This window comes from Sceloporus undulatus, chromosome 6, assembly GCF_019175285.1.
Source record: "Sceloporus undulatus isolate JIND9_A2432 ecotype Alabama chromosome 6, SceUnd_v1.1, whole genome shotgun sequence".
In the NCBI taxonomy this organism is placed as follows: domain Eukaryota; kingdom Metazoa; phylum Chordata; class Lepidosauria; order Squamata; family Phrynosomatidae; genus Sceloporus; species Sceloporus undulatus.
The window spans coordinates 58,020,213-58,092,301 of record NC_056527.1 but is presented as its reverse complement, the minus strand read 5'-3'; the positions used below and the strand labels follow the sequence as shown (position 1 = coordinate 58,092,301).

The 72,089-nt window shown below is 41.0% G+C and overlaps 2 protein-coding genes and 1 long non-coding RNA gene across 4 annotated transcripts in view; 1 reads left to right on the top strand and 2 right to left on the bottom strand.

The window, feature by feature from the left end:
- Nucleotides 1-12,216: 12,216 nt before the first annotated feature.
- LOC121932548 lies at nucleotides 12,217-19,257 on the bottom strand. The gene is made up of 4 exons (XR_006104372.1): nucleotides 19,142-19,257; nucleotides 15,736-15,969; nucleotides 14,564-14,682; nucleotides 12,217-13,321 (listed from the first exon to the last, which is right to left on the bottom strand). It is a non-coding gene; the product is annotated as an uncharacterized LOC121932548 (long non-coding RNA).
- Nucleotides 15,786-41,588, top strand: SUSD5 (sushi domain containing 5). Its single transcript, XM_042471223.1, has 5 exons — nucleotides 15,786-15,899; nucleotides 22,595-22,772; nucleotides 25,275-25,393; nucleotides 32,419-32,607; nucleotides 39,940-41,588. Exons 1-5 carry the CDS (start codon nucleotides 15,806-15,808, stop codon nucleotides 40,995-40,997), a joined length of 1,638 nt encoding a protein of 545 aa, XP_042327157.1. The 5' UTR covers nucleotides 15,786-15,805; the 3' UTR covers nucleotides 40,998-41,588.
- A 22,706-nt stretch (nucleotides 41,589-64,294) lies between these two features.
- The window catches only part of LOC121933461 (probable C-mannosyltransferase DPY19L1), a 96,081-nt gene continuing 88,286 nt past the window's right edge, over nucleotides 64,295-72,089 (bottom strand). The window contains exons 15-16 of one of the 2 annotated variants that reach the window (XM_042473234.1): nucleotides 66,844-67,034; nucleotides 64,295-64,941 (exon numbers count right to left, since the gene is read on the bottom strand). In XM_042473234.1, the coding sequence (XP_042329168.1) occupies nucleotides 66,878-67,034 (157 nt within the window). In that variant the 3' untranslated portion in view covers nucleotides 64,295-64,941; nucleotides 66,844-66,877. The remainder of the gene's footprint in view (nucleotides 64,942-66,843; nucleotides 67,035-72,089) is intronic. The other variant, XM_042473233.1, reaches the window with a different exon arrangement.

Genomic DNA, 72,089 nt, shown 5'->3' with positions numbered 1-72,089 from the left:
AGGATTTCCTAACAGGAGGCTTGTATATTATCACTGTCTCTCTCCCTGACAGCCATGGGAGTGCTGGGTTTGGGGCTACACATGAGCAGGTATGTACAAAATGTGCACATTTGTGTGCATGCATACACACATACACAAAGCTCTTTTTCCCCCTCATTGAGAAGTCCCCCTCCTTTGGCGATTCGGATACAGAGGCAAATAGGCAAGGGTGAGTAATAGACACAAAAACCTTGGAAACAATACATCACTGGAAACTGAATTGCAGGTGGGGAGGGGACACAAGAAAACAAGCAAAGTTGAGTTATATGGTTATTTATGTTCTGCTTTATAACATGTAATGAACGATGCATACACTATTAAAATAGGGAAGCATGAGTTTGATTAAAGTAGTACAGTTTATTGGTAACAGGTTAAATAATGATTGCCAGTGCTGAGGACATTAAAAAAAATTAAAGGCTGATGTCACTCTGAAAGAAGTTTTCCAAATCAATATTAATAATAATAAAATTTATTCGGTCTTTGACCAAATCAATATTTTGTAAGGGGCAACTCAAAGTCCCATTGAATAGCTTATATTAGTATCAAGCGTGCCTATGAATTCTGGAAGGTATTCAAAAGGATACTGAAGGCAGATTCGTTTTCTAAGGAAGATGTTATCAGGGGGAGAAAACAACAATTCCATGCTCACACTAGACCTCCATAGTATCTCAAGAACACATAATGTGTGGTGAATCCCGTTAGCCATTTAAACTCTGTTGCCAAAAGCAATGTTCTACTGGGAGGAGATATAATTTGATTTTTAATTATGCCCTAGATTAATCTGGCCATTTTTGTAATCAGAAACACCCTCCAAAAGCACTTATGAAAGCAATGATAAAACTAAGACACTTAGCATTACTCAGACTGTAGGGACCACTCCTTTTCCCCTCAAAGCATTATATCAGAATAAGGCACTTCATTAGTTCTCCAAATCTGGGAATACACACACTCACACGCCTATATTGGTTTTCAGACATGCATCTTTTCAAACTATTGTAAAAACAAACAATTGGCAACTCAATAAATCTTAATACAGTATATCTCAATACATCCAGGAAAATGAAAATAAACCAAATATAATTTGAAGGCTATCATGGCCGGCATCCATAGTTTTTTGTGGGTTTTTTGGCCATGTTCTAGAAGAGTTTCTTCCTGAAGTTTTGCCAGCATCTATGGCTGGCATCTTCTTTGAAACTCTCCTAGAACATGGCCACATAGCCAGAAAAACTCACAAAAAACTACAAATATAGTTGGACTATGAAGCATACTAAAAATGGTCATAAATGCTTTTTGTATAAAAGAAGTAAAACAGCAGCAACAACAACAACAATTAGAGAACCAAAAAGAAAATGTTAATTCAAGAAAATGAATAGTTACAAGGCCATTATGCTAAGAATTGCAAAATGGGAAAATATTTTCCAAACTGATAAAATTAATTCATCTTTTCCTGAATTCTTATAATTTCTATCCTCAAATGCTGCTGAATTAACCTTTAATTAATTGCTGGGTAGAGCCCAATGAAATAATATCCTATCACCACAATTCTTTTTTAACATTATTTTATTACCCCAGAGTGTTACTATCTTATTACCCCAAAACAAAGTGATTTAAAGATTGACACAAATAAAATTGTGGTCTAGATTTCAACAGGTTTCTGAGGTTTAAATATTTTGAAATCAAGTTATCTTAATTGCTTGTTGTTCTGAAATGATTAGGCATATCTCCTCCTCTGGCCAGAAGCATCCTGACATGCAAGCAAAAGGAAGATTCTCAGAGAAGTTGACGCCTGTCTATTATTTTGGTTGATCAGGATTCTAAGCTCTTTCCAAGCGTTTTAGCTAACAGGAGTGAAAATATTGCAGGTCTTATATTGAAACGTATCAACTACATTTTGTGAAATAGAAGCAAACACCAAACCAAGTCAGGTGGCTAACATGGAGCACTGGGGGAAAACATGCCACAGCTGAGGCACCACCATCATCAAAGTTTTTCCTGGTCTCTTTCATTTTGACAGGCAATGAACACACACTCTTCGGAAAAAGAAAGTAATATTTTTCAATGCAGTTAGGAAATTCCCTGAGGCTACCAAATTTTCTGTTTTCCTGTAGTGAAGGAAGATATCCTTCATATGGGTTATTCCTCCCACTTGCTCCACTGGGAAGAAAATAAATCAATGAGGTTTGAGCTGTCCCCTGTAGTACGAGAGCAAGCTCCAGAAAACATCAGTTTGTTTTCCTGCCTGTGCTGTCATCAGATCATTTTTCTTCCTCCTGCCAGCTTCCTTTTCCTCAGTTAAACATCTCTCCCTACACACACACATATTATTTATTTATGTTATTATTTATTGGGTTCATACTCCACCTTTCTCTGGGAATGGTATTTTGTCATTGTCACTCCAGCCTTTCAACATTTGTTTTCTGTGGCCTGTTACAGACAGCCAAAATAAAGCTGCTTCGAGTCACTTTGGAGGTATGGTATTTCAATGATACATGCGTCCTAAGAGTCCAAAGGCCGCACCAAAGCCACGCTCCAGTCCTAAGGACTGGACTGCAGCTTTGGTGAAGCTTCCAGACTCTTAGGACTCATGCATCATTGAAATACCATACTGTACTTCCAAAGTGACTCGAAGCAGCTTTATTTTGGCTGTCTGTAACAGGCCTCTGTTTTCATCTTTCCTACTTCCAGTTCCAGTTACTTCTTACAACTCCAGCAATAGCCTTTCAGGGAGGCCAAGGATGTGTTGGATTGTGAAGAGACTCCCGATCTCTTTCCTCAAACCAGAATGCCAGGGAACAACATTGAAGTTCTGACCACAACTGGGCCCTTTCCCATCATTAAAGGGCCGACCATCTACCCAGAGCTGGCTCAATAGATCCAGCTATTTATAGCATTCAAAAAAATCATGTCTACATTGCACTTAGCTGAGCCCTTGATTTGTTCCTTTATAAGGGAGAAGGCCTGTAGGAACCTTCAGCTCATTCTGAATTCTCTGGCCTCACACAGTTAGCTTGTCAATGAGAAAAGCCACCTAGTGCCTCCACATCATACAGCATCTGGGGATAATTATAGACACAGAAGAAAAAAAGACAATCAATTTAACTTCCTCCAGAAAAAGCAAAACAAAATCAGACTAGTTGTTCAAAAATGCTCCATCAGGAACACAGAGATTTGATGTTCCTGGCCCACCAAAAAGTTCTTTTTATACACATCACAGTTTGCGTCTCATCAAAACCCTTACAGAAAAAAACATCACCATGAAGATGGTGAAGATTCACAATTGAAGATTCAGGTTCTGCCAAATCAAGAATCTCTGAAGTGGATGCTTTCAGAAACTATCCTACCAGTTCCAGGAAACCAGAAGGGCCTAGATCATCACCAGTGCAAGTTCAGTCTCATGGGGTGAAGTGGCCACTGTGGGTCTCTGCCAGCTCAGGGCAGGTGAGTAATAACAGAAGCTGGCCATGTATCAACTGGGTGGAGCTTATAGTGGTAAGGTTTGCTCTCTTCCTTATTTTGCCACCTGCAATAACATAGAGGCAACCAAACGATAAATAATATGAGTAAAAGTAGGATGAAACAACTGTTGCACCTATTACCAGAAGGGAAATTTGAAGGATTTTTAATATGTCTCCAAATTATTGTTATAGAGAACATGAATGACAAAATTGTAGTTTCTAAAAGTCTTCACTATATACCAGAGCACACAAGTTTATTATCAGTGTCATTTTTTAATTTCTGAATGAATTGCAGATTGCAAGGCAAAACTTCAGTTTTTACTTCTATTTCTTTCTCCCTTCTTTCCACGTATGATGTGGTTATTTCTTCACTAATTCCATAATCTTTGAATTGAATTGTATCAGTGCAACAAAATATCTAGTATGCCCCTAGTCTATTAAATGGGTTGTCTATAGAAATTGTTCCCAGTTTTACAAAACTGTTGTCCTTAATACAGTGCATATGTGAAATAAGTTATACCAGAGAACACAGATGTCAAGTATTTATTTAGTATTTTAGTTCTTAGAATGCTTTGCCAATCAGATAAGATTCATCTTGAATTCTTTTCTTCTGACAACATACTCCTAGTTTGCACATTCATTTCTAGACTCAGAAATGGCCAATATGTTAGCACTGGGTTATTGTGAATGGCATCAATGTTTAGGAATTTTCATAGACAATTGAATTTGGAAGAAGGGGTTAAGTCCGTGAAAAATCACAGTATAATTTTATCTGGCAGCAACATCCTTAAATGTACATATTTAACATATTTCACTATTTATGATTTAACCTAAGTTTTAATATTTGTTGAGTTCGGGAGTTTTGTAGCGCACATCAAGGCTAACTATTTCTCAGTGCAGAACTCTATTAATCGTAAAGCTCCTGTGACAGCCAATCTCAGATCTCTACAATGGCTTCAAGCCTCTTTTGCATCATTTAATTTTCTGTGGCTTCTTCATCTTACAAATAGATGCTAATAAACTCATACATTCCTACCTATGTAATTGGAATACATTCCAACAAGACAGGTATCTTCTTTTGTCTAGTTCAAGAACAGGCAGTTGTGGCTTTTCAGATGTAATAGCAATAGCACTTTACATTTCTATCAGGGACGTAGCTAGGATTTTAGGAAGGGAGATCCAGATTAAGTGCCACCATTATAAAGGGGCTTGAGTGCAGTGGTGCAGAAGCATACACCATTCATTTTTCTAATGGAAGGGGGGGTCCAGACCCCAAGAACCCCCCCCACTTGGCTACGTCCCTGTTTCTATACCACCTCATAGTGAACTAAGCACTCTCTAATCAGTTTACAATGTGTTAGCTAGTTTCCCCAACAAGCTGGGTACTCATTTTACCAACCTACGAAAGGGATGGAAGGCTGAATCAACCTGGAGCTCTGGGACTGAACTCACACAACATTTTAGCAGCAGTAAAAATGAATGAAAGAATCTTTCATTTTATTTTTCATAAATTTATTTATTTATTTCAATTCTATGCTGCATTTCTCCCAGGAAGGGACCAAAGGTGGCTTACAAGATAAAAACATTTCAAAAACACAGTACATTAAAAAAAACAATTAAAATCAACTATTTAAAACAATATATGTTAACATAAAAACATCCAAAAGTTAAAACATAACACATATCCCAAATAAGCCACCCAGTTGTGATTTTTAAAGATAAAAATGTTTTTACTTGCCGGTGAAAGGCAAGGATGGAGGGGTCCAGGCTAGCCTCCTGAAGAAGGGTGTTCCAGAGGGTGGGAGCAGCCACCCAGAAAGCTCTCTCTCTTGACCTCACCAGGTGAGCTTGTAATAGTGGTGGGACCAAGAGAAAGCCTTCCCCATAAGAACGTAGGGCTCTGGTAGGTTCAAATGGGGAAATACGGTTTCTCAGATAGTTGGGCCTAAGCCATATAGAGCTGTATAGGTCATAACTAGCACTTTGAATTATGCCCAGAAACAAACCAGTAGCCAGTGAAGCTGTTTCAACAAGGGAGTTAAATGCTCCCTGTAACTGGCCCCAGTCAGCATTCTAGCTGTGGCATTTTGAACCTGCTGAAGTTTCTAAACAGTTTCCAAAGGTAGCCCCATGTAGAGTGCATTACAGTAGTCCAAACAAGATGTAATCAAGGCATGTGTCACCGTAGCCAGTTCTGGCTTTTCAAGAAACAGGTGCAGCTGGTGCACTAGTTTTAACTGTGCAAATGCACTCTTGGCCACTGCTGAAACCTGGGTATCCAGGCTCAGAATTGAGTCCAGGAGCACACCCAAGCTGCAAGCCTAAGATTTCAGGGGGAGCGTAATTCCATCCATCACAGGCAAAGTCCCTATTCCCTGATCTGCCTTACTACTGACCAGGAGCACCTCTGTCTTGTCTGGATTAAGTTTCAATTTGTTTGCCCTCATCCCAACCATTACTAACTTCAGACCTGGGAGATTATCACACACAAAACGGGATAAGGAGGGGATCACTCCCCTGTCCTTATCCCATCTTTGACTGTGATCCCGTGACAGGCTTTCAGAACGTAGTGCTATTGATCTGTCATTGAAGCAGCATTGCATTAATGCAAACTCCCATTAATGCAAAATGCCGCTTCAATGACAGGACAATGATGGGTTCTGCTCTATGTGTTTGAAAGTATTTTGTGCGATTGCAGTCAATCGTGCTTTCTGGACAGGATAATGATAAGCGCAATGTCACATGAAAATCTTCTCGTGATCACGCTGTAAGAATGGGAAAAGGATGGGACAAGGACGTTTTGTTCCCGCATCTGATAATCCCCATTGGTTCCATACAGAGACAGCTTCCTTGGAATCAGATGGGAAGGAGGGACAGAGTTAAGTGTCATCAGCATACTGGTGACACCACACCCCAAAACTTCCTATGACCTCCCCCAGCAGTTTCATACAGATGTTAAATAACATGGGGGACAGAACAGAACCCTGAGGGACCCCACAAGCCAACAGCCAGGGGGTAAAAGAGGAATCCCCCTACATAACCTTCGGGGTATGCCCCTCCAGGAAAGACCAGAACCACTGCATAACAGTGTCTCCAAGTCCCATCACAGAGAGGTGGCTCAGAAGGATACCATATCAAAAGGATTAAAAGCTGCTGAGAGTTCTAGCAGGCCCAACAGGGACACACTCCCCTGTCCAGTTCCCTGTGTAGATTATCTACCAAGGCAACCAAAGCTGTCTTCGTCCCATAACCAGATCTGAAGTCAGATTGAAAGGGATCTAGACAATCCATCTGATGCAGAAACACCTGGAGCTGGGAGGCCACCACTCATTCCAGAACCTTGGCCAAGAATGGAATGTTAGTGACTGGCCAATAGTTATCCAGGATGGGGGGTTCCAGGGAGGCCTTTTTCAGTAATAACCTCACAACAGCCTCCTTTAGCCAGGATGGAAACCTCCCTTCCTGCAGCAAGGCATTTGTCACTCCTTCACCCACTCGGCCAGTCCCCCTCTAGCTGCTTTCAGAAGCCAGGAAGGGCAAGGATCCAGTATGCATGTGGTAGCCCTCATCTGAAATTTATCCAGTAATACAGTACAAGCAGGTGTCAAGATTACATTCACTGGACCTGTATCAACTGCAGCATCTATGTCAGAACGAATCTGTGCAATTTTGTTTGCAAAGTGTCTTGCAAATTTTTCACAGGGAGCTGTTGAGGGGTCTTTGTTTTCTTCTTGGGAGTCAGAATATAAAAGGCCTCTGACCACTCAGAACAGCTCCGCTGGATGACTCTGTGCAGACGCAATACAGTAGTGGCAAAGTAGTATAATTTCTTTGCTGCCACCATCGCCATGGCATAGGCCTTCCAATGAGCTCTAGCCCGTTTTAACTGTACTCATTCCTAGTCTTCCACCATCGTTGCTCTAGTCTCCATCCCATTTGTTTCATCACCGCTAGCTCCCTAGTGAACCTGGGAGCATGTCTGGCTCCATAGAGGCAATTGTGTCCACACTCTGGCCATTTCCCCATTCCAGAAATCATCCAGGGCTTTGACAGGATCACCTGCCAAGTCAACAGGAAATTCACAAAGAGGCATCAGGAATCCATCTGGATCCATAACCCTCCTGGGGTGGGCCATCCTAATCGGCTCTCCAACCCTGCAGAGGCTCTGAGTCCCAGTGAGTCTAAACCCTACCAGGTAGTGATCAGTCCATGACAACAGAACTACCGAGAGATCCTACACTCCCAGATCACTATCATCCTTCCCAGAGCAAAAAACAGGTCCAGAATGTGTTCCGCAACATGGGTGGCATCAGATATTACCCCATGGTTGTTATGGCAGACATGAAGTCCTGAGCTGCTTCTGACAGAGCAGTCTCTGCATGGATGTTGAAGTCTCCCAGTACAACAAGCCCAAGGGGACTCCAATACCACGCCAAGATCCACTCAGACAGCTCAGGAATAGGGAAATGGCCTGTCATGTAGCAGAGAGGGTGTACACCAACAGAATCTCTACTCGGTCCCAGCCACCCACCTTCGAGTAGACATACTCATACTCAGTAGACTGTGGGACAGAGCACCTGGTAAGGGAGATGGAATCCCGATAGACCTCTGCAACTCTGCCTCCTTGCCCCCCCCCCCCAAGGCTTTACCTGTTGCTGTACAGAGAACCCCTGTGGACAAAGCTGGGAAAAAGTTACACCCCTGCCCCCAAATTGATCCAGCCAGGTCTCCATAATACAAGCCAGGTCAGCATGCTCATTTAGGATCAAGTCCTGGATCAATGGTGTCTTTCCGTTCACCAACCTTGAATTGAACAGCAGCATTTTCAGCCCAGGGGGCCTGTTGGCAAGGCTATCCAGGCTATTTGAAATGGGGGTCAGCTTGGGAGTAACCAGTACCTTGTGGCTCTCCCTTCTTCCATGGTAATTGGGCTGCCTCCCCATACAGTATCTCCCTCTGCCCATTATTGTCATCATGGCTGCTCCCTCGATTGCTTCCCCTCCCTTGCCCTCCTTGTGGCGCATATTGCTATTGCTGGCCGGCCAATTGTTTAAAATAACAAACAAATCAATGCACCCCTCCCCTACCAACCCAAAGGACTGGTCCTCACACTCATGTCTCCACCAAAGGGGCGACCCTGCCAACAACGCTAAACCCATATAAAAATGCATATTTAAGTCTGTTTTCAGTGGAGCATTTATGCCAATCTAAAAGCTCTGATTTTAACTATTGCTGATACTTATTGCTTTTATTTCATAGTGAAATGAAGAGTTTGTGCTGTTTTGGTTAAGTGTATTGATGTTTCTGCCATTATGATGGGTGACTTATGGACTAAATGGGATATTTCATCACAAAAGTGTGTGTGGACTCCCCATCTATAATTTCCTCCACAATGCCATCAACCATTTTCTGATGAGATATTTCTCCCTGCAGTTCATGAACCTCACTTAATACTACTTTATAAACTCAGTAAGACTTTGCTTTGAAAGGTGGTGTAATATTTTGAAGAAAGAACACAGGATTAAGCTTCCCAACAATAATGTAATTCACAGAACAGAACAGGAGAGAAGAGAATGGATGAGAAGATAGGGATGGGCAACATGTGGCCTTCCAGATGCGGCTGAACTACAGCCCCCATCACTCCTTACCTGTGACATGATGACTAGGTTTAATGGGAGTTGCAGTCCACAGACGAGTTGTCTACTCCAATATAAAAATTAAAGGCTTTGAAACTGGTCCTTTAATATGAAAATCAAAATTCATAACGTCTCTTTCCCAGCAATCCTATGTATGTTTACATGGGAGTTAGTCCTATGGAACTTGTATTACATCTGAGAGGACACATAAGGAATTGGAACTGTCAACTATTAAAATGTTAGAGTAATCTTTTATCTGAGCAGAAAGGATGAGCTTGTTGCATACAGAGAGAACTACAGTCTAGGGAGCTGCCTTCGCTGACAATTTAAAAGTATTTGGTGTGCTGACAGAATTGAAAAGTGGTCTTCAAAGCTCATATGTGTTTTATGCTTATATAACTTCCATTTAAAACATGTCTAGGATTTATGGGAGGCTTTCCAAACAGCCTTTGTTGTCTTTCCTCGAGGCTATATTTGGTTGTCCATTATTGAAATGTAGATTCTTACTTTTGATGATCCGTAACTGTGTTTTATAGACCGGGAAAGAGGGGGGAGGTCATAGTGTGTCACACAATATACTTAACCCCCCACAACACTTCAGTGTTGATGGAACCACAACACAGCCACCTCTGTTTCCTGTGCCACCCACAAAGTGGTACATATGTTTTTAAAATGATGATGATGATGATGATGATGATGATGATGTCATTTTCCATTCCTTCTTTTAGTCAGGTCCCCAAATTTCTTTCAGGTAGCTCTGCATATTATTACTTTTCATTTAATTGGGTGAATACAGTCATATAAATAAAATAAAAAGCTCCCTGCAGCTACCAGACTGTGCTGACTGCCAGACATTTAAAAAAAGCACGTTTCCTTGCACCCCCACAGTAAAGGTTTATAATTCAGGTTTTATAAACAAAGACACCTTTTATTTCCTACCCTCTCCTCTCACTTCTAAGTCAAGGGGCTATGGAGGGAGGAGGGCAACATTCGAAACTTCAGGAGAGCAGCAAACAATTTCATATCACAGTGTATCGGATGTGTATGAAACCTCTATACAATAAATGTAGTGTTAAGAGAGTTTTTTTAAAGCACACAACTCACCCAGGATCCCTGTCCCTGAGTGTTGGAGGTAAGCAGACCTTGCTCCTGTGTGGTCTATTTGTTTCTCTCCTAGAATCCTTGAAGTCCATGAATGTGTTTTGCATTGGAAAAAACCAAGAGTGAGGATTTAGGTACGCTTAATGGTTAAAGCATAATGGATCTTGTGTTAAAAGGAATCTGTGAATGCCATCTTGTTTAGGCCTCAATCCTTTGCTCCCTTAATTAAGAATAACTCTCATTGAACTCATTGAGACTTCTGGGTTGATATAGGGAACATGGTACTGAGAAGTGCTATCCTTTGATTTCCAAGAATCCCAGCAATAAGTCAGTAATTCCAGTAAGTCTCTGCAGTGCTTTATGTATATGTTTCATTCCTCTTTGGTTATGTAAAGTTCCCTTTACATAAAATTTGCCATTCCAGAATACAATTATATGTGTGCCAAGATCTGCTAAGGTAGAACCACATATTTCTGAACCATCAGAGAGGGGAAATTCCACTGAAGTGTAACACTTGTATTGCAGTTCTCCATTATGACCTGTAACTCTCATTAGTTGAATAATTTTATGATTGTAATAAAAATGTTGAGAAGGTATTTATTTCAAGAGAGGCACATTGGTAGAGCAACGCTGCAGTGCTTCCAGCAGAAATCAAAGGTGTTGACAGTATTCACCTTGAAAAAAATGTGCATGTTTTAGTTTGCATGCAATGTCTTTCTAATATTTACTGACTGCACAGTAATGTCTGTTATCAGGTCTGTGGCCTAGCTCTACCAGGATACTAGAAGAACACAATGCAATGCTGTTGCAATTCTGCAGTCATAGGAGTTTATCACACAGAGTTTATCCCATGCAGAAATGGGATTTAAAATAGAAAAATCCTGCAAAAGCGGGATCATTTCCCCACGATATCAGGGGCATTGAGCATTAATCCAGCATTAACCTGCTAAGAAAATGATCAAAATCGTCTGCTTTTTACTTTTTGAATTCTCCTGAAAGTAAAAAGCAGCCAATTTTGTAAATTCTCTGTGTGGGTTATTTTCGCATTAATGCTCAATGCCCCCATTAAGTCTGAAAATGATCCCACTTTTGTGGAATTTTCCTGAGATTTACATTTAAGGGAAGTTACTTTTTACCGTTTCTACAAAGGATTTAGGCACTTAGCCTCCTATTTGATAAACTGCATAGCATGCAAGGCAACAGACACAAGTGGTCCACTTACACTGTGGACTTTATTGCACACATTATTTACTGCGTTATGGGATAGGGAAGGGGACTCTTGGGCCGCGAGCGACCAGGAAAACATGGATTTTATCACACAGCAAGTTGTCCTCAAAATGGCCCTGTTCCGCGGCATCAAGCTGTCCCCATTCAGTGCTGAGTTGTGTTAAATGTTCGAATCGGAAGTTTTCCAACCGAGCAAAATGGCGCCCCTCAGCACTGAATAAGGATGGCTTGGCTCCGCGGAATGGAACAGGTGGTAGTCAGAAGTTTGAAATATTTTGAGGACAGTTTGCTGTGCGATAAAATCCATTTTTCCCAGTTGCGTGCGGCCCCAAGAGTCCCCTTCCCGTTCCCATAACGGGGAAAATAATGTGTGCGATAAGCTTCAGTGAGACTGAACAGCATGAATGTGCAAACCAAAGAACAATACAGAGCATTATTGGATGAGAAAACAAATTAGAAATAGAGCCAAAGAGTGGTGGCTCTATTTCTATGTTTTACCACATCATCATAGAGCTTCAGTTTTCTTCCCGGGAGAGACAGTCATCAAAGCAAGTCTTTTGTCAAACGGATTTTTCTGGTTAGAAATCCTTCCCTTGTGTTAACTCTTGATGTTCATTTCTGCAAGTGCATTGTGTGCCAACACTATTCACAGTCATCGGTTCTCTCATTCCAAGCTTATGTGGAACAAGCTACATTCTTCAGTTGAAAAGGAAATATAATTTCTACACACTCAGTAATACTTTATATGAGGAACAAAATATATGTTTTATTAACAGTGCTGCATGCATCCCAGCATCTCTTTTTCACTTGCAAGCAAATGTGCAGTTTCCGAGTGAGCAGTGGTTTAATCTCCCACCACTACTTGCTTAACTTAGTTTGTTTAAAGCAAGTTTATGCCGGCTTGTAGCCAAGATTCCAAGAGACTTTACAAAAATCAAAAACAACCCACCATGTACCAAAAAAAGTACCAAAAGCAAAGCAGCAGAACTGCAGTTACAAATCAGAAGACTGGATTCAGAGAAAGATTAAGAAATGGATTTTAGGATATCACATTTTAGTTCAAAGAGGAAACTCCTAAAGAAGAGGAAACCAGGGAACTGGGACTTAATTCCTTAAGGTTTCTACCTCCAACAAAGGTAAAACTTTTGTTTTAAAACTGGGACTGCATTTGAAGGGTTTACCTATACAGCACCTAAAGGTTTTTCCAGATGCAACAGTACAGAGGCTTCTTGAGAAATTCAATGTGTTCTGCCTAAGATAGGGGCAGGTAGCGTCATCCAGGATAGAAACAGACTGGATCTTAAGGGAAGTTACTTTTTCTGTAGCTAGTGGAAGTTACATTTTATTGCCTGGATTTTAACTCTTTGTCGCATAGAGCCCACATGGTCAAAGAGAGGAGTGGCCTCTGTCTGCATTGATATCTTCCAGACCACCTTACTAACAACAAAAGCAGCATCCCATTGTGGAGAAAGGCGAGACATAAATCCTGGAAATAAATATATAAAATAAATGTCGACAAAATGTGGGCTTGTGACTCTAATGTCATCATTTTTCTTCTTCTTTTCCTGTATAATATTTAACTCCTTTGTCTGATGAAGAAACCAATGGAGCTTTGAAAACTTGCATCATGTATTTTGGGCATTTTTTGTGAGCCCAAATAAAGGTATCACTGTTTTGTGGATTTGGGTGTTATTGCATTTTTCTGTATGGCCAACACAGCTACCCCTGGATATGCCTTCTTTAGAGATGACTCAGTGAAATTAGTGAAATATGTGTTAATCAGGAGATATCCCATTTCTTCCAAGAGTTCCCTTTTAATATGTCTGGGGGTGCTTCCAGATATTTAAGATGTTTGTCAGAAATCTGAAATATAAATATTAAAGTGTTTAAAGATCTTAAAAATATTTCTGGGTTAATAAGAAAATTAATGGCTGATATGTGAAGCTACTAGAGGTGATATCAGATAGGCTGCTCTGGGGAGGAAATTCCACTGGTGAGTCACCGTTCTGCCTTTCCCCTCCACCCTGAAATTTTGTTGTACTGAGAGACATATTTGGCCTCTTATAAGTGTGATATTGGAAATATGGCATTCACTAATAATCTTTGGAGTAGATGGGAGCATAGCCACGGATGTAAGCAACTGGTACCCTATGGGTCACTACAGTCTGAGATAGTACAGGACCAACAGTAAGACTATTGACATTATTTTTTTGAAGTGCAAATTAGCTGTTTTCCAGAATGCCTTCCCACCTTAACATCATATGCTGTGCCACCGCATCCCACTAGATACCCACATGAATTGCTAAGTAAATCCAAGGATGCTGAAAATAAGCATGTGCATATTCAAGGGTAGCACTTTATTTTCTTCAGCTCAAAAGAGACATACATGGCCTGGGATTCTGAAGGAAGGGCAGAAAAAGAGATTCCATTAAATTTAGCTTTTGCACTGGGTTTTTATTCATTTCCCAGAGTATTTTCCTAGAAGACTCAATTCAATTCTGGCCAACCTCAAATTTCTGTGGTAGGGGGGGGGGGGAGGGGGGGGGGACAGGGACGTGCCAGGATTTTGGGAAGGGTGAGGGTCCAGACTAAGTGTCACCATTATAATGGGGCTTGGGGCACATACCTCATTTATCTAATGGGAGTACCGGACCCAAGAAACCCCCCTTGGCTACATCCCTGGGGGGAACCACATGTCAGGGGGAGATTGCAAGAAAGACTATGAAAAACAAAACAAAGCACAATCTTTTAGTCCGAAAAGAAATAGCAAGATATTTTGTCTGTTTTAATACTACCACCAAAGGATTCTGTCAGCAATAATGCTAAGTTTCCTTTCTTTTCCACTTGGGCAAATGGTACAGACAGTGCTGAAAAAAATATAATAAAAATATCAAGAGAGGTAGAGCAAGGAAACTTAATTTTTTGAACTCCAGTTTTCAGAACATCCCAGAATTCTGGAAATGGCAATCCAAAAACAACTAAAGGAAGAACATTTTCAGTTCTCTACAGGGAATGAAAATCTTTAAAAGATGGTGATATATATTCCCATCCACTCCCTTCTCCTTAATAGACATATTCCAGAATATGAATTATTGAAGAACTCACAAGATGGATGATGTAGTGGCACTCATGTCCTAAAGGCAGGCTTCTCCAAGGCATTTGGTTGGCTAATATGTAAACAGGACGCTGGACTAGATAGGCCATTGGTTTGATCTAGCGTAGCCCTAATGATTTTGTAAGAGAAGATGAAATAATGATCTTTGTTAAGATGTCCTTTCTGTCAATGTTTGGAACTTTGCTTAATTTGTCCTCCCACATCATCAAAGCCTCTTGCAACATCTAGATGCAAGTTGTTAGGCTCACATGAGCATGTTCACATGAGCAAGGGCAGATTTCTGTGCTCTTGTATTGTTACTATTTGGGGGCAAGCAGCTTACTTCTGTACTGTTTAAATAAAATTAATCTACTGGAGTCTCTTCCATAATTTATTCTCCTGCTAGGTATGCCTATGCAAGACCATTCCCACATGCGAGAAGCTGTCATTTGCCCACCCACAGTCACACATGAAGGTGCACAACCACATGGGGAAGTCAGTATGCAAAGAGATCTTGTAGCACCTTTGGCACTAACTGAAAGAAGTTGGTAGCATGAGCTTTTGTAGACTTGAGCCTACTTCCTTGGGGGAAATGTTTGTATAAAGTGGCTTTATGTGTACGTATGATATCAGGGGATCCACATCAGTCACCAGGTTCCTAACTTGGCTGGATTTTTCTCCAATTCCAGCAACTATGAGAACATTTCTCTCTCTCTTTCCCTCTCTGTCTCAGTCTCTCTCTCTCACACACACACACACAATTTTTCTACATAGAATATCAACAAACACATCAACTGAACTGAAAGGCAGTTATGCTAGAAACGTTATTTTGAAACCAGAGTTATTTCTTTCTGAATAAAGCTGATTTCTCTGACTGGTTTCCTTGCCATCCCCCTTTCTCCTCCCCTTTCCCTTATATGCTTTGATGCATTTACTGACAGAGCAATGTGACTTTTCACAAAGGTTCCCCATGTGCACAACCAGGCTGGCTAAAACTTCTCAACCAGAGCAGACTGGACAGTTCCCCGCCTCCCTTTCCTCCCTCAAAGCAATCCTGGGAAGATTGTGTTCCCTTCCCTCTCTCCCTCCTTCCCTCTTTCCATTACTCCCTTCTCTCTCTATCCTTCATCCCCATCAGTGCACAAAGAGACAGGATCCCACTGTGTGCTCCCCATACACATACCTCTCCTGCCCACCTCCTGCTCCTTCAAGCTCAGAGGAAACTCTTTCTAGGCAACCTCAAGCTCATTGCCATGGCTGCAGCTTCCAAGAAGTCGGCTGTCACCTTTGTCCAGTGTGTGAGATCTGCCCTCTTCTTCTTTCAGTTTGCTTCAGTCAAAGCTGACGGTGAGTTGTGCTTTTCAGTCTTGAATTGTTACTGGAATCCACCAGATTTTCAGATTTAAGATATCGCATGCTGCAGAAAGGAAATAAGTTATGTGTGGCTATTTGAGGTTCAGAAACTATGTTGTGAGTCAAAATTTCACATTACTTGAATGGCTCAGCTGAGAAAGAAAAATAAAGTCTAAGAAAAGGCTTAATGTTGCTTCACTGAAACTGCAGACGGGAGACTTCTCTCCTCCTCTGATACTGTGGGGTGAAATAAATGAAATCTGTAACTGTGGAACATGCTTAGTAAAGATAGCATTTCCACCAAATACTGTGCGGCTGACAGTTCTGCTATTTGGATTTCTCATGTGATTTGAAAGCAACAGGGTATTTTTCACAATTATATTCTGTCCTTGCTTGTTCTGTGACTGTCAAGGCTGCTCTATAATCGCAATAAAGTTGTGCATATATGTATGATCATCACCACCACAACTATATCACTGCTGTTAGTACTGTTGCTATTTGAGGGGTAAAAGTAACCCATCAATGGACTGTACTTTTTACAAAAAAGTGTTCAGAGATGTTCACCTTTATGAGTACTGACAGGCATTTATGTCAAGCTTTAATAAAGTCTAAATATTAATGACATGCTTCTGAGTTTCCCCAGCCTGCTTCCCAGTCCTGAAACAGCAATAACAGAGCACCTTTCTGCTCAACCGCATGAACACATGTGGCTAAAATGAATGTTCGTTTTTCAGCTTCCAGCCTTTGCTGGTATTTGAACATAACACAGGAGAGAAGGGGAAAGTCTGATACTGAAGCCCTTTTGATGGACTGGCATATTTCCCAAACATGATACCTATTCCCTCCTCCCCTTTTAACGGTCCAAGCACAACATGTTTTTAAAACATTCAAACCGTTTAACGGATTTTGTTCCTGGTAGTTATATAGGGTGAAGAAAAGAGAGGGAAATGAAAGGAACCAGGAATTTCAAAGGGTCAGAGTGGGATGAATTAGGCCAAGTATACCAGGAAGGTCGCTGAAATCCATATTTGCAAATACTGTTGCTTTCCAACATAAATTGAAATTCACTTCTCTTTTTAATTTTTTCCACTTTCACTGTGAGATTCAGAGTCACTGTCTGAACTGAATTCCTGTTGGTCTACTAACAATTTACTGTCAATTCTGAGCTTTTAACACCAAAATATTTTGCCTTTCCTCCATGTCAGCATTATATTATTTTCTTTATACATTTTTTTTTCATTTAAAAGAAACATTTTATTTAGTTCCTGGTTTCCACAGACTTACAACCAAGCTTGGACATGTCCATTCAGAAGTAAAGCACATTCTTTTCAATGGAGATTACTCCCAAGTGAGGATGCATATGATTGCATCCTTCTGATGCCACAATATGCAAGCTTCCAAGTTTTACAGAATCCCTTCTCAGATAAAATGCAGAAATGTATTTTCCACAATGGAACAAATCACAACTCAAGCCCATTAGTACTGTGGGCCTGATCCAATTCTGCACCTTGTTCTGGAGAGGGGGAGGGAAAGAAAAGTATCTGTAGATCCAATTCACATAGCTTTATAAAATAGTAACTGCAGGTGAACTGCAGAGTGAAACCATGGCACAGAAAGTAGATAGTAGCCCTTAATTTGCCATTTTCCAGGTCAAACTCACCTCAAACAGCTATTAGTACAATAGGGCAGATCATTCTAACTGGGATCACTGTAAACAGGGGAAATGGCTTTGGAGAGGTGTAGGTAACACTTCTCACAATGTTATGATCCTTGTATGAACTGGGGCTGTCTAAAGATGTTGCAAAGTTTCTAAAAGCTATATTTTGGGTCATCAGCTTCTAGAACTCCTAGTCGGCTCAACAAACCTATGGGATGTCTGTTGTTTCAACTTCGTTAATGGATTTTCCACATCAAACTCAGGTTGGTCTTTAGGAACAAAGGCTGTGATCAGTATTTTCCTGAGCCTCTCCAGCAGCTCACAGTACAGTATATGCCTGCTCTGAGATACAGCTATCTGACATATCCACATAAATGTGTGAATATGATTACATTCTTAGCTATTTGGCTGTTCAAATGTTCACATTCAAAATGTTATGCTGTGGTCCAAATATACTTTAATGGAAGTAAGTTTTCTTAAAATCAGTGGGACATCCATCCAAGTAAATATGTTACCAAACCAGGTGGGTAATGGCAGCAGCAGGGGCGGGAGGAGGCAGTAAAATGAGGGCATTAATCATCCAAATAGGAATTCTGTCATCCCGTTAAATTTTCCCTCAGTCCTCAAATTTCTAGTATTGCAGAAAGTTACATTTTGGCAGGGAGGGAAAGAACAACAAAGAGTCAGGAACAAACTGAATCGAATGAGTAAATTCCATTGATTTTAACTTATTTTTTCCATATAAGTGTGGTTGGGATTGTAGCCTTCAACGGCAATCCTAACCACAATTATTAGAAAGTAATTCCCATTTTATGCAATGTAACCTATATCCTTATACACTACATGGCAATCCTCTAATACAGGGGTAGGCAACCTGCGGCCCGCGGGCCGGATGCGGCCCGCCAAGGCCTTGGGACCGGCCCCCAGCCTGGTCCTGCCACCGATTGCCGCTGGGGCCTTTGGGGGGCAATTGTCTATAGAAGCCTCAGAAACATGCATTTATATTAACATTTTTTAAAGAATCAGCAATTTTTTTCACGTGTCCTCCATTTTTTTAAAAAAAGTGTCTTCCATTTGAAAATTTTGTCCTACATTTGTCCTGGTTTATTTATATATTTAATTTTTTAAAAAAAAATTTAATTATTTATTTTTTTGCTTCCCCCCCCCCCCCCCCCCCGTTGTCTGAGGGACAGCAACCCGGCCCCCGGCTCAAAAAGGTTGCCTACCCCTGCTCTAATATGTATGTGTAGTTGCCTGTTGACTTGCAGTGATACCATGGATTGCTTACGGTTTTCTTGGGCAAGTAACACTCTGATGTGTTTTGTCCAGTTCCTTCCTCTGAAATACAGCCTACAGAACCTGGTATTAATTGGCAGTTTCCCCTCCCAATTGACCCTGACCCTGCTCAGCTTTCAAGATCAGATAGGATCTGCGGCTGGGAAATAATAAACATTAAAAGGCCCTCCTTCCTGTTAGCACCCATCTATTTTAGGTGAAGCTTTCTTCTATATATTAATAAAGTGTTATCTTAAAAAAAAAGGTACAAAGAGACAAATAAAACAATTACTTTAACATATACCTTTCTGATAACATCACATCATATGTTCTTCTGTTACAGCTGGAATCCATAAGCGTATATGTAAGATCTTCAAGTACCTCTTCTAAAACAAAATATAATTCTAAGGTTCCCTTTTTAGCATTGGCTTATGAGTTTTATAAGCAGAATGTGTATTTGTTAATGGAGTTCAGACAATTGGTTCTTGAAGGACTTGGTTCTTCTTTCAGTTTCCATGTATAAAAGTTTTATTATTAGTATTTCGTGAGTCACTAAAGGTCACGTCATATTAATTGGGAGAGGACAATAAAGGTGAAATTACGTTGTTGGACTATAAATTCTGTCCTCTTAGGATATTTATAGTGAAATGCCAGATTTTTTATGCGAATGGAGTTTTCTCCCCTTATTTCTGTGCTGGGAGTTTGCTTGGACTCAAAGCAATAAACACAAGTGTTAAGTCTTTTAACAGTTTTTAAACTTATTCCATTTCCATTATAATGGTAACAACTGTCCTCAATAATATAAAAATGGCATGTAATTCTACTGGTACAACTTGAATAAAACAATATGTTTTAGGAATCTACTACTGTACCAGATATGCCAGTTTTGCCTTAGTTTATACCTCAAACTGTGCTCTTCCTCCTGTCTTCCTTTTCCCTTGTTCCTTTTTGGTGATTTCCTTCTTCTTCGACCTTTCATTGGTACTCATTCAGCCTGTACCAGCTTTGCTGGATTGTTGTTATCTGTGTGCCTCCAAGCTGTTTCTGACTTATGGTGACCCTATTAAGGCAGTCCTATCATAGGGTTTGTTTTGGGGGGTGCAGTGGGCAAGAATTGTTCGGAGAGAGTTTCCTTTAAGGCTGAGAGAGTGTGGCTTACCCAAGGTCACCCAGTGGGTTTCCATGGCTGAGTGAGGATTTGAACTCTGGTCTCAAAAGTCATAGTCCAGTGCTCAAACCACTGCACCATGCTGACTGGGTTATAAACATTTTCTGCTCCATCACAATGCTCCTCCTCTTCCTCCATCTTCTTTCTCATTTTTTCTCCCTCCACCCCAGTGCCCATTCAGCATTTCCCTCTAATTCTCCCTGCAGTCAGGCACCAAGAATATCTGTTTCTCTTTCTATGAGTTCAAAGAATTCAAAGAGGGGAAGAGGCTGCATAGGAGAGCACCATATGCAGCTGCCTAGAGGCCCTGTGAAGAAATTGTCTTCCCTTCTTAGTCTGGCACTTTGTGGCTGAAGATGAGACTGCAGATGACCAACAGATTTAAATTAATTAGTGCATTTTGCAAACAAAATAACCCTTGGGATCCACACACTTAGTACCTATTCCAAACTTCAAATGTCTAGATTTTATAGTCTTGGTGCTACAATGGTAGGTGGGCATGCACACATACACACACATATACATGTTTTATTATTCTAGATAGATGGTTGTAACTGTACTGCTATCAAAGAATAATATACCGGTCCAGCTATTCTTTGTGGTCAAGAAATGAAGCCACCCACTGCTCCGCTAACCTATGAAAGGGAGGGGCAGCTTTTGGTGGGCTTGATGCACTGCTAGGCCTACATCCAGGATTTAGAAAAGATCCAAGTAAGCCTATGTGCTGGTTTCTAGCCTAAATCTAGCAAGTACACTGAGATGTTATGATCAGAAAGTTGTTGCAATTTCTTTTCCTCCATCCCTCTCCATATCCCTTCCAGACCCTTGCAGTAATTGTGGGTTGTCAATGTGTTTCCCACTAAGAACTGCAATCCTCCCCACCATCAGATGCCTATTTAACAAATTCGTCTCCCAGCAGCTGCTGGCCAGTTCTGGCCAAAATCTCTGAGTAGTCTCAGCAGGCAAAAATTGCAATTGGGGGCCATTCTAGGCTTGGAGCCCTGAAAGCCAAACCTATGACATTATCATATGGGGAAAATTGGGGGTTTAAATAGCAAAAATCATAGGGAAATCATGTGAAAATTGTGCAATCGCGATTAACATTTTCACACACATTGCCAATAAAGAGCCATTATCCTGGGAATAAAGAGGCAATAAAGAGCAACAAATCATTTACAGGATTTCCCCGTGAATGATTTGTTGTTTATTATCTGTTTATTACCAGGATAATGGCACTATAATCATGACGTTGTGTGAAAATGTTAAACACGATTGCGCAATTTTCACATTATTTTCGCTGCTTAAATCCTTGATTTACCCCATGTGATAAAGTCCCTAGAGCTGTCTTGGGCCTTGTCCTTGTTTTTCAACAATATGCTTTACATCATGATGGGCAAGGTATAGCCCTCCATAAATTGTTGCACTGCAAATCCCAGCTGCCCTGGGTAGCATAGCCAGTGGTGATGAATGCTGGGTGCTTTAGTTTGGCAGCAACTGGAGGGCCACATAATCACACTCATCCCGTTCTCTACACACATTTTTGCCCATTTTTGGACTCCAGCTCCCAGCCAACATGGCCACTGAGAACTGCATTTACAAAAAGCCTGACTTGCCAAGCTCAACTCCATGCACAACATGAATTATAGGGACACAATATGATTGCTAGGAGCACAACTTTGTATTGAAGCCTGAGTCTGGTACCTATCTTCTGTCTATCCTAATTTCGCAAGGACAGTCCCAACTAATTCTCTGCCATCCCACTTTTTCAGCTGCTTGTAAAATGTCCCAGTTTCTCTCTCCTCCCACTTTCCCTCTTTGTCCTCAACTTACTTCAGCTGCTGCAAACTGAGTTCAAAGTGGAATAAGCAAGTGCTATTTGTATTTTCATTTATATTAATGGAAGGCATTTGTGTCTTCCATGTGGTAGTAAAGAGCCTTTGAAGGGTTGCCTAGTTTTTTTTTTAGTTTTTTTTTTTTTTGTTTTTGTTTTTGGATACTCCTATTAGAAGAAGTGAGGTAGATAATGACTGGGGAGAGGGCTTTCTCAGTGATGGGTGCCCTGTTTACAGAATGCTCTTCCCAGGGAGATTTAACTTGAGCTTTTCTATTAGTTTTAGGAACCCATATGAAAACATTATGTTCCCAAGACTGTTAAAATCCTTAGGTGGATAAGTGGGTGGGTAGGTTAGGTTAGTAAACAGTAAGATTTCCCCCCCAATAGTTATCTTGACATTTTATATAAGGGATACCATTTTATTATGCCATTGTATTTAATGGGAGTTCAGTATCCATGGATTTTGGTATCCATGGGGGTTCCTGGAGCCAAACCCTAGAAAATGCGAAGGGCTCACTGAAAGCCATGTAAAGTAAGGGTGCACTGTATTGTTTCCTGATGGGATTCTGGGAACTGAGGTCCCCAAAAAGTATTTTTGTCAAACTCTGGTAAGGGTTGCAGCCTTGTGTAGCAAGTCTTCTAAAACCAGTAAACGAAAATAGTTGCAGAGAATTGATCAGAAACACTACCAGTTTCCGAATCACATTCTTAACTATGTTTATGATACATTTGGTTGCCTGTCTCTTGCCCTACAGGAAAGTTGTTTGCCCTTGGACCCAGGAATGGCTCCCAGAGTCTGGACTTCGCCATGGCTCAGCAAACATGTGCTGCCCTAGGAGCTCATTTAGCCAGCCCAGAAGAGCTGAGGAAAACAATTAGAGATTGCTCTTTTGCTGTCTGCACCACAGGCTGGCTGGCTGATGGCACGGTCGGGTAAGAGTGAAATCAAACCATGAAAAATGCCCTCTGTTTTAAAACAAATATTCTCCTCAAAGCAGCACTGGCCCACATGATGGCTGAGAGAGACTGGTTATAAAGGTCAGTTTCCAAGTGAAACAAAGGTGGCCCTTGAGTTTGGAAACATTACTGTAATGGACTACAGCTTTCAGCATCTTTGGCTGGGAGATTATGGTAGTCCCAAAAGATAACTTTTCTAAGTTATGGATGGCACTCGCTGGATCGCAGGCCCATTAAGAACAAATGTTGTACAACCATCATGGTACTCAGTTGAGACAAAGTTTGGTATGTTCACTATCTCTGATCTGAATTTTTAATTTTAGTCTGAACTTTCAAATAGCTCTCCTAGCTATCGAGCCCATCTGGGGAATAGGGTTCAGGACCTTGGATAACTCCTTTAAAGTTTGGGGAGTGAACTAGAAGCAGTTTAAACATATAAGATATTAAGCTAGATAGTACAGTACAATCTTGTATGTGTGGGTCCAGTAACCGCAGTTTCACTTACCCACATCTGGGGCGAGAACGTCTTTCTAGGCATTTGAAAGTCCTCCAGCATGCTTCTAAGGCAGAAATATAGCATTTTAACAGCAGTTTCCATTTCTTCATGGGAACCATGGCAAGGGATCCCTGCAGATTTTTGGGTCCTAGGAGATCATGGTGAAGATTTTCAGATGACATCGTGATCTAAGAGGACTTATCCTGGGAAGAACCAGGAATGGTCCAGCAACAAACCATTTATGGGATTTCCCCATGAATGGTTTGTTGCTGGAGCATTCCTGGTTCTTCCCGGGATAAGTCCTCTTAGATCATGATGTGTGTGAAAACCTTTGCCATGATTGTGCGACTTTCCTGGGAAAGTGCCTTTTTAATTCCCAGATTTCCCCCCATGTGATAGTTTTCCTACTGTACTGTTAAGAAGCAAAGTTAACAGCACTAGAATAGTAATGGAATATAAATTATGAAATGTTTACTATGCAAAACATGGAATTCCTTTCTTCAGTTCTAAAGGATTGTGTAATGTTCAGTGTCACACATAAGATCTGTTTGATCCTATTTAGCCAAGCGCTTTATGAATTCAGCTGTAACATGTTAAAAATGAAAGAAAAAGTTGTGGTTCAAAGTGTAACCATACTTCAAAAGGAAATGCATCCATTTTAAAGGGGGAAATAATTTCAGCAGGACCCTGAGAATTTTCACTTGGTTGAGAGATCTTCCTTCCACTGAAAAGCAGAAACTTTACTTTAGCTCAATATGCAAAGAGATATCTTTCCATATTCTTACAGAGTTCTTGCACATGCGTTTACTTTTTGCTGCGTTTAAACTCTCACCCATCTGGCAAAATCCAACCGTGTTTGAAATAAGTATATAACATACCCAATAACTAGGGCAATGCAATGATCCCAAGAAGAATGGAATTACTGTTCAGTTATGGCTCAACGTGCCTCAAAATAACATCTCTAATAAAGGATAATTGTGGTACCCGGTTACTACTGCATAGGCATGACCTGCCCTCCAGTCATGTTTAAGCTTAAATAAGAATAAAAAGAAATGTATTTTTGATATTAATCACTTTACATATAAATATGATGGATACAATATATTAAGAAAAAATGCTACTTCAACATTCAAAGGCGTCTCATTCTGCCTATTGTAAAGTCAGGCCTGGAGACATATTTGTTTAGTGAACTCCTGTATTAAGTCAAGGGTGGTCACATTCTCTCAGCCTCAGCGGATGGCAAACTTCCTCTGAAGAAACTTGCCAAGAAAATCCTATGATATGTTTAGGTTGCTATAAGTCAAAAATAACTTGAGGGCACACAACAACAAACCAGGGTACTGCATTGAGAGAAAAGCAGTGTGGTGCAGTGGTTTGAGGAAATCCAAAACCACTTGGACAAGTCACACTCTCTCAGCCTCAGAGGAAGGCAAAGGCAAGCTCTGTCTAAATAAATCTTGCCAAGAAAATCTTGTGATAGGGTCGCCTTAGGATCACCATAATTTGGAAATGAATTGAAGACGCACAACAACAACTGCATTAAGAGCTAGTATTCTATTATATTCTGCTTTAGTGTCCTGGCTGTGAGACTGGTTTGGCGTACGGCTCTGGGAGACCATGATTTGAGTTCTGCTCAGCCATGGAAACTCACTGGTGAGCTTGGACAAGTCACACAGTCTCAGTCTAAGATGAAGGCAGTGGCAAACCTTTGATTCAATCTTGCCAAGAAAACCCTATGATAGGGTCACCATAAATCAGAGATTACTTGAAGGTACATAATAAAAAAATAAATCATACCAATAATAACAACCATTGTTCTTTATTAAAATGTTCCGAATGCTGCTGCTGGGTGAGTATAAAAGACTGAGGTCAGGAGACCGAAAATGTAACAGGTCCATCTAGTTTGCAGACATGTCTGCCCATTTGGTGCATTTTCATTCGCAACTTCTGATCATCTTTTTGTCCTTTCCTCCCTGTTTTAGGACAACTGTGTGCAATAAGACAGGCAGCAAGCCACAGAGTGTGAAAGTGGTTGATGTTCAGATTGAAATGGATCCCTCTCCAAGTGGCAGATACAATGCTATTTGTGTGAAGGCTGAAGGTCAGCATTTATTAATTCTTGAATTAAGCTTAGCAAAGTTACTTTTAAGACTCCCCTTCTTGAAATCCTTCAGTCAGCTTGGCCCCTTGGGTCTTTAGTCCAAAACAGCAACTTTTCCAAGTTTGGCTATTGGAACGATCACTACTGCAAGATACATAGAAAAAATGTTGTTCTCTCTTCAAGTCCATTAACATTAGCATCATTTATTACATGAGTGAAAGAATTATAAGCACCCATGTAATTTCTGTGCTGAATGCTGGTTCTGGCTTGAATCTCTGCTGTGAACCCATTTAAAAAGAACAGCATACAGAGGAAATCTAATAGAACTGTAGAGTTGGAAGAAAGTGTGCCTTTGTTGGCTGATTGGTTTGGAAACGGAAGAGGCCTTTTGAAATATACTGTACAGTTTATTTACTGTTTTTCTTTTCAATGGTGATGTTTTGGCTGATTTTAATTCTATTATTAGTTTAATTATTTTTTAAAAAATATTATATGAACTTTAAAGCTATATCTACTTTAACTTCTGTAAGCTGCCTTGACTTCCAAACTACTAAAAAGTTGGGAAATAAAATTATAATCATAATAATATGGTAGAGCTTAAAAAAGAAAATACAGTGGTATTAATAAAATAAAATAAAATAAAATCTTTATTTATATCCCGCCCTTCCAAGAAGATCAGGGCGGCTTACAACAATGCAACAAGTGCAAACAAATACAGGTTAAAAACACGAAACAATAACAATACACAGTCTAAAACAATAACAAAGGCCCCGTTAGCCCATCCTCATGGCCACGGAAGAGGAGGGAGGCCCACAGGATATTTAGTCGGGGAATGCCTGCTTGAATAGGAAGGTTTTGAGGTCCTTCCTAAATTGGGCCAGGGTGGTAGATGAGCGGAGCTCCGTGGGCAGCGTATTCCAAAGGGCTGGGGCAGCTGTGGAAAAGGCCCTTCTAGAGGTAGAAGCTAACCTAGCCCCAGGCACCTTCAGCAGTTGCTGCCCAGATGTATTAAGCAGTGAAGAGATATACCACAGAAAAGAATTTAGACAGTAATACTTGATTCTAAGGTTATAGCTACCTGACCCCCCCCCCCAAAAAAAAGATATTGCAGAATTATCTGAATGCCACAAAAAACATATATAGAATCCATGACCTATATTAGTTATACGGATCAGATCTTGCTACATAATAGATTCAGCTTGCTGGACAAAGACATCTGCTTGTTGTTGTTGTTGTTGTTATTGTTGGTGTTGAGTGCCTTCAAATCATTTCCAACCCTAAGGTGAACCTATCATGGCATCTTTCGGCCGTTAAGGGAGAGAGCAGGCCGGCCCAGCGTCATCAGGGGCTGGCCTGAAAACAGAGTGCCCTCCCTCCATAACTGTCATCTTTCGGCCGTTGAGGGAGAGAACAGGCCGGCCCAGCGTCATCAGGGGCTGGCCTGAAAACAGAGTGTGACGTGCCCAAGGTCACCTAGCAGGTTTCATGGCTGAGCTGGGAATCTGGTCTCCAGAGTCACAGTCCAACATTCAAACCACCACACCATGCAGCTCTCAAAAGATGTCTGCAGGAGGTTGACATCCCACTCCTTTGGTTGATATGTGCCTTCAAGTTGACTCCAACATATGGTGACCCTATAGTAGTGTTTTCTGAGGAGGTTTGTCATTGTCTTCCTTTTAGGCTGAGAGACTGTAACTTGTGCAAGGTCACCTGGTGGGTCTCCATGGCTAAGCAGGGATTTGAATCCTGGGGATGTCAACACATCTGAAAGTCCTGATCAGAAATCTGTACTCAGGACAAGAGGCTACTCTCAGGACAGAACACAGAGAGACAGAATGGTTCCCAATTGGCAAAGGGATCAGACAAGGCTGTATCCTTTCATCCTATCTGTTCAACTTGTATGCAGAACATATTGTAAGGAAAGCAGGCTTGGATACAAAAGAAGGAGGAGTGAAAATAGGAGGAAGGAATATCAACAATCTAAGATAGGCAGACAACACCATAATACTAACAGAAAACTTCCCAGGCCTGGAACTACTAAGGAAGATCAAGGAAGAAAGTACAAAGGCAGGCTTACTGTTGAAGATAAAGAAAACAAAAATAAGGACTATGGAAAATCAACACAAATTTAGCCTAGACAATGTAGAAATAGTAAAAGAGTTCTCATACCTAGGATCCAATGCTGATAGGAATGGGGACTGCAGCCAGGAAATCAGAAGAAGATAATAATGGGGAGAGTGGCTATGCATTTGGGAAAAGACCCTAAAATGCAAAGATATACAACTGGGCACAAAAGTTAGAATCATACAAGCTATTCTATTCCCTCTTACCATGTATGGATGAGAGAGCTGGACAGTTAAGAAAGAAGATAGGAAGAAAATCAATTTGTTTGAGATGTGGTGCTGGAGAAGAGTGCTGAGGATCCCATGGACAGCTAAAAAGACAAACAAATGGAGTCCTTGAAAGATCAAGGCTGGAATCTCCCTGGAAGCCAAGATGGCAAAACTGAGCCTGTTGTACTTTGGACACATCATGAGAAGAAGGCACAACTCACTGGAAAAAACAGTAATGCCAGGAAAGGTGGAGGGAAGTAGAAAGAGATGAAAGCAACATGCGAGATGTTAAGGAGGTCATGGGTATGAGTTTGCATTAACTAAGCAGAACCGTGCAGGATGGGGAATCTTGGAGATGTCTCATCCGCAGGGATGCCATTGGTCGACTCAAGACTGACTGAGAACAGTTAACAATGAAATCCCCAGAGTCCTAGAACCGTATTGCATGAGAAAATAAAGCCAAGATGCCTTTGCAGAATTGAAGCTTTCTTCTTGCTTCTTCACATGCCATCAAAGCATTTTCATGTTCCCTCCTTTACATTGTACAGTCCTCTACTTGATATGCTGTCTAGTCCAAGTCTCATTTTAATATAGCCATCAGAGAAAGCACAAGGGATTTAAACTTGGCTGTCAGACCACTGGGAAGGCTCCTCTCTTGCTAGCCAGTTCCTTCTCCATTTGAGTTCCTTCTCCATTTGAGTAACTCACTAGATTGTAAAGACAAAGCATGTCTTTGGTCTGGAAGTTAATTATAATTGATCACCTTTGCAGAAAATGTGAATAATTCGTCAAGCTGTAGTCACTAGTGCTTCAGTCCATAAATGGAAATGAAATTTTACCAGCCAAACCTCTGGCATAGATTCCTCATTTTAAAAATGATGGATTGTGAAACGTGGCCTCTTTTCAACAAAGGTGGTGGAGAGGAAAGCATTGGAGGCCCTTAAATGCAAACATAAATGACTAGGTGAATATATGTTAAAACAGACGACAAAACTAATTGTGTTTAATAAATCCCAGGACTGTTTTCAAGGTTTTCCTGTGCATACAGTTTTCATGTCCTCAGTATTTCAGTAGTCTTTTCTCCTTCCATGCATCTTGAGTCTTGAAATTAGCTGACAGTTCATTTGCAGTTGCCTAATGCCATCACTGAAACTCGTGAATGAAGCTATTCCAACCAGTCCTAAAAAGATGATTGATTTTGACTTAAAGGAGTTGACTTGAAAATACATAACAACCCTTCTGTCTCTGTGGAACATGTTCATTCCTCACTTGATTATTTGGGGAAATTCCCCCTTAGGTTCCCATCCTCCTTGATTTCCCTCCAGGCCTACTGATACGTCCCTCTTGCACATTGTTGGTGCTATTTTGGCAACATAAGCAATAGCATGTACAGGCTGAACATCAGATATACAGAGAACAGTATCCAGAATCCTACTAGAGCAGACTCATTGAATCAGTGGAATTTATTTACATGCTGTTGACTTAGTATTCAGCAAGGGATTCAGTTAGTCCAGCTAAGAGTATGAACACAATCCAAGACAGTGTATCCTAATTCTTAACAATGGGATAACCCACCACAGGCCTGTCAACTGATCCTCAAAGAGACAGTAAGGACCTTATCACACATGGGGAGGAGGGGGGTTGCTGCTCAGTTCCGCAGTCACTCCTGTTCTAGCAATGCAAAGCATGATTTTTTTTTTACACCAGATCCAGAGTCACTCCTCTCTAGCAATGCGGATTGAGGTTAAAACGTCATGTTTTTCCCCACCTGGTTGCCTTTCTGTTGTCCTTCCAAAGTGAGGGGCAAGCAAAGTCAGTTTGATTTCAAGCAAGTCACATGATGCAGACTCAAGCAAAGGGGAGTGAGTGCACATTGTATTACCACACCAGAGCATACTTTGAGGGTTCAACGATTCGAATTGGCCCCCTTGCACATGCTCAGTGGGGCTCTGGACGCTGCCCTCCTTCCCTGCCCCCTCCTTAGCTGTCATTCTTCATCGGGGTCTAAGAGAAGGAAGGGGATGATGGGATAGGTCACGGGGGGTCCCTGGGGCCAGGATCAAGATGCAGGAGCAGTCAGGGGATGATGGGTTAGCTCGCTGGGGGTCCCTGGGGCCAGGATCGGGATGCAGGAGCAGTCAGGGGATGATGGATAGGTTTTGCTGGGGGGCCCTGGGGCCAGGATCGGGATGCAGGAGCAGTCAGGGGATGATGGGATTGGTGGGAGGTTGAAGGAGGGAAGCAGATCAGGGTCTAGGAGAAGGCAGGGGATGATGGGATTGGTGGCAGCTGAAGGAGGGGAGCAGATCAGGGTCTAGGAGAAGGCAAGGATGATGGGATTGGTGGCAGGCTGAAGGAGGGGAGCAGATTGGGGTCTAGGACACAGAGGACTCAGGGGATGATGGGATCGGCTGGTTGGCAGAGAAGAGGAGATGGCATGAAGGAGGAGGAGGGGAATGACAGAGCAGGACGCAGGGGCCAAGGGGTGGCATCGGAGTGCTTTTCCACACCAGACCAAATCGCAGTGCAATCGAAGGCAGCCTGGAAGCGAATTCTATGAAGTCACTTTTTTCTCGTTTTTACCAAAATGAGGGGTGACTTCAGAAACACTGCTGAAGCAATTCGCAAGGGGCTCCCATAGAAATCAATGGCGTCTGATAAAACAGTCACTTTATGAAATGAAACCGCATCATTGGAAGTGCAATCACTTCGGAAGTGAGCTGGAACTGAGCCACAACACCACCAAAAAGCTCCATGTGATATACTCCTAAGACAAAACATTTAGGGTAGTCTGTACTTCCCACGATTCATTTCAATATACCCATATATTCAGCAATGGCCTGGCAAAGTACCTGTTTCGACAATTCCTATAGTCATATCTCCAAGGAGAGTCCAAACATATAGGAAAATGTGTTGATCAAAATGCTGTAGTGGTTTAAGTGTTGGGCTACAATTCTAGAGTCCAGGGTTTGAATCCCTGCTCAATCATGAAAATGAACTGGGTGATCTTGGGCAAGTCACACTCTCGCGGCATCAGAAGAAGGCAAAGAAAAACCAAGAAAATGCAGGTATAGTTTTGCATTAGGGAAATCATAAATTAGAAATGACGTGAAGACACACAACAGTTGTATAGAGACTAATGTAATGACCATGCTGATAGTCATAGAACACCTGGGAAAGTGTGTTGGATTTTGGTAGAAAAAACCTGGAATTACATCTCTGAACCACAATTCAGTACACTCAGTGAGCCTGTGCCATTCATCATCACAACCAAGCCTATGCCACAAAGTTACTAGGAGCATTTTATGTGTGTGTATTTGGTGGTAGAATCTTAGCTCAGTTGAAGAAAGGTGGGATTAAAATTTAAGGAACATTAGTATACTATGTAGAACACAGAATGCCATTTATTATGGTGGTGGTGTTCATTTTGAACTGCTCATAACACATTCTAGGGCAGTTATGTTACCTGCTATTGTACTTTCAATATATGTTTTTGGGGTGAAACAGACACACCAAATAAAATGGCTTCCAGCTGCTTTAGTGGCATGCTGATTAAATGATGCACACCTCCAACGCGTCTGGAAGCCATGCTCCCATCCTTAGGACCAGGATAATCTGACTCCTGATGGCACTGGTCAGTCCCTGCATCCACGACCCACCTTTGGAGCAGGCCATGCAGACAGCAGGATTCTGACTCACTTCCAGCCAGAGAGGACTCATGTCCATCTCTTCTGGGCCCAAATCATATTTTCAGAGCCGGACAGGGAGGGCTAGATTTCCCATCCCTTTGTGGTGTAATCCCACCTGACAATTGCCCACACATGACAAATTTAGACCTGAATCGCATATACTGTATCAAACATCCACTCGGAATTTAGGCCTGAGTCACATTTATAAACTGGAGCTTTGAAAACACCATGGTTATTGGCCATGTTGGTTGTGGTTTCTGGGTGGTGTACTCCAAAATAATAATAATAATAACTTAGCCACATACAACTCCTTAGTGGTATTTTATGAGTGCATTGATATATGATACTCTATTGATATGTCAGAGGTATACAAAAGGACTAGAATTCTTAAGGATGTGAGGGCGATCTGGCTGCGACATCTGTCGCCCCATTGATCGCCAGGGTTGATTCGACTGATCTGACTAGAATTCTTAAGATGTGCCTGAATACCACCCACATGCATCTTTTTACTCAGTCATGTTAGATGGAAGGCTTGGATTTTCTAGCTGGATGTGCACACACACAAATAGAAATACTCCTGTATTTGCAAAATCCAGGTACAAAGTTTAGTGCTTTGAATATGAATAAAATTCAGTAGACCACTCTCCTAATAAGCGATAACTAGACATACCAATTATAAAAGCACTATTGATCTGGACTCCATAATCAGATCCAGAAAAAATAGTGTTTTAGAATTGAAAAATAAAATAAAAATATCATACTTATATTCTGTCAGTTATTTCTGGCTGTAGATATGAATTCCAAGCAAAAATCTGGACAGCTTGCAGAAGGAGATTCTCAGAGGATTATTGCCTAAGATTCCAGCTGTATGCCAGCTCTTACAGTGTAATATTTTCAGTTGTTATATTGTAATACTGTACAGCACTGCATACAGAACTGCAAAGAACCTAGCCTATTTCTCCTCATATTAATTTGTTTGCTTTCCACTTGTTTTCCCTCTCAGGTAAACCATGTGGGGATCCTCCATCTTTTCCTCATACCATTCTGCATGGACATACTGGGTTTGAAATGGGAGATGAATTGCACTACATCTGTGCCCAGGGATATGCCATGAGTAATAAGGATACAGCTTTCACTCTGCTCTGCCATACATGTGGGGAATGGTTTGGTCAAGTCCAGGCTTGTGTCAAAGGTGAGCCTATTGACTAAGAGTATTATGTCAACATATTGTATTGCTCTTCAGTATCCCGGCAACTGTTTTATACAGTAATTTTTCCTGGAAATACAAATATTTTCCTTCTGGTGCGGTGGGTGACATTTTAGGTTGAGTTATTTCTTTAAAACTGCCACAGCACTAAATATACCCATTCAGCCAGCTGCTTTGGCCTGCTCTATTGCCATTTCAGAAAACCAGGGTATCAAGCTGAAGTTAAATGGAAAAGTAACCCCCACCCCAAGGACACAAAACAAGACAGAAGTATCTTGAAAAGAATTAGAAAAAACATATTGCCCAAGATTTGAATTAGCCAGTAGCCAATAACCAATATATTGATACATAATTAAACTTACCGTACTTATACAGAGTCAAACCATTTGTCCATCTTGACCAGTTCTGTCTGGTCTGATTTGGCAGCAGTTGTCTAGGGCAGAGCAGTGAAGAACCTGGCATCCTCCTGTTACTGTTGGATTAGGACACTGGAAGATTTGTGGATTCATCCTTGACTGTTAAGTCACATAGGCGGGAGCTGATAAGAATTCAAACATTTCTGGAGGGCTATGTTTGTTCTCTCCACCTTCTCCTGCGGTCTCATATGGGTTTTGTCTCACATCAACTGCCTAATACCGAGGGACCAAACTTGAGCTTCTTGCACATGGAGTATGTGCCAATCAGTTATGGCCTCTATGCTCACTGGCCCATAAGCAGAAATCTTCAGCTCATTGAAAAAATGGTCAGAAGAAAAAGAGAAGTACATGTATAGTCAGGACCTCTGGCCTCCTTAAGGGTTGGGCAGCTGCAGGGGTCTTGGAGACATCTCATCCACAGGGTCACCATGAGTTGAAGTTGACTCAAGGGCAGTTAACAACACTCCACTGCTCTGCCCAGGTCCTGCAGGCTGAGGCATGTGGCCTCTTTGATTAAGACCATCCAGCTGTCATGTGGCCTCCCTCTCTTTCTATTGCCCTCTACCTTTCCTAGCATTATTGCCTTTTGTAATTATTCATCTCTTCTCGTGATGTGGCCCAAGTAGGATAGTCTTTAGTTTAATCATCCTGACTTCCAGGGGGAGTTTGGACTTGATCTTTTCTAGACCCATTTGTTTGTCTCCATATCCAAACAATCCATAACGTAAATTGCACAGATTTAATGGAATAAGAACTTTAAAATCTTTAAAATCTATTAAAACTAGCGGGACATTCATGACAGGGCTTTATGGGGTATGATAAGGGCAACCCACATCTTGGGATTCTAAAAACATAGGTGCAACAGTCAGTCAGGGAAGGCCTGCCAGAAGAGATCCATCTTGATGGCTGTTTTGAAACTATTAAGGTTCATAATGTAATGGATATCCTCTGACAGGCCATTCCATAGCTCAGGAGTGGCCGATGAGAAGGTCCTCTGGGAAATTATAGCCAACCTTGTTTTTGTAGGCTTTAGTTGATTCTTCCCAGAGGACCTGAGCATGTGGGATGGATTATAAGGAGGAAGGCATTCCCTTAGACAGGCTGGACCCAAGCCATGTAGAGCTTTAAAGGTAACCAACACCTTGTACTGAGGCCTTGTGGAGTGGAGAGATTTTAAGATTGGAGTTATGTGGTCACTTCTTGGTCAATCTGGCTGCCATATTTTGAATTAGTTGAAGTTTCCAAACCAAGCTCAAGGGTAGCCCCATGTAAAGTGTATTGCAGAAGTCAAGACGTGAGGTTACCAAAGCATGCACCACTGTTTTCAAGTACTCTAACTCCAGGAAGGGTCGCAGCTAGCGTATCAGCTGTAGCTGATAACAAGCACTCCTGGCTGTCGCATTTACCTGATCTGTGATGTTGTGGGTGATGTTATTGGCCCCTGTAATATTGTTCCCAGAGTACATGTGGGGACACAGTTGGTATCTGGGTTTGTAGCAGGGTTTTGTTCCTGTAGCACTATTCGTGTTATATATCCTGGTGTAAGTGAGAAGTTGTTTAAGATTTGGAGGCTGTCTGTAGGCCAAGAAAGGCTTGCTTCCTAGGACTTGTGATATTCGCCAGCCCTGATTGTAGCTAGTTGAGGAAGTGTTTGAGTGGTCTCAGCTGGGGACCACTAGGGCCATGCTATTTATGTTTGGTCTGTCTTGTAGTAAATGGTTCTTGCCTTATCAATTTGTTTCTTCACCTTCTTAGGTCGGTATTGTAGTTTGAGAAATGCTGGTTTTAAATAGAAGAGTTTTGAGTCTCTGTCTTGTGGGTCTGAGCAGACGTGGCTCTATCAGAGGACTTGGCTGTAATCAATAGATGTTGCAGTATGTTCTGGGAGGGAACTGGAGGCATGTAAGTATGTGTAGCGATCAGCAGGTTTTCAATAGAACAGTGTGCTTAGAAGTCCATTGTGCAGTTTCACAATAGTGTTTCATATGTGACTTTCTTTCTTTCTTTCTTTCTTGATTGATTGATTGTAAAGCGCATACATTCCAGGGATTATGGGAGGAGAAAAGGCATGTGTGGTTACTTAGAGTTGTTTCCAGACTATTACATCCACCTGAGCCCTCTGAAGCAAGGACTATTTTCTAAGAAGGTCTGAATAAATCACTCCTCTTGATTTAGAAGGTGGCCTAATTGTCCTTTCAATTAGATTTATGTACAGATGAAAGCCTTTTTTAGTCCAGTGTCCTGTCTTTTGCTCTGGAAGTTTGTGGCTTTGAAAATAGTAGTCTGGATTCTTAAATCAGTGTAGTTTTTGGTCTCAGTAGAACACATGCTAGCTAAGAACTGACCTTATAAAGCCACATCCTGATACCAACATTTATTTCTAAGAAAAGTAAAAATAACTTTACTGAATTGGCACAGTAATTAGACTTTCAGACATAATAATAATGTTTTTGTAAGAGTATCTTTGCTTTTCACTCCCTTTTATTAACTGTTCACAATGCTGTTCAATAACGAAAGTCCAGGATTGAGAGACTATTTTAGAATTTCCTTGTCAACATCTCAAGTGTTTTTTCTAAAAGTATCAGACATCTAAAAAGTTATTTCTGGCAGAACTTTCTGTCTTCTTCAGATGGGGAAAAATTAGGGTAGCCATGACATGAGCAAGACATGTAAAACAGAACAAGTCTTGCAATGTTTGGAAAGGAATAAAAATGTGCCCAAGCTGAAATTGTTGTCTTTCATTTATAGTTGCCAGTTCTCAGGGCGCTGGCTGCAGACTCAGGGAATTGCTGTTGCTTCTCCAGGTAGGGAGACAAATCTCAGGAGAAGCTGGAAGTTTGAGGGATTTTTATTTTTAATGTGGAAGGACTTTGAAACCTGGATATCCATTTCCACCCATTTCCAGCTGGTGTCAGGACTCTTGGTTCAGTGAACCAAAAAGCCAGAAGCCAAGGGAGGGAAGCTGGGATGGAGATGGTGCATATGCTTGGACCCATTGTTCTGTGTGGAGCAAGTGGAGTGCCAGCTTCATGACTTGTGTGAGTCACTTTGTTGTACAAACCCTATACATACAGTAGGGCCCAGGAAAACTCCCTATGTGTCATGTGTGCTAAATAGATAAAGCCACATGGCATGCAAGACCTAGCAGGAATATCACTAACCATTGCAGCTGCTGGTATATTTTTATGCACTTTCCCAAATGCCAACCTCCACCACCATCCCAGATTCTGAGTTCTTTTTTAAATGGAATTTACAAAATTTGGGGCTTGTTTATCCAAAACACTCTCATGTGCATTTCCACAAACATCTCATCAAAAACAGTTCTGACTTGTCTACTTTGCCTCTCGTGGCATCATAAGGACTGACCTTTGTGACATCACTCCCAACTTTTGACCCTGAAATATGAGAGTGTGATGCTACAAACTGGGCAATCCTACATTCCTTGCGATTCTGTTTGTTTTCTCAGAAACGTATCCCACTGAATTCAATGAGCCTTACTCCCCAGTTGGTATCTATATCATATCCTCCAACTGTGTTGATTTGTCAGGGGACAGTCCCAAATAATCCTCTTCATCCCTTATTTTCAGCTGCTGTTAATGTTTCCCAGTTTTATTCTCCTCCTCCCACTTTGTCCGCAGCTTATTCCAATTGCTGCAAACTGTGTTCAAAGTGCAAAAATAGTTTGCACCGAGTTAATTCTTGCCATTCCCAATAGGATCTGGCAAAAGCAATCTGCTGCTGCCTCTCCTAGTTCTTCTGTTCTTCCTCATTAATAATTTTTGTCATCTTGACCACACTGATGTTCCTTGGCCACACATGCCCCAATTTTCATATGTGAAATGTTGAAGGGTATGTAGGAAGGGTAGGAATCATGTGGCCTGTGGATATCATTCAGCTATTTATCCATCCAGGCCTCCCACCGCTGGTGGCCCCAAAATGTACATTTGTACTACTGTTCTTGTTAGAACCAGAATGGCATGTCCAGATACCTTCAGGAAGTACAGTTTTTAATGGAATCTCATTTTCTCCATTCTCCACCTTTTAAAAACCCCAAATAATTTTATTGAGCAAGCAGCCATAACTGAAACGTCACTTTCAGAAAGTTTCAGTCAGGCAAGGATGATATGATATGGCCTGTGGGACCAAAAAAATAGAATAGGACCAACCTCAGGACCTTCTGTAAGTCCTCATCTCTCATTTGTAGAATGACAAGCTTTCTGTGAGAACACAGAAGCTTGGACAGTAACGTATTTGAATATAACAAAATCCACAAGGAACAAAATACATTTATTAGGCCAACCCCAAAGCATAAAATACATTCTGCAAACTTTTGAAGCTTCACTGGATTCTTCATCAAAGAGACTGAAAATCATACAAGAGAAAAAAGATGATGATGTTAGAGCCACAGCCCTACATTCTGTCTCAGATGTTACTCTGTTGACAGTTAAGATAGTATTGTGGGATTTCGATGCAGGCAATGGAGCTTCCCCCTCTTGGCCATGTAAGGACTAGGGAAATTTAAATTCCATTAGCAATTGAAAAGTAACTTCTCTTAATGTCCCTGTCCTGTGTGAAGGAAACTGCTCCTTTCTTTGGCAGAGAATATTGAATTTATCACAAAGCCTTTCTACTGTCGCATTTGGAAAATGTTTTAGGTGCTGTTTAGGTAAAATGTTATAGGGGCTGTTTAGTCCTTTAACATTATTGTTATTGATTTTAATTATATTAAATTAATTTTATTGTACTGCAACCTCAGGTAATCAGATCTAGGATGGGATATACAGTGGGCCCTTAGAATCCCGCTGGGGTTTGATTCCAGGACCCACCATGGATACCAAAGTCCATCGATGCTCTAGTCCCATTATATACAATGGGATAGTAAAATTCTGTCCCTTATATAAAATGGCAAAACTAAGGTTTTGGAATTTTTTTAAAAAATGAAGCTATGGATGGTTGAATCTGTGGATGCAGGCTCAAGTGTCCATGCTAGGCTCCTTTTTTTCAGAAGCTGGTTCTTTCTCCTAAAATGGTCAAATGCTATCAGGACTTAGAGCCTTTAACCTCTTGTAAATTGCAGAGGTGCAATCTGAGTCAGATACTTCTTGTTTCAAAAACGCTGGTATCGTGTTCACTAGACTACCTTGTATCTGTTATTCACTGTATTAATTGCAGTTTAGAGCAGGAAGGTGTGTGCCATAGAATCTGCAATTCTGTATTGTGTGTGTGTTTTAAAAATAGGTAGTGTATTTCTCTGCCAACTTATAAATGGGAGGGCAACTGTGGACCAAAACCAATTTGATTTGTTGTTGTTGTTGTTGTTGTTGTTGTTGTGTGCCTTCAAGTCATTTCTGACTTATGGTGACCTGACTCTGGCAACCACGGTTCGGTTCGCAGCTCCGCCATAAACCCATTGGGAGATCATGGGAAAATCACATGCTGTCAGCCTCAGGGAAAAGCAATGGCAAATCTCCTCTGAACAAATCCTGCAAAGAAAACCTCAAGTCGAAATGACATGAAGGCACCCAACAACAAGAAGAATGCAGGAGCTGATTAAGGAAGAGCCCTGTGCTGCTAGGTTCCTTCAGTGAATAGAGGAAAACATTAGCTACGCCATCCCTATTCTCTGAGAGACAACAGATCTGAAGAGGAGAGAGGCAGGATGGCATTAAAGTCCAGCCGAGTCTTGCATTATGGTTTTTGTTTATCACTTCAGTCATGACTCCATATGGGTAAGAGCACATAAACATCTGAAAAAATAGAAACAGTCATGTTTGCCATAAGAAGAGAGTCGAAATCTCTTTAAGATTATACCTTTTTTGACTAATGAAAAGAAGTATGCATGCAAGCTTGGGAGGGTTCCAGATCTCTTCAACAGGAAGACTTGCAAAAGGAAGTTAGAGAAAGAAGTAGTACATGGACCTTTACAAAATCTTGAAACTGAGTCCTCTACATAGAGTCCTAGGATAGAATAAGTGAGAATACATATAACCAAAATACACAAGATTATAAAACAATATTAATATAAGGAAAAGTCACAAGAGAGCTCTTTAATACACTTGGCGTGTTTTCTATTAGACCTTTCTTGATATGGATATGGGGAGCATCAGAGAATGCTTTAAAAGTTAAATATTGATTATTGTGTAGAATGAATAAACAGATGGAAAATGTGACACGGAACAGTTACGCACGCTATGTACACAGATGGTGTTGTATAAATAATTGACGACAATGACAACAGAAACATTTGTGGGGAAAGAAATAATACAAAACATAACATTCCTGTTGGTTAAATATGTTATAGAACTCCTATGGGACTGGTGTGTTTGTTTGTAGGATTCATTTATTTTACAGTTAAGAGACTGGGGGAGCTTTCACACTATGATTCCAGTATGATCTTATGGCATCCTGGGATTTGTAGTTTGGTTTGACACTAAGATCTCTCTGTCTGAGAATTCTAAATGTTACTCCCCAAACTTCAAATCCCAGAATTCCATAGGATGGAATGATAGCAATTAAAGTAGAATGCTAGTGTTTATGGTAGTGTGAAAGGGGCAGACTGGACAATGGGTACTGAGACTAATTTGGCAATTAGAACATCTCTGAAGATGCCAGCCACAGATGCTGGCAAAATGTCAGGAATAAACTCTTCTAGAACATGGCCACAAAGTCCGAAAAACCCACAAAAAACTAATTAAAAGATCATTTGAAAGATGCTACCTAATTAAATGTCTGTCCCTTATGGCAGGGGAGAAAAAGACTACTTCAGGTACTGGCAGCAAGTTGGTAAACCCAGAAAAAGATGCCTGACTGTCAAAAAAGAGTGTCACAGCCACAGAGACTTTTGAGATGGTTTAGTTCCAGAAAATATTTTTCATCAAATTATTATATTTCTCCTTTTCAGATGAAACTGAAGGATATATTGACTATGAAGATAATTTTCCTGATGACCGATCTATGCCTACAGAAGATCAAGAACACAATATCAAAGAGACAGAAGAAAAAGGACGTGAGCCAGAAAAAGCCACAGACAGTGGTACCAGGACTCATTTTGCTGATGGTGATAATCACATTGGCATCAAAATTATGCTGAACGAACAGGACACCAAGATTATTTATGAAGGTGAAAACTTCCCTATTGGACCTATTATTGTGAATAATGATACAAAAGCAGCAAAACGTACAGAGTCCAATGCAGATGAGTCCTGGCTAGATGGTTACCCTGTTACTCAAGAAGCAATGGAAGAAGAAGAAGATGATGACGAAGGGGATAAAACGGATGGGTCGATGGGGAGAGAAGATGACATTGTCACTGACCAACGGGATTATGATGGAATTAGAAAAACAGGGGGCAGCAACCTAGAAAAGGATTTAATACAGCCTGGGGCAGACTCGCCACTGATTTATGATGGTAGGATTGAAACAATATTAGTAACACTACTGCCAACAAGTGGTCTAGGGAATGAAAGTATAAGTAAACGCCCTGAGGATGTCATACGTTATGCCACAATGACACCCATTGGATTAGTCACTCAGGAGCTAGCATCCATAAGTACAGTTACTACCTTGAACCAGGATGTGGTGGACAGTTCAGCAGTGCTCCATGCCACTGACCACATACCATTGCCAGAGGAAGAAGAAATTATGACTTTCCCAATACAAGCAGTTGCTACTGTGTCTTCTCCAAATCTGTTTACCACTATTGCAAGAGAAGCTCTTACCTATGGGCGAGATGGAAAGCTCTCGACCACTTTTGAACCATGCATGGGAGGTGATTGTTCCAGCCCAGATAAAGGTCCCATAGTAGCCATTACTGTGACTGTTGTGTGCTTGCTTTTACTTGCCACAGTCTTGGCCGTGTGGTGCTTCAAGAAACGGCAACAGAAGACCTCTGTTTATAAATTGAATGGGAAAGAACATGCTAGGCACCAGCTGCAACAGATTGAAATGCAGAAAGTCTAACCTAGCAGACATGTAAAAGACATGTAAAAGAAAGAGTAGGAGTGAGATAAACTGAATGCAAATGGATACAATGATCCACATTTCAGAAAGCAAAAAGAGAAAACCTGTGCACAAATAAGCAGGACTTATAGCTATCTGAAATCACAAAGAATGGATATCAGCATTCATTTATCTAGCTAGCTATGTTTTTAACCATCCATATTCTTGAAGGCATCAAGATGGTCTAGCTTTCTGAAACAAGTGATCAATAATAGCAATCGTGGCTGGAGAATTCTGGGTGCAGAGTGGGTATCCTGCAAATTGTAAAGCATGGGAAACAATATTGGTGCAAGACGGAAAAAATGTCTTTGGATTATTTGCTTTATCGTTTTTGAATGGGAATAGAGTTGCATAGACATTCAAAGTCTTGGAGCAGCTCCACCCTTTGGATACCATTATGGGTAGGGAGATGATCACCATGAACTCATCACCATTTCTTTACCAGAACTTTGGCAATAAAAAAGTAATTTTTTCTGTATAATATGAAGTAACTCTTTATATTTGTGCCAGAGCATGTACACAGAGAGGATCTTCTATGCATGGACTTGAAGTAATAATCTACTACTAAGGTTAATTAATTTTTAAAAATAAACCAACATTCCCAATATTCCTCTCAGTCTTTGAAACTATATAGAATATTCTACTGATAAGTTATATTTCAAGTCTTTTCTTTTCTAGTGTGATGCTCTAATTGGGTTGGAATGATCCGTTTATAGTCAGAAATGAAATCTAGAGTATTAATCAATAACTAATAAGTTCTGTTGTGTTCAATGGGTCTACTTTAGGTATAACTATCTCTGAATCCAAACTTTGTAATGGAATTTAATCTAATCAGAGTTTAGAAAAGTTGCTTTTTTGAACTACAGTTCTACAAATCAAATGTCCATGCTGGCCAGGGGTTCTGGGAGTCTTAGTTCAAAGAATAACTTTACTGAGCTCTGTATATAATCTGATTAATTGTGCAATGATAACACAGTAGTGTATCTACCAATTTACTTTAAAAGATTAGTTGAAGTGACTCCTTTTAATTTTAGGTTAACTCAGGGTTACAGTATTTAGATCTGATAGAATCCTGATGTAGGAAATGTATACTGCTAAGTGGAAAAAACTGATGATAACTGTTGAAGGATTTCAAAGTTATTTACCTTGCCTAAAGCACAATTTTTCTCCAGGTTGGCTGACTCATATTAGAGTTTCAAATTTATGTCCTTATGCATTGAAGTCACTGATAAAACACATGGCAGAGAACAGATGAAACCGTCTTCCAGAAGGACACATGAGCTCACCAATACATATTGATACATGCAGCTGCAGCTGCTTCAGTGCATATGTGATATCATGTATGTTTATCTGTGAATGCACATAAATACAGTAATAAATACATGTTAAGTATAGTAAATCATAGCTACATCCATCATTCAGTCGTTATACCAGGGGTAGGCATAGTATGGCCTACAGGCTGCATGTAGCTCTGGGTCCCATTCCCACCCCACCAGATCCTAAAAGCCTATATAGAAAGCCTATATAGATGACTCATCTTTGCAGATGCATTTCTTCTAGTAGAATGGGAGCTTTTGAAATATAATATTCAATTAAATAAAGAATGCAATCTAGAGGAAATGTTTCTTAAACAGTTGCCATAATAAATCATTTTGCTATCTTGCATTGGCTTTGCAAAAAAAAATGATATTTTATATAGGTTGGGGCCTTATGCTACAAGTTGGATCTTATTTGCCTTCCATTAGTGCAAGGACTCCACCCATTTTTGGAGACATTTTCCTTCCACCTTCTCATACCTCAGTTCACCTCATTCCATAGAATCCCTTGACTTTCTATGTGCCAAGTTCAGGGGTTTGTAAGGACAGAAAAAGACACCAGCTTTTGCCTCTCCAGGCATTGCCTGCACTGGCCAGGGTTTCTGTTTCTGTGCCACTGTGGCTGTTTGCATGGATATCCTGCTGGGCTGCCAGACACATCTGCCACTGCTATGGATCACTCATATCTTGTCAGAATGATGCACCCAGTGACAATCATATACTATGCACCTCGTTCTGATCTCAGAATAAGCGACCTGTGGCAGCAGAAGAGCTGGGTGGCTCAGCAGGATGCTCACAGTGTAGATATGAAGCAACAAATAAGTTTGTTTTAGTTCCTATTAACCCTGTTATGCCCCAGTTCTGGTGTGAACATGCCGGATGTTGTGCTAACTGCCCATACCAGACATAGGGTTTGGCCCATGTGTCATTCGAACAGGATGATGCCAGAACAGGGAGGAAACTGGCCTTTTGGACCAACCCCAGTTGCCTGTGCTTAAGTCTGGTTTCAGCCCCCCTATTTCCTAGAAGACCTTGTAAACCTCAATGGTATTTACTTTTAAATAGACATTGGTACAATTGTACTATTATTATACCTGGACCCAGCTGTCTTCTCCCCCTATTCCAGATAGGAACCATTTTTGCAGGGGAAATAATTTAATGTGAGCATTTGAGTTTTTCAGTTCACAGGAACGCACAGGACTGTACTGAAGAACAAACAAGATATGGCTTAGTGCGACATGCTCCTCATTTAAGGACATTTAGGTGGTATTATACAGTGGACCCTTAGTATCCGCTGGCATTTTGTTCCAGGACCCCCCCGTGAGTACCAAAATCTGTGGATGTTCAAGTCCTATTAGATACCATGGATAGTAAAATGGTGACCTTTATATAAAATGGCAAAATTTAGTTTTGCTTTTTAGAATTTATATATTTTTAAAAATATGTTCAAGCCGTGGATGCTTGAATCCATCAATAAAGAATCTGTGGATACAGAGGGCCAACTATATACGGAATAATTATTACTGCATCCTTTCCTGTGGTGTAATGGTTAAGGACATGAGCATGGTGTACATATGGGCCTAAATCTCATTGTTACTCAATACTAAAGGAAAGCCAGCTGGTTCTACCGATATGTTGACTCATCATCCAATTTGCAATTGATTCAACAGATGTACTCTAGTTGGGATTAACCAACAGGATTCCAACCATTAGTCTTGGGGGGAAATCCAGCTCCCTGATGATTCAAGAAAATAATAGGGAAAAAATCCAGATTCCAAACTTCAACTAGTGCAAATTATGGCAGCCAGGCTGGTCACGGGAAAAACTAGGAGTGACTGAATTACACCCATCTTAAAATCTCTTCATTGGCTGCCTATTAGTTTCCGGGCACAGTACAAGGTGTTGGTTATAACCTTTAAAGCCCTACATGGCTTGGGTCCAACCTATTTGAGGGATCGCCTGCTTCCATATAATCCACCCCGCACCCTCAGGTCCTCTGGGAGGAATCTATTGCAGCCTTTAAAAACCAGACTAACTGCTACCTCCCAGAGAGCCTTCTCTACAATTGCTCCCAAACTATGGAACAGTCTGCCAGACAAGATCCATCAAATTGCCAGCTTAGCTTTAAAAAAGCTGTCAAGATGGATCTCTTCCGAAAGGCCTTTCCTGAATAAAGTGCCCGGCCACAGAATGACTGCCCCTCCACATCATGTATCAGCCCACTGCTCTGTTCTTGTTATATTTTTATTGTGTTTTTTAATTGTGTTTTTAATAGATTTTTTAATTGTACATGTTTAATCCTGTTTTAAGGGGGGAAATTTGGGACATAATTTTGCAAATGTGGATTTTAATATGTTGTGAGTTGCTTTGATTGTCTTGTAACAGAAAAGCGGGATATAAATAAAAGTTTTATTATTTATTTATATGTTCTCAGAGTGCAATAAAAATGTGGTCCCTGTGCTTTTGTCTTCTCCTAGCTAGCTGCTGGGAATGTGTGACAGTGCAAGAGGGACATAGCAAAACAGTCGGATTGCTGAATATTGGGCGCACTTAAGCCAATAGGTCTCAGGATCTTTGATCACAATTCCCATCAGCTCCTACTCATGGTGAATGATAGTTCCAGAGGGCCACATGATCCCCTTGACTAGGCTTGCTAGTCATATCCTACCAGATGGGAAAAGGCCATCTCAGCAGGGACTTTGTACTTCTTATTAAATCTCTATTTAAGTGACCATATAAGGCAGTGATGGGTGAAATGCAGCCTTCCAGATATTGTTGTACTGCATCTCCTAGAACAACTCAGCATCGGCTGTGCTGGGTAGGGTTGCTGGGACTCATAGTCTATCAACGTCTAGACAGCCCCACTTTGGCCAGCCCTGATTTAAGACATTCTCATAGTACCGCCAGCATTTCAAAGCACAAACAGTTTCTTTTATCTAACTTAACAGTGGGTGTGTAAAAGCATGTGGGTGTAGGTGTGTGTCGTACAACTGGCTCTCCACCTTTGTGGCTTTCACGTTTGCAGATTTGATTATTCATGGTTTTAATATGTTCTCTCTAGGAATCTGTAATTTGGGTCCTTTAGTATGACTCCATGGTCAACTTTTGTTAGAAGTCGCACTGGAGGACCTAGAGATTGGAAGAGAAAAGACTTCTCTAGGCATTTGTAGCTCCTCCAGTGCAATTCTCTTGTCAACGGCTGGCAGATGTTTACCATAGCTGGAGGACTAGTGATTCCTAGAGAGGTGTTCTCTCTGGTTAAAAAGAAGTGTTTTTTTAAAAAGGTTTTTCACTTTCATTGGAGCCTTGGGCCCCTAACTCCAGCGAATATGGAGGTCCCACTGTATATAATTAACTATTATGCTATTTGGCCATAGTCTGGATGGAAAAGAAACAAAAACATAGGAATATCCATTAGAATTCACAAAACAAGGGATATGCTCAAGATGCTGATAATACGGTTAGTGATTTTTAAAAAGCCTGGTACTTTTTGTCCTGTCTTCTCTTAAAGCCGCCTTTGTGAATCTATTTAAAATCAAACTTCAGAAATTTCTCAACTAAGAACTCTTGTACTATTTCTGGACTTTTCTTTAGACTGAGGGGAGTAATGAAAGAGCAACAAATTCCTAGTTGTTTGATATGTTATTATATTTTTACTCCCAAGAATGGAGGTCATTTTGATGCTGTGTCTCAGGACGTTAAATACCTTGGGCTGTTCTTGGTCATTACATGCTTCATAATACTGTATACAGTATCTAGTCTCACTTTAGAAATCTTGTTGCAAATGCAATGATATATCTGTATTCCAGCTTTCAGTTGTCCATTGCTCCAACCTTTCTAGCAGCAAACCTCTCACCATTTGTTATTGTCTTGACCACTTATTAATAATTCTATGTATATCGTGATATTTACTGCACTGCCGAATGTCATAATCAGTATGTACATGTATCCCATAGGAATCCAGAAAGATTGTCTATGATTAAAGGTATGTTAAATACTGTGTTCAAACATGTTCATTTGAAAAATAAATACTTTAATTGTTCCGTAAAAGAAACTCAACTGGAATGTATGCAAAATTAACTGTTTCGCTTACTCAAAAGCTACAGGAAAGTTGAGGAAGAAGGTGAGCAAATTAATATTTAAAGCTAAACAAATATACCCTAACAAATGGATTTATATTTAAACCTCAGAAAGTATACATTTGGTTTCTGTAAACTGACTCCAAATAGAGAAGAGGCTGTAAAGGGGATATAAAATGTAGGGGAAGGGAATAAATAACTATTTGCTTACTTTAATATTTTAGCGTTAGGCATTGAAGACAGATGAGATACAGAATGTGGATTTGCTGGAATGTGAGCTGTGATCTACCAAACCCTTTAGGCAATTTCTTCATTTAGCCTTTTTTAAAAATGTAGCATAAATTCCCCACACTGGGTCATTCAGCCCAGAAGGAACCAGAAAAATGAGGTTGCTGTTTAAAGGATGGCAGACAACCAAGAGTTCAGACAGTTGCTATGAAGGATTAGTTGTGGGGTTTTCTCACTGCCCTGCTAGAAACTGCATCACAGCTCTATGTTAAAACATTATTAAAAGAGAATGTTTTCTCTGGCACCAGCTACCTCTCCCTACAGCTTATATGTACCAAGGAAAGAAAGAAAGAAAGAAAGAAAGAAAGAAAATACATGAAGCATTTTAAGTAGAACTTAAAAAATATGTTTCCATAATAATTGAATGTCTACTGCTCAACTCGTTTGCAGCCACAACTAAAGGTATGAAATCACTCCTGCGTTTTCATTCTTCTTTACTGCAACATACACAAAATTGTGGGATGGTTGCTTCATTGAATAGCCCTTTATCCAGGTTAGAGTCCATAAACCTCCAATCTCTGATGGAGTAGTTGGACACTCTGAATCCTTAAACTAATGCTAACTAAACATGCAATAGGGTGACACTGAGTTTTAAGTTCTCAAAAGTCTTGTGAGACAGCATTATATGTTTTAAAAGTTTGTTTGCTTGTTTTTAACCTAGTTTGTACCAGGGCAATGAGAATACCACAGGGACATCTCCAGTTGCTTTAAGTATGTAGCCTTCTCATTAGGCCTAATTCAAAGGCTAATCTATTTGAAGTCAGTACATAGAGAGATCTTGTAGCACCTCTTAAAGGTGCTACAAGATCTCTTTATGTACAGATTCTACACACTAACATGGCTATATCTTTTCATTCTACCACTATTTGAAGTCATTCACTTCAAACAAGGTAGGGACATCTCTGTGTGCATTTGTTGGTGGATGCAAGAAGATGCTGTGTGTTGTTCTCCTCATTCTAGCCATGGGGGATAGGAGCTAGTCAGTTCAAGAGGTAGATTTCAGCTTTGTTATCTGTGATGTTCTGAATCATAGCTGTCAAGAATTTATGTATGAAAGACATATGCTCACCTTCACCTGTAGCCCTTCCAAAAAGGAGAATGTACTGTGTAAGTTCTGTTGCATCTAAGACCTTGGCTTTAAGCAAAGCTTAATCATTTTGTAATTCCAGCCTTAATTTCAATTGGAATATAGATGTGTTAAATAAAAAAGTACATACATTCTATCTAACCACCAACTCCAATGCTGCAAAAGCAAATGACTGTTGAAGAGTTCTTTAATGCACTTTATTATTACAGACAGTGGCACTTGAATTGTTAGGCACATGTTTGGTGGGTGAGTGGGTGGATTAATTACTCACCGAGCCACCAGGAAAAGAGATTCCTCCTAAACATTAGGAAGAACTTCCTGATAGAAAGAGGTGTTAAACAGTGGAATTCAGAGTGTGGTGGAGTCTTTTTTGAGGTTTTTAAACAGAGGCTGGATGGCCATCTGTCAGGAGTGTTTTGATTGTGTATTTCTGCACAGGAGGGGTTTGGACTGGATGGCTCTTGTGGTCTCTTCCATCTCTACAATTCTATTATTCTAACTGATTACAGCATTACTCACAGTACTTGTCATAGACAAGATCCATGTGTTTGGATTCTGGACATTTTGTGAAATGAAGAACCACAAATTAGCTTCTCCAAAAGTTGCTCCTGGCAAACAGACAAATTGTTTTTGACTCAGCTACTTTTCTCAAATTCAGTTACACTGCATTTTCTTTCAAAAGTGAATGCAAGATACAAACAAGTTTCAGTTCTTACTAAATATATCCCCAAATATTACCAGTTCCCCTAATAAATGTACACAAGGTACTGGAAAAAATCTTGATATGATAGTATCAGATAAATTAGTCATGAATGTCCATCTATTTTCTCCAAGGAATGTCTTACCAGTTTACAGTGCAATTCTGTACACACAATGTCTGCCCAGAAATATGTCCCAAGAAGCTCAATGGTGCTGACTCTCAGCCAGGTATACAGAGGAATGTAGCCTCAGTACTAAGTAATAGCAGCTGAAAGGTTTATTTTTAATCCAATTTTTTTTTTAAAAAAAATGTTATATATAAATATAGCATCCTTCCAAAATTATAGAAGAATGCCTATCTTTCCTATTTACTTTGACTTTTTGCAGGGTTTTTAAAATCCTGATCTTTGCCAAAGAAGGTTGCTAGAGTCTATCCACATGTTTCTGGGTGTATCAACACTATTGAAATAATGCAGTTTGATACCACGTTAAGAGCTGTAGCGCTATCCTATAGAATTTGTAGTTTTGCATTATTTCTATAGTGTAGATGCACCTCTGTTTTACCCAGGCCATGATGCATTTGATGAACAGAATGTATGAAGCTAGGTAATTTTTCTAATGCTTCAATGGACGCATGCAGCATTTAAACAGCATACTTCCAAAGTGATCCGAAGCAGCTTTATTTGGGCCTGTCTGTTTGGGCCCATAGTGATGTACAGCCCATCTAGTTCTGGGGTTGTACTATTAGCAGAATGTCTGAGCTTGATTATGGTCTAAAATAACCTCTGGGCAACTGAATTACTACTAGTTAGAGAAGAGGAATGGGATGACAGCTGACTGGAATGGTTGCTGCTCTTCTTCCCAAGGGCTTGTTGCAGCTTCTGCATAACTGTGAAGTGGTTTCAACAGCTCTAAAGGGCTTTGCTTTTAGGTTAGTTGAAGTCTTTGAACTTATTGAGTAAACAAATAGACACACTACCAAATATTATTTCGTTTCCTGGTAAGTACGCAGCTTGCAGTAACAAAAATTAACTTCAAAACACTGCAGATTTGAGCAAGTGTAAATATCTGTGGTATTAATGCGAGGAAAAGTTGAACCCTTTTCAAACTAGTGAAAGCACACACTCATGCTCACATTCAATAGCCTTGATTTATTCCCTTTTCACATCACAAAAGCACACACAAAGAGAAAAACCACTAGTCTTTCTGTGTGCTTTCAGGAATTTTACTGGAATGGAGTGGCACAGTTCTGCATGAAGCTGCACCTCATAAAACACTGTTGTAACTCCACATCAGTAATGCTGTTTTCCCCAATGGGACTGACTACAAGAATTGCTGATCAGATTGGCAATCAAATAAGTAACAGAAGGGTTTTAGGATTTGGCACAATTGTAATACCTTTTCAACCCTGTTTTAGGAAGAATAATCTTTGACACTGTTGAAAACAGAAGTCCTGTATCAGGTTTTGTCCCTTCTCCATAAAACGTTTAAGTACACTAACCTATATATTTTTTTTCTTCATAGCTATCATTACAAAAAAAGGCAACTGATTAATTACAAAATATAAATTAACGAATTAAGGACAACATTAATTAATCCGAAAAGCAAAAATATGCCTAACAAATTACTCTAGAGTAGAACCAGGGGAAAAGGGCAGCATCTCTATTAATGTACCATAACTGACATTAGTGTCTTATAACAACCATTAATTTTCACTTACACAATAGCATTGGTCTATTTTACTTACTTCATCATCATCCATTACATGTTCTTTGGCAAATTCATACATTTCTTTCTGAAGTGTTGTTATGTTGTAGTACCTAACTGCTTCCTAGAACAACAGCAACAAAGCCTCATGTCACATTAATAGCAGAATGTCATCCAAAACTCAGTCATGTATGAAAGTTTAATTATTCTAGTACACCTGTTATCCCTGATCATTTTAAACAACAGTTGTTGGGCCTTGTTTGAAAACCAAAGATAGTGAATGCTAAGTTTCTCCCCACTCCAAGTTCGTTTCCCCCATTCCCTTCCCATCAGGAAAAAGAAGTCTTCTGTTGACTCTCCTGCCAGAAGTTTATGAAGTGAACAATAACAATAACAAATCGCAGTTTGGACTTGATGGGATTTCCAGGCAAATATTCTAAGAGTTCTGATCTGAGAAAGGGGCAGTTTGTGAATAGGACAGAAATCTGATACTGGCGGAGTCCTTTCAGCCTCTCCAGTTGTCCGCAATCAACTTATCTCTGGGGATTCATTTCTGTGCTTGGATGGCAGCACACAGTACATGTGCAATTGGATACTTCCATGCCAATAGCAGAAGTAGCAAACATGTTTGTGTGACTTTGTTCTGTAAATGGCTTTCTCATTTTTATTATTAGATATTAGGTAGTTAATAAAGTTAGTGAACATCTGATCAACCTTACTCTTTCAGTTTTGGGCCCAACACTTTTGCAAATGTGGGCGCAGGCCTTTTGGTGAATCCAATATTATGGCCTTAGTATAACTGGCATATACACATCGATCCTCTATTTATTTATTCAGAAGCAAGCCCCATTGATGTTTATCCACCAAGCAAATGTACTTAAGAGAAAAATGGGACATGCATGGCCTTCTAGATGTTGTTGGACTTCAACTCTAGCCAGCATAACTAATGGTGAAGGATGATGGCTGTTGTCCAGCATCTGGAGGCCTTACTTCCCATCTTACCTAAGGAGTGTAACTTCCTTTTCCAGGCCTGGACAAAACTTCAACTGCTTGATTAAAATATATACATTACATTTAAGGTTTGGATTTTCTACAGGGAGTTCAAGGCAGCACAAATAATGATCTACACCCAGTATTTCCAGGTACTGATCCCGCCCAAATGTGCTTAGCTAGAGGAAGGTTGCTGAATCATGTGCTTCAAGACTATGTTGTGGTTCAATAGTACCAGGCAGAAAGAAAGAAAGAAAAAATGGTGGGCTATGATACTGAGCTCACAGCCTGCACTCGGTAGCTGTTATTTTGCAGATTTGTATGTTTGCTGATTTCTATTTGTTTGCCTTTCCACACCCACTTTCTTCTTGCACCAGTTTAACTCGCAGCAATTTTTCTTTCTCCAGCCTTCTTTCCTCCATTAGACCATACGTCTGAATTTGCATGAGTAATCTGTAACCAAAACCACTTTACATGCTTTACAAAAATGTTTAAGATTGCTTCTTTCTTGTCTAGGACCTGTGTGTGTGTGTGTGTGTGTGTGTGTGTGTGTGTGTGTGTGATTGGTTGTTGTTCAGCATCTGCTTGATTACTCTGCCAGAGAGATCGACTACTGTTTCTTACATTTCCCAGCAAAGTTTTTCACCTCCTATCATGTTTGCTGTAACTTTATTTTTATTGATTTCTTAACAATATTGTAAGCCGTCTTTGAAGTTTTTGCCGAAGGCTCAGGCATTAACGTTGTTTAAAAATTAATAAGTCAGTGCACTATGTAAACAAAGGCATAAACATCAGAAAATGCACTTTACAGATTTCCCTCTATTCTATGTACTGTATTAACATATTCTAATATAATATTAGTGGATTTATACCATATTTAATAATATAGTTAATTATCTTTGGAAGGGGCGGCTTGATGCTGAAATTAATGTAACACCGTATTCACTGAAAACTGGGTCTTTTCCCAGTTCTCTGAGTTTCCCGAATATGCAAGGCGAGATGTTGCAGTGTTGAGGAGAAGAGTGGGCATGAAACGAATGAAATATTTATTTATATCCCGCCTCTTCTGTTTTGGGGATCGAGGCGGGTAACAACATTATATAGTACATAAAAATCAAACATTAAAACCCACAAAACCCCTGCCTAACCCTCCCACCCAAATTTAAAATTACATACTAGGACATAGTTAAAATATATAACAGCACATCACAATTATTACACAATCCGCGATGAAAGAAGTGTGGAAAAAGTTCAATTGGTTCTGGGCAATTTTCAGTCTGGGAAGGCCTGCCGGAAGAGAAGGGTTTTAGTCCCCTTTTTAAAAGCCTCCAGTGAGGATAGTTGGCGAATTTCTTACAGCAGGTCATTCCATTCTAAAAATGTAAAGGCAAAACCTTGGATCTAGACAGAGGACTTTTGGATAGACAAAAGGTTGGATCAAATCCCTGCAAATCTCCATTTTATTTTGAAAAAATACAACATATTATTGGGACAACATGGTGTATTTTGAGTAAAATTCAGTGGTTATGGGATATATTTGCACAAACATTTTTTACAAAACGTTGTGAAATGTGAAAAACAATTTAAAAATGCATCAAAGCATTAGGCATGTGTTAAAAGGACTTTAAAAATCCACAAGAAAACTATCAGTACATATTGCATTTAATGGTTCATGAATGTAGCTGCTATGCCAACTCTTCCACCCCCAAACCCTCTGCCTGTCCCCCAAATCCCCTAGCCCTCCATTAAAAAGAAAAACTGGCAAAATTTCCATGCCATCCCAAAACTGCACAGAAAGTCCCCCGAATATGCAGAAACACCTCCATGTACAACACAAACCCTGAATCCTCCCAAAACCTTTATTTTCATTGGAACTGCTCTCAAAGTGGTGAGAGGAAGAAACATATCAAGTCCAGTCACCATTTTGAAAGGGACTCTTAGAGAAAGTGAAGTACCGTATATACTTGTCTATAAGTCTAAAAATTTATGCCCCAAAATACCAGGTTGACTTATTTATGTGTCAGTATCATAATGTGATAGCAGCTCTTTCAGTTTTCCCCATGCAGTGGGAAGATTTCTTTTTCTCTTGGGCCAAGCAGAAAGAGTCCTGAGTGATTAATTGCTGGCCGGCTGAAACCAACGTTGAAACAAATAGCCTCAGTTAGAATCGCTCTTGCTATACACACACATACACACACTGAAGGAGCCTCCAAGTTTACCCTCGACTTATCAAGACAAAACCTCCAATTTTGGCCCCAAAACCTGCCCTTGTCTTATACAGTATATGAAGTTGACTTCTTCTTCTTGGCTTTACTTCGTGAACGAAGTGTCGCCGGGCCCCGAGTTCCATCTGGAGGAGGAGGGGGTGGTCCCATGGGTTCCATGCTCAAAAGTCGGAGACAGAAGGGTGCTGCGAATAACTTTTAATATAACACAACAGTAACACACCCAACACCAAATAACCAGCCGGTTCCTTCACCAGGCCTTACAAAGTCCAAACTGAAAGTCCTCCAAACAGTGTAGTCTTCCGGACAGACCACGTGGCCTAGGCCTCCTCAGGCTCTCCACTATCTTGGGCATTGCGGACGCTCAACCGTGAGCCACGGGGGAGGCCTCTCTCCACTGGCCAACACCTTCCCCGAATGTCCCACAGCAGTCGGGGTCCGGGGTGGAGTACTGGGCAAGCTTGGTAGGGCTCGGGATCCGTTCCAGTGGGGTGTGGTGGCCACCACTCCTTCACGGCGGGTTGACCCTCCGCTCTCCTTCCTGGTCCTCTTCCCAAACCCCGGAAGTGCAACCGGTTTATTTCGGCTGCTAAGGCTTCACTCACCCTGGCCTCTATTTCCCCTTCGTACCCTGTTCCTTCCGACCGCCACAGAGTTCCCGACGCTCCTTGCTCCTTCTCTCCCCCCCTCCCCCTGGGAGGTTTCCCCTTTTCTAGCCTGGGGCTCCGCCCCTCCCTCTGTCCCTGTCCGAGGCCCAGCTGTTTCGCTTTCCGCTGGTGCTCCTTCCTCCTTCAGAGTGCCCTCTGGGTCCTCCAGGGTATCTTCCTCCAAGGCGGGACCCCAACCCGACTGTTCCCCCTCCTCCACCCTCTGACACGAAGATTCAGGAAGGACTGGAAGAAGAGACTTGTCCCTCCATAACTGCCATCCTCCAGCCTATGAGGGAGTTGACCAGGCAGACCCAGCTCCATCAGGGCTAGCCTGGAAGAAGAGACTCCTCCCTCCATAACTGCCATCCTCCGGTCCGTGAGGGAGTTGACCAGGCAGACCCAGCTCCATCAGGGCTAGCCTGGTAGAAGAGACTCCTCCCTCCATAACTGTCATCCTCCGGCCTATGAGGGAGTTGACCAGGCAGGCCCAGCTCCATCAGGGCTAGCCTGGGAGAAGAGACTCCTCCCTCCATAACTGCCATCCTCCAGCCTATGAGAGACTTGACCAGGCAGGCCCAGCTCCATCAGGGCTAGCCTGGAAGAAGAGACTCCTCCCTCCATAACTGTCATCTTCCAGCCTATGAGGGACTTGACCAGGCAGACCCAGCTCCATCAGGGTTAGCCTGAAGAAGAAGAGCCCTCCCTCCAGTCCATCTGCCTTGCTTGGTCCAGGCCTCAGAGGGAGAGAAGAATGCTGGACTTGATCACCACCACCATTCCCTTCTCCTTTTGTGCCGTGTCTTTGACTGGGCGGCATATAAATAAATTCTATTATTATTATTATTATTATTATTATTATTATTATTATTAGTGAGAAGATGACAGTCACCACTTCCCACTAGCTTCTCAAACAATAGCTGTTTGGGAGGCGTTCTGTGGAAAGGGAAATAAAATTCGGGTTTTGAACATAAACATTTGTGAAAGCTGTTCCAAGGGAAAGGGCTATAGCTCAGAGATAATGCAAGCTTTGTGTAGAGGTTCAATCCCTAGCAGTTTCTAGGTACACATTATACTGAGCTAGGAGAATAAAGCTGAATCTGTGAATAAGGATTACTTTGTCCTGTCAAACTGATATAAAACCTTTGTAGAGGTGTTAAAATAGCCTAGAACCATTGCTCTTTATGGCCCTGCAGTCCAAAGGAAAACCATCATCCAGATAGCAAGGACAATGTACATTTTAAATATAGAGTTATTTCAGTTGTGCAAAACATAGGCCTGTTACAGACAGCCAAAATAAAGCTGCTTCGAGTCACAGTGGAGGTATGTTGTTTCAATAATGCATGCGTCCTAAGAGTCCAGAAGCCACACCAAAGCCACGCTCAAGTCCTTAGGGCTGGAGTGTGGCTTTGGTGCGACTTCTGGACTCTTAGGATGCATACATCATTGAAACACCATATCTCCACTGTGACTCGAAGCAGCTTTATTTTGGCTGTCTGTAACAGGCCATAGGAATTCTGTGTTTTTCCCTCCATGGGGCCATCTATGGAGCAGAGGACATGTCATTACAATGCAGATGATCCTGTTACAGGGCCAAGCACCACGTCTGAGATCATTGACTTGCAAAACAAATAGTGTGAAGCTGAGTGTGATGTCCAGCCAGGACTATTTGAATCTCCCCCTACATTTTCTTTCATATTGATTCAGGCCATAGTATATTTAGTGTAGGAAATGTTCATTGTATTAGTTGTGGGAGAGCTGTAGGATCCCCTGCATTTTTTTCCAGGTTTGGTTTGCCCCTTCCCAGCAAGCTCAGTTTTAGCTAGAGGCTTTTAGTTTTTAGCAGTCTTTACTGTGAGCAGGCAGAGAGCTGTCTTTTGGTGGTAAACAGGCCCAGACAGCCGGAAAGGGCATTTCTTACACGTTAGCCATTTAGTTACCAAGAACAAGTTAGCCATTTTAGTTATCTACATCAAGTCAAAGAATTCAGGAGCTGAAAGACCCTGCACCAGCTCCATTGAGTGAGGAAATCAAACCAAGATCTAACCCAGAGAGATGACATCCTCAAGATTGCTGAAACTCAAACTATAAAGTGTCTTTTATCTAGAGCTGGGGCGGAAAAAACTCTTTATTTTTGTTCTTTAAATTAAACTTCCCCCTTTTTGAACTTTACATTCAGCTTCAGAGCCTTTTGGGTAAAAGAGATTGATTTCACCAGGTTACCGGCGTTGCACACCCAAATCTGCCACCACCTTTAGTTGGGTGTGTCTTCACACTGAGACCATCTTACATCATAAGTAGCCATCCAATACCCAAGTGAAGAACTGAAAGGGAATGCCAGTGGTCACTCTAACAGCTCAGTGCAAGTGACCCCTTTGTGGGAGACAGCAGCAAATTAAACAAGCACAAAGTTCAGGCAGCACAAATGCCAATGTCGCTTTGCCAAAGCAAGCTTACAAAACAACAGTGTTCTGGGAACACTAAGTCTGGTGAACTTCCTTGTGAGATACAGAACTCCCCAAAAGAAAAGAAAGACAAGAGGAGGAAAAAGATCCCTGGAAAAGGGCAGACTGAAGACATTTTATAAAACTTTCCTCCAACAAGACGATCTTTTTGCAGTCTCCCCATGGAGACAGACTGCAGTTCCACTTGATAAAACCTTTGGATAATTCTACACAGAGGATATCCACTGCAGGCTTCAGGTGAAGCTGTGCCAATGCATTGTGCCAGGGGCTGCCAAAGTGATGTAATGGCTGGTTCAGCATTTCATCAGCTGAACAAAGGTGAAGTCTAAGGACACTGCCCCACAGATCACTCGCCCACCATGAGAAATGTGATTATAAAGCTTTGTGGAGGGATTGTTCGGATCAAAAGGAGAAGGCTAATTTCCTCCTCACCTAGAGTGCTCAGGGTTACAGGGTTTTTTTCCCCTCTACCTGAATTCTTGTGTGTGCCAGGGTAGGAAATTTTACTTAAAATGAAAAACAATGTAAGTATGATTAAGTAGAGAAGCAATTTTGGTTCCATTCTTTAGAGCAGAAGTAAGAAATGTTCCTTGCCCCGACATTTTGGAGTTCAAATCTCATTAGCATAGACAATGGATAGGAATTGCAGTCCAACTATCAGAAACGACAAAAGTCCCCCTGTTATGCATTACAGCAGGTATTTTTTTGGATCTCCAGATGCTATGAAACTACCAGAAGGCACAGACAGCATAGCCTATGATTAGGGATCCTAGGAGTTTTAGCCTAACATTTGGAGAATCAGAATAAGATTATTACAGTCAAAGACCAGCATCAAAAAAAAAAAAAAAAAAAAAATAAAAAAAATACACAGAAAGCTGTAAAATAATGCATAAAAACAAGTAAAATGATATAGACATCAAAGTGCTTTTGTTTTAAATAGCAGAAAGATAAAAACCTGCCCACTGAAAAGTTAAAATTATTCACTTCCACAACAATTAAAATGAATTCAAATAAACATAAGTACCAGTTACTATCAGTTGGATAGAAGAAATTTTGTCTCAATATGCTCTGCTAACTTAGGTTAATTTTGCTTTTCCTGCAAGTAATTGCAGATGTGCAAAACTGAGCTATTTTATAGGTTATGTGAGGATTCAAATCTGGTAATAGGTATTTTTAATAAAAAGTTTCAGATCTCTCCGGTTTGTTTGAAAGAATTGGGGTGATCATATCTTTACGAGCATCATTGTAAAAGGAACAGTGAAATAATACATGACTAGCGGTTTCTATAGTTTCTATAGCCTAGCATTTGGAGAATCAAAATATGGAGGCACTGTTTTGCATTGGCTGTCCTCAGTCTGGTGCTCAAGGGCACCAAGTTGTCGAAATCTGCTTTAGAGAGAACCATTTGTTTTAAATGGGTTTTTATCTCTGCCAGAAAAAAGGAAAAAAGTGGCATAGCTTTATACATTGCAGAACAAATCCCAGATACAGAAGTCCTGAAGGACTCTGATGGAAGATATTTAGCAGTTGAAATAACGCAGGAAGGGCAAAAAATTCTAGTGGCAGGAGTATATGCTCCAGTTGATAATAAATCTGATTTTTATTTAAAAAATGACAGAAGAAATAATGGAACTAGGATATGAATCACATATAATGATGGGGTGATAAACCCACAAACAGATAGAGATCATGCAACAAAAAGGATGAAAGAAAAACAGGGTAAATTACCCCAATCCTTTTTCTACTTACAGGAATCGTTGACATTAATTGATATTTGGAGATATCAAAATAAAACTTCTAAACAATATACTTTTTACTCCAATCCCCACAAATTGATGTCTAGAATCGATATGATTGTGATTTCTAAAGATTTACTTAAAGATGTTATGGAAGCAAATATCGTACCAAAGAAAATTTCAGATCATAATCCACTTACCCTTCAGTGGCAAATGATAAAGAAAGTTAAAACATGGAGATTAAATGAAAATTTATTTAAAAATCCTGATGTAGTGCAACAAGCAAAAAAATGTCTGAAGTTATACTTTCAAGAGAATTTGAATAAAGGCACTAAATTAATCTCAGTTTGGGATGTGTCCTGGACTGCAGCCAGCACATAGAAACATACACTGATAAGAATGGCTCAACAAGGTAATTAGTTGAATTATGCAGCTGGAAATAGTCCACAAACCTTGCAGGGAGTGAGAGAAAGAGCAAACCAAAAGCCAAAGCCAGGATAACAGGGATCACAATAGTCAGTCCAGTCCAGGATCAGGTCAGCCAGAGGATAGCAATAGTCCAGTCCATTCCAAAGTCAAGAGTCAAGGCAACAAGGAGTTAGTGCAGGCAGCAATCACACCAAAGAATCATGCAATAAGCTCTGGCACCAAATCAATGCCTCCCAGGTGATTAAGTAGGAGACCCTCTTCTCAGTGCCAGCTGAGACTTGTTTGCCAATTGTCTCTCAGCAATTCTCATGGACCTGCATCTGCCAGCACTTTCAGCCCTGCATTGCCTAAAGGAGAGAACCTCCAGGCCTGGTTCCTCCCCAGAGTCACCACTAGGCTGCTGTACCACCAGAGGAATGCCATCAGCACCAGAACCTGGCTGAATCTCCTCCTCTGGGGCTGGGAGATCAGGGCTGGGCTCTGGCAGCAGAATTAACACCTGGTGTAGCCTCAATTGCCCCTTGCTCTGGAGTAGACCCTTCCTCCTCCTCATCCTCTGAGTCCTGCTCTTGCCTGGCCATGACAGGATGCAAGTAAAGTTGTAACGTGAGGATTCTTCATTCAAAAAAATATAGAACAAACAAAGACGTGGAAACATAATCACGAGATGATAAACCAAAAAATAAAAGAACAAGAACAAGAATTAGAACATAAAAACAACAGAAAAGATATAACGGCAGAAGTAAAATTATTACAAAAACAATTAGCATTAATGACAACAGAAGAATTACAAAGGAAATTAAAATTTGTAAAACAAAAATATTTTGAATTTGAAAACAAAACTGGGAAACTATTAGCACATAATTTAAGGAAGGTAAGGGAGAAAAGAATAATTACGGAAATGAAGGGTGGAGAAAATAAAATTAAGAGAACTAATGAAATAAAGAAATTATTTGAGAAATATTACAATAATCTGTATAAAGAACCGGACAAAGAAAAAACCTTTATTAAAGATATGAACGATTATATAAGTAAACATGATCTTACAAAGTTAAAAGAAGAACAAAGGGAATTCTTGAACACTAACATCACAATGATGGAACTTACAGAAGCAATCAAAGAAATGAAAACTGGGAAAGCACTGGGCCCAGATGGCTACACTGCCGGATATTACAAAACTTTTCAGGATGAAATATGTCTTCCCCTTTTGGAACTAATGAATGATATTGTAAATAATGGGATGCCTGAAACTTGGACAAATGCATATATTGCTTTAATGCATAAAACTGATAAAGATAACAGATTACCACAAATTTACCAACCAATATCATTACTTAACCTGGACTATAAAATATTCTCAGCAATCCTGGCTAATAGAGTGAATTTTTTTTTTTTGCAAGATAAGATAGAAAAAGATCAAACCAGATTCCTCCCAAAAAGGCAAATGAAACAAAATATCAGAACTATGGTTAACATGATAGAATACTATGAAAAAAAACCCTTCCAAAAAGTAGCCTTTATCTTCTTTGAGAGAAGGCATTCGATTTATTGAGCTGGGATTATATGAAGGCGGTATTGCAAAAAATAGAGATTGGGGGAAAATTTTATCAATAGATTAACGCAATATATAAAAAGCAAACAGCTCAAATTCTGGTGAACAGAGAGATGACAGATGTTTGTAAAATTTACAGAGGTACAAGGCAGGGTTGTCCTCTGTCACCATTAATTTTTATTTTGTCTTTAGAAGTCTTATTAGAGCAGATTAGAAAAGATGAAACGATACCAGGAGCCCGAATAAAAGATACATCATATAAAATCAAGGCATACGTGGACGACCTTGCAATCATACTTGAGAATCCGATAGAAAACATTGAAAAACTACTGGACAAAATTAAGGAATTTGGAAAATTTGCCGGATTTAAGATCAACAAAGATAAAACTCAAACACTGGCCATGAACTTAACGAGGGAAGAAAAGTATATATTTCAGGGAAGATCTGGTCTGCAAATTAATTAAAAAATCAAATATCTGGGAATAATATTATCTTCAAAAAATTCAGAATTATTTGATAACAACTATGCAACTATGTGGAAAAATGTTAAAACAGACCTGGACAGATGGGCAAAACAAAATCTCTCTTTTTTTTTGGCAGAATCGCGACTGTTAAGATGAATATACTCCCCCAGCTTATGGGGTTTTTTTGCCCATCATCAATAATGATAAACCATTTTCCCAATGGGAAAAGGAAATATTTAAATATATCTGGAAAAAAGGAAAACCCAGGATCAAACGAATTGTGATGAAAGCTCTGAAAGAAAACGGTGGTCTAGGAGTCCCTGATCTGAAGACGTATTACTATCCCTGTGCCATGGAATGGATAAAAAATTGGGTAACATTCAAAGATTCTGATATTTTAAAAATAGAAGGATTCAGTCAAAGATATGGTTGGCACGGCTATTTATGTTATGACAGGATGGAGGTAAATACGAATTCTTGGACCATGCCATAAGAAGACCATTGATTACAATCTGGAAAAAAATTAAAAAGAAATTTTATAAAGCTTTACCAAACTGACTTTCACCACAAGAAGCTTGGAAATATGGATATGACATTTCAGTTCAGGAAGGTATAAGACCTGATTGAATGGGAGTTAGGGAGACCACAAATATTATCAATTGAACGACTAAATGAAACGGGATATGCTATAAAGTGGTTTATCTATCGCCAATTGAAAGAAAGGTTCAATACAGATTTAAAATTGAATGGTATCGCAGAAGAAGAAAATGAGTTAGATAAAATATTGTTACATTCGACTGAGTCTACAATTGCAAAACTTTATAAAAATCTATTAAAAAGAGAAACAGGGTTAGAAACAATTAAAGAAACCTGTATTAAATGGTCCCCAAATATCGGGCATGCAATATCGTTAAACAGCTGGGAAAGAACATGGGGACGAGATTTGAAATTTACAGATAGTATGGATGTAAAAGAAAATTTTTATAAAATGCTACATCGTTGGTACTATTCCCCAAAAAAGGTGGCAAAAATGCTGGGTAAAACTATAGGTAATTGTTGGAAATGTAGAAATGGAATTGGCACATTTTACCATATGTGGTGGACCTGTCCTGAAACACAAATTCTGGAAAACTGTACACTCTGTAATTCAAAAAATACTGAAATGTCAGATTAAACTAAAACCAGAAAGCTGTTTATTAAATATCATAGAGGAAAAACAAGAGAGGAAACATTTGAAAGTTTTGCTGTATGCCTATACTGCTGCTAGATGCTGTTTTGCACAAAAATGGAAAGATACGAGGACCCCAACAGTTGACGATTGGTTAGTAAAGTGGGTAAATATGGCACAACTTGATAAGATGACTATGGCGGGATACAGACGGGCAAAAAGGGGTGTATTCATGACGTCATGAAGGTAGAGCCTTCAGACGGGCCTTACCTGAATGCCGTCATGAACACGCTCCCCGCACGCTCCAAGCGGGAAGAAGCGGCATTAAAAAGGTGCTGCTTTTTTCCGCTTCTTTTTGATTTGCGGCGTACGTGCGCAGCTCCGTTTGTAAGCTGCTGCATCGATACGTCAGAATTGCTACGCCGCAAATATAAGTTGCCCGTTTAAAAGCTCCGTGTCAGCTGCGTCGCATAATGGGTCGGGGTCCGGGACATGCGTGGTTTGCAGTCAAGCTTTAATTGCAACGTCCGCTGCCATGCAGCTGTGGCAGCTGCGGCACAGCTGCGGCGCATTTTAAGTCTCGTAACCCTAACCCTAGAGCCACTTGTGCGCATGCGTTGCTAGAATCGCGGGAAGTTGTAAGTTTTGCCGGCGGATGTTTTGGTTGTAGAAAGTGATACGGGAAAGTTTGGAATTTAAAGTGACCCCCTACACACATTCCTGCGCCATTTTCACCTGGGAACGGGCACAGTTCGGCTGCTCCTGGCACAGCTGTGTGGCAGCTCCCCTTTGCCACCAGGCAGGATGGCTCAGCCATCCACCAGCACCCCGAAAAAAAGCAGGGGGACGTCTTGGTCTCATACTGAGACGGCTGACCTGATAGCTATATGGCCCCAGCCAAACATTTTGCAGAAACTGGAGCAGTCCTACCTGAATGCTGACACATATCGAGAAGTGGAAGAAGCCATGAGAGCCAAGGGCCACAACAGAACTTTGGAGGAGTGTTGCCGAAAATGCAAGTCGCTGAAATCTCAGTACAAACAATACAGAGACGCCCTGGCCAGAGGTACACGAAGGGCGCCCCCCCGCCCTTTTACAAGGAGCTGCATGCTTTCATTAAAAGTGGCCAAGGCAAACTCCACCACGATCTCCCCCACGGTGGCAACGCCAGTCCCAAACAGCACCGCCGTCACAATATAGGTGGATTTGTGTGCCAGTGAAAAGACACCAATGGCCTCTCTCTTCTCCACCGGGATGGCTTTCCTCATCACTGTGTCTGCCTTCTCCAGTTCTGGGCGCAAGATGCCCACTAACCTGTGGAAGAGGGCACGGGGCATTCGGAAGAAATGCCTCCATTGCTCGTCAGACCATATGGTTGAGACAAAGTTGTCCCACAAGTCTTGCGATGCAGGGACCTTCCAGGATCGGCGAAGGAGTGCCACTCTGGCCAGGGCCATGGCACCACCAACAGCAGCCTGATGAAGCGCTATGGCAGCCACTGCCATTCGCTGTTCTGTGCCATCAACATCATCATCACTGCTGCTGTCATCCAAGTATACAGCTGTCATGGTGGTGGATGATGGGACCTCCATTGCAGCAGCAATGGAGGTGGAGGGGGCGGAGGGGGCAGAGGAGGCGGGGAAGACGGCGGTGGCAGCGGCGACAGCCGTGGCTGTGGATTGCAGCTTCAGGAAAACCACAGGGAACAAAGGAGAGGAGGCATCCATGATGTCAGTGGTGGCACTCGCAATGCGCAAGCGGGCAAGGATGCCAACATCAGCTGATCACCAGCTGGCAAGAGGGCACCTTTGTTCTTGGGCAGGGCGGGGAAAAAAGTTTAGAGGGCGCTTTAAATGCGCACATGCGCATTCCGCAGCCGGCAAAAGAGAACTTGCCGGCTGGTGCTGGTCTGTCGCAGCTGCGCACTTCTCATGCGGCAAAAGAAAAAAAAAGCCGCGGTTTGGGCCGCCCGTGCGGAAGCTGCCTCTTTCTTTGCGGCGTCCTCCGAGGCGGCGGTATGGAAGCTACGGGTCCGAAACGGACCCAGGTGAGGCATCTTCACTGCCCCCCGTGTGGAAGCCCCAACACCTGAAGCACGCCCCCGGGGCGGGCCGTCTGGAGGCTCCGTATTCAGCTGAATACACCTCCAAGACGTCCTCCCCTGCCCGTCTGTAACTCGCCTATGTTAAAAATAATAAGTTATCCTCAGAGTGGGATAAAGATTGGAAGAGATTGTATGATTTTTTTCAAGAATTACGGATAGAATTGGTTGAGGTACTTATGACAACAAAATAAGTAATTGTATGGCTTATTAATTTTTGTTATTTAGATTAGAATATAATCAACATGCAGTAAAATGGAAATAATGACATACTCAAATTATGTAAATATCACAGAAAAAACTTTATTACATGTAATAGAATACTATAGCAGTAGAGTTTATTGAATAGCCCGAGGGCCGTTTCAAAATACTAGTAACATAGTAATAAAGCAGTGCCACACACCTATATATAAAATGTAAATACTGTATAGTGCACTAGGTGCAATAAACCCCAATACAATATAGATACATATGAATAACCTGAGCATGCACCAGAACCAGAACATGCACCACTTGTATACAGCTTATACATATCTAAAAAGTATACAATATATGCTAGATAGAATAGAATACTAGATAAAAGACAAATCATCTAAGATGAAAAAGATTAATGAAATAGTGAGAACACAGACTTATACTGCTCTAAAAAATTCCTAATCGCAATTTAGAGTATAGCAGAGGAGAGGAGGGTGGGATGTACAAAGATAAAGAAAAATGACCATGTCAATAATGTAAACAATGATGTATTTGCTATTGATGTGATAACAGCAAGGTCAATAATAAAATTAAAAAGAGAAAGAAAGTCATCCCTGCCCTATCCATTCTTAGGTGAACATGTACTCTCTGTCACATGGTGTCTTCTTTAAAATGAGACAATCCTCCAACCAAAAGGATGTCGGAGTAGTCCTCTGATGGGAAAGGGCTCTTCAGTCCACACATGTTTATAGGTGATCTGCCATAAGAAGGGAGAACAGGGATATTGAGTTGTTAGGTTCAGTTAGCATCTGGACAAGATAATAAATAGACACACAGATCTCCTAGTCATAGGGTCTTTCACATTACACAATAGCGCTAGGATTCCCTTTTAACTCCCATGGCAACATCCTGTGGGATCCTGGGGGTTGCAGTTTGGTGAGGCACTACAGCTCTCTGGCTGCAAATTCTAATTATTTCTTCCTAAACTGCAAACCCCAGGCTTCCATACAATGGAGTCATAGCAAATATAGTGGACTCAGTGTTCTAACTAAAAGGGCCCTTGATCTTCTTCCTTGTCATAGTAGGATATTGCTAGCTGTTGTTATGTGATCTCAAATCAACTCTGATTTACAGTGACCCATCCCATGTTCTCTTAACAAGATTTATTGAAAAGAAGCTTGCCATTCTTGGGGCTGAGAGTATGTGGCAAGGTCAAGTGGGTTTCCATGACTGAGCAAGGATTTGAACCTAGGTCTCCTGGAGTCCTACTCCAACATTCAAGCCATTACATCGTGCTGGTTATTTAAATTGAAGTAGCAATTATTTCTGAACACACATTGACATGTCTGAATGAACACCTTTGTACATATCTCTGCCTGCTTTTATATTATTTTGGTGTGATATATTTTCTCTCATTTTGCAAAACCTAAGAGGTCACTTCATTGGCCCACAGTTGGGTGACTGTTATTCCACTGTATGAGTTTCAGAATGTGCAGAAAAATCTCTTTAAGATATATCAACTAGAAGATGTATCTGTTCAGCCCAGATAAAGCCTTTCCATTTCCTGAGGAGGACAGAGGTTAATAACCAAAAAATGCACCTCACTGTTATTCACTTATAAAGCTCTGAATGAAACCACAAGATTGATTATAGCAGGAATGGACAACTGTGAACTTCCAGAAATGTTTCGACATCCAACTTCCAAAATCCCTCACCACTGGCTATGCCAATTGGCTAAAGCTGATGAAAGGTGCTGGCCAAAAATATATGGAGAACCAAAGTTGTCCACCTCTGGGTTAGACAGTTAAATTACACTATTTGGAGATCATTGTTAAGTGGCTATGTCAAGTTCCTTTCATGGCTGTCACATTCAGATCTTTTAATTCAAGCATTCATCTGTGTGGAAATTAAGATCAATGGCCAGGATATTACCATGAAACAACAACCCAGAAGAATGGCCCAGAATTCTCTTGACTCCAAACATACAGCAGTCTCATCATCATACATGTGAAAGCATCGACACAGCCAGCCATCACCACCACAAATAGCAATAACAAGTACATTTCTATACCATTTATCAGTGCAATTAAGCACTCCCTCTATCCTTAGCTGGCCTTGTATCCACATAGCTCTACAAAAGTCAATAGATAAACATTTATGCTAGAAAAGCAACTCACACTAGATTTGACAGTCTGAGTTTTGTGATAAGGGATTTCTTTTCAAATGGATTTAACTGAGGCATAAGCTAGTTCTATTTTTCTTTCTTTTAATCATAACAGCTGCATACATATTTACATATTGAGAATCACTTGTTCTACATATTCTGCTATAAAGTGAGACTAACTGAATGAAAGAAATTGGCAGCATGAGCTTTCATAGACTTCAATCTACTTCCTCAGATGCGTTCAGTAGACAGAAGTCTACAAAAGCTCATGCTGCCAATTTCTTTTTAAGTTGCACTGTTGCAGGAGGCTGCATCCTACTCCTGCTCTTACCCCACCTTTACCTCCCCTTCCTCCTTCTCTTTCTCCTCCATTCTTTCTCTGCCTTCCTCCTCTTCCTCCCATCCCCACCTCTGATGCTCTTCTGGCCCTGGAGTTTGCCTCCCCTCCCCTCTCTCTCTCACATACACAAAAGCTCGAGCCCCACTTTTCTTTACCTTTTCCCTCCGCTACCTTCTTTGTGATGAAGAATCATTCCCTGGAAACTTCTAGAACTTTGTATAAAGAGTTGCTGAACACTGTTTGAAAGTATGGTCTCGAATCCCGGCTCATGATGGTGCACAAGGGAACTTTTCCGGCATTGGATTTATCTTCTACATCCCAAATTTCTGGCATGGTGCAGCCAGACCTAAAATATACATATACATATATATCTGTAAATGCTATCAACAAACAAAGACATAAAGCAAAAGTAAAATGGACCATGCATGATTTTATAAAGGAAACAAAAACTCTCTTCAACTATTCATAGCTCATATGGTCATGAAAAAAGGAAGAAGGATGCTGTGTTCACTGGCCCTTCACCATATATTACATCCTTTGTTGGTCATACATTTTAAAAACTTCTAATGCAGAGGTCCAGCTTTATGCCTTTACCTTCCCCACGTTACAACATTATGCAATCAGATTTATGAATCATACAAGCAATCTATAATCACAGAACAGCTTATCAGATCATATCCCTCCCACTGACAGAGTTTATTTATTGGCAAAGATGCAACAGAGAGCATGGGGCTTATTACTGTGTACCAAATTCTCTTCCTTGGTGCATGAGATATGAAAGTCTGGAGAAAGCTACAGAGCTGATTATTTCCCTCATTAAATCCATTTTCCTTTCAAACTGTTCAGCTCCTAAGAGGAGGTAATTTATAGGAAGCTCAGAGCACTGGTACTCACCATGAATACTCATTTTCTGCAATTGTGCAGAGAGAATTCTTCATGCTGGGTCTGGCTCCTCCATCATGCTTTACAGGCAGGGCTTCAACCTGTCAGTCACCTTAAGAAGGAGGACCAGTTCCACCTTCCCAGTAATGGCATGATAACGCTCCAGACAACGATGACGACAACAAAAATACCACCAACAACCAGAAACAAACAAGACCTCTACCAACCAGGGTGGGAAGGATTGCCTCCTCACAACTGCAGAAAAGGAACCTTCATGGTGATGATCAATGTTCAATTTTTCTGCAGTATGGTGAAGCAATCCTTCATGCTGAGACCTACACAAGCAGGCAACGTCCACATCACAATGACACAACCTATTGCAGAACATGCCTGCCAAATGATGTGTTTGCAGAAGAAAACTTGTCTATCTGATAATGTCTGACAAAAAATGATGGGGAAGCCCAAGTAGTTACCCTACAAATCTCTAACAGAAAAGCTGCTGTGATCAATGCTTCAAATGTAGCAACATTATGTGTGGAGTGTGCCTGAATCCCCTCTGGAACCAATAAAGAATTAGGACTGTAAGTCAATTCAATGCATGCCAGGGGGCAGGACTTCTGCCCCCAAAGTGACGGTTCCTCCTCCCTCCCTGTCTTTTCCTGGCCTCCAGCTGTCTCTCAGAGATAGCTGGAAGCCAGAAAATGGTGCTGGGGAGAAGGAGCCAGATGTGCGTGCCTCTGGCTCCTCCACCTGCCGTCCTCCTAGCCTTCAGCTGCCTCTTGCAGACAGTTGCAGGCTGGGAAAATGGCAGGGGAAGGAGGAGTGACCAGCGCATGCCAGTTGCTCCTCCCGAGAAACCTTTTCCGGTCTCCAGCTATCTCCGGAGGGACAGCTGGGACAGGGAAAGTTCCATGGCAAGGAGGAACGGCCTCATACTGGCTCCCTGCCCCCCCCCCCAAGCCCTTCCAGACCCAGAGCCGCCCCCCCCCCCCAGCTATGTATTTTTATTTCTTTTTTGTAATCTGCCTCAATCCATAGGGAGAGGTGGGATATAATAATAATAATAATAATAATAATAATAATAATAATAATAATAATCAGCTTTTGTTGTTGTTGTTATCCACCGTCAAGTTGATCTCGACCCATAGCGACCCTGTAGATGAGACATCTCCAGGACCCCCTATGCTCCATTGCTCAGCTCAGGTCCTGCAAATTCATACCCATGAATAGAGCCCATTCATCTTTCATGTGGCCTTTCTCTCTTTCTGCTTCCCTCCACCTTTCCTAGCATTATTGTTTTTTTCTAGTGAGTGGCGCCTCCTCATGATGTGGCCAAAGTGCAACAGCCTCAGCCTAGTCATATTGGCTTCCATAGAGATCTCTGGTTTGATCTGCTCTAGAACCCATTTATTTGACTTCTTGGCTGTCCAAGGTAACCTCAGCACTGTTCTCCAGTACTACATCTCAAATAATAATAATAATAATTTGTTTTATTTATATACTGCTATTCCAAAGATCATAGCCGTGAACAGCAAGTAAGCTAATTTGCCCCCAACAGTCTGGGTACTCATTTTAGCGACCTCGGAAGGATGCAAGCCTGAGTCAAGCTTGGGCCCTTTTGCTGGTCTTGAACTCGCAACCTTGTGGTTTCGAGTGAATGGCTGCAGTACAGACATTTAACCACTGCGCCACCAGGGCTCCTTAAATGAATTAATTGTCATCCTATCCACTGTCTTAACTGTCCAGCTCTCACATCCATACATGGTAACAGGGAATACAATGGCTTGTATGATTCTGACTTTTGTGCTCAGTTGTATGTCTTTACGCTTTAGGATATTTTCTAGTTCTCTCATAGCTGCCCTTCCCATTCTTAGTCTTCTTATGATTTCTTGACTGCAGTCCCCACTCTGATCAATATTTGATCCTAGGTATGAAAATTATTTTACTATTTCTATTCCCTCATTGTCTAGGTTGAATCTGTGTAAATTTTCTGTGGTCATTATTTTTGTTTTCTTTATGTTCAACAATAAGTCTGCCTTTGCACTTTTTGATCTTCCTTAGTAGTTCTTCCAAGTTTGTGATGTTTTCAGGTAGTAGTACGGTATCATCTGTGTATCTTAGACTGTTGATATTCCTTCCTCCTATTTTCACTCCTGCTTCTCCTTTGTCCAATTCTGATTTTTGTATAATATGTTCTGCATACAAGTTGAACAGATAAGGTGAGAAGATGCAGCCTTTTCTGACCCCTTTGCCAACTGGGAACCATTCGGTTTCTCTGTGTTCTGTCCGGACAGTGGCCTGCTGTCCTGAATAAAGATTCCTAATTAGGACTATCTGATGTGTTGGCACTCCCATGTGTTTAAGGCAGTTCCATAGTCTTTCGTGATCTATGTACTCAAAGGCCTTGCTATAGTCTATAAAGCACATGCTGATCTTCTTTTGGAATTCTTTGGTGTGCTCCAATAGCCACCAGATGTTTGCAATGTGGTCCCTAGTGCCTCTTCCTTTCCTGAATCCAGCTTGCACCTATTGGATTTCTCTCTCCATATATGGTTGGAATCTATATTGCAGAATTTTGAGAATGGTTTTGCTTGCATGAGAGATTAGCGCTATGATCCTATAGTTGCTGCAGTCTTTTATATCTCCTTTTGTATCCGCTACCAAAATAAAGACTTTCAACATAAGGAATTTCAATTTCACCAATCATGAGGGGTCAAAAGGAGCCTTCAATAATGCCCACAGAACCACATGTAAATCCCAGGGGGGCAGCCAATGTACCATTCTTGGCCAAAGCAAACAAACTCCCTTCAAAAAACTCTGCACATGTGGATGGGATGCTAGTAGATTACCCAGCTTCCTTTTCAAGATAGAACCCAAGGCAGAAACATATCTCTTGAGAGTGGTGGCACTAAGGCCTTTGTTGAAGCATGCTTGTGGAAAGGCTCAGATGCACCCTTCAAAGGCAAATTGAAAATGCACCCTTTACACCAACACCATCTACAAAAAGTTCTGCAAACAGACTCATACAAACACTTAGTGGAAGGTCTCCTAACTAAAAGGATAGTCTGAGTGACACCATCATCACACCCTTCAGCAACTAGCCTTTCCCACTCAACCTCCAGGTGTGTAACTGTAACCAGCCTGGGTCACAATACAATAGACTTTTGTTGATGCAGCAGGTCTGCCCATGGTGGAAGAGACCAGCTCTCCTGAACCTGTATGCTGACTGTTTTGGAAAACTAAGGCTGAAAAAGTCAACTGGGTGCTATCAAGGTAATCCCCAATCTGTTCATCCTTATTTTTTCTATCACCTTGGACAGCATCACAACCAAAGGAAAGATATAACACAACATTCTCAGCTAGTTATCATGAGATCTTCGAAGGCTGATTGGCTGATCCATTCAAGATCTCAGTATGAATCAAGGCAATTTGTGATTGTCCCAAGAAGCAAAAAAGTGCATCCAAGAAACACTAAACACTTGTATTATCCTTTGAAATACCAGAGAATTTCAGAGGGCCCATTCTCTCTGGTCCAGACTCTCCCTGCTCAGCTAATTGGACTGATGATTCAATTGACCCTCCAGATAGTCCCCTCTGATAGAAAGAAGGTGAGCCTCTCCCCAGAGCAATAAGTGTGTCACCTCTTGCATCAGGGACTATGACTGCTCCCTCATGCCTATTTATATGGGCCCTGGTGCTCATATTATCTATCTTGATCTACACATACTTGCTCCGAATCTCTGACTACAAACTGAGGCGTGTAAAATGCACAACCCTTAGCTTTAGCCAGTTGTCCTCTTGCTGGGTGGCCACAGGTCCAGTGTCCAATGCAGTGTACTCCCCCAAACCCTGTAAACTGGCACCAGTCATAACTACCAACCTCCTTGGGTCCTGAATGGGCAACTCCTTCAGTAACACCTCTGAAACACCAATGCAGACACCATTTCACTTTTGGGGGGAGACTTAGCCTCATGTGCCACCTCTGTGAAATCTCATCCTGGTATGGCAGAAGGAAAATCCCTCAGATGGAATGTTGCCCAAGGAACTAAATCCAAACAAGCCACTATCAGACCTAACAGTTTGACTAACGCTGTCAGGTACACTGATAACAGTCCCGACCAAAGCCTGGAGCTTCTTCCTCTTGTCATCTGGGAGAAAAATCCTGTGCAGATATGTACCTAAATTGGTTTCCAAATGCTGGAGATGCTGAACTGGCCCTAGGTGGTTCTTTTCCTTGCTGATAACAAACTCGTAATACTAGACAATCCATGGTGATTTGGACACCCTGCCTGCCCTTCTGTAGAGAATATGAATGAACCAACAGGTCATCAGCATATGGAGCTCTGGACCTTTGACTAACAATCCCCGTTAGGATGATAAAGCTCAGGTGGTAGTGATGATGTTTCAGCCAGCAAGCCTGACTCAAATTCATACTTTAGGTAGAGAGCTAAAAGTCCTGTCCTGATCCAAGCTGAGGTAGGACAGAACTGAAAAGATGGGACTGGCTCTCCCTCCTAGG

Coding starts and splice junctions, on each gene's coding strand:
- SUSD5 (XM_042471223.1), top strand. CDS start 15,806: ATGGCTGCAGCTTCCAAGAAGTCGGCTGTCACCTTTGTCCAGTGTGTG. Junction 15,900..22,594: donor TGCTTCAGTCAAAGCTGACG/GTGAGTTGTGCT, acceptor CTTGCCCTACAG/GAAAGTTGTTTGCCCTTGGA. Junction 32,608..39,939: donor AGTCCAGGCTTGTGTCAAAG/GTGAGCCTATTG, acceptor TCTCCTTTTCAG/ATGAAACTGAAGGATATATT.